This window comes from Zosterops lateralis (assembly GCF_965231275.1).
Source record: "Zosterops lateralis genome assembly, chromosome: 27".
In the NCBI taxonomy this organism is placed as follows: domain Eukaryota; kingdom Metazoa; phylum Chordata; class Aves; order Passeriformes; family Zosteropidae; genus Zosterops; species Zosterops lateralis.
Genome location: NC_139787.1, coordinates 3,979,888 through 4,051,636, shown reverse-complemented (window position 1 = coordinate 4,051,636; position 71,749 = coordinate 3,979,888).

Genomic DNA, 71,749 nt, shown 5'->3' with positions numbered 1-71,749 from the left:
CACTCTGGGCTCACGTGGGCACTGGGGAGCTGAGGGGGTACTGGGGGCCAGTGGGAGACCCCACCCATGGGCAGACATATGTGTTCCGTTCCACCCCCCCCCACACAACTCCTGTGGGTGCCCAACATTCATGGGTGGGTGGGCACAAGTGGGGGTCACGTGTGAGACTGCACAGGGCACCCAGAGCTCCCCATCCCCCCAGAATCCCCAAGAGCTTCCCCACCCCCCTTCCACTACCACGACTGGCTCCTCGTTCCTCTCCAAGTTCTCACAGTACTCTCAGAGACTTCCCCATTCCCTCCCCACAGTGCTCCCAGTACCAGCGGCTCCCTATTTCCCCTCCCAGGGCCTCTCCCTTGCTCCCAGCAGATCCAGGTGTTTCCCATTCTGTCTCCCAGTACCCCTGTACTCCCAGTGGCTCTGCAATCCCCCTCTCAGCACTCTGAGTACACCCATGGCTCTTCATCTCTCCTCCCAGTGCCAGGGGAACAAAGGACTCATCTCCCTGTTATTGGCACCAAAATGCAACTCGTTGGTCAAACTGGCAGAAATGGCATTTCTTTGTTTAGCTCTGTCAGGCTTTAGGAATGGGATTCTCCAGTTCTGGGCTGACACTAAAAACCAAGGGCTGCTGCCCCTTCCCCTGGAAGTGGAGACAGAAAAGGAAAAGGTCCCAAAGGGCTGAGACAAGAACAATTTCTGGCAAACGGCAATGAGAGAACAAAACCAACAGCAGCAGCAACAAACTTCAGAATCCAAAGGGTCACAAAAGGAAGAATTTCCAGGGAAAGCCCCTGAAAAGGAAGAAATTCCAGACCCTTCCCCCAGCACATTTCGTCCACCAGGTGGAACCTGGCAGGGCCCTGGACCTTCATTGCTCTAATGGCCAAAGGGGCCTTCAGCAGGCTCTGGATTCTCTTGTCCCCAGTCCCAAACCCCTCCTCTGCCCTGTTCCCCACACAATGATGTCACAAAGGCCCTCTGGGTGTTCTGAAGCCTTCAGCTTTCCTGGCAGTCAGAATGAGTCCATGGCACAGGGTGGGGCTGAGTTTCCAGTATCGGCGATTGAAGGAGAGACAGGGAGACTGACCATGATCAGAATCCGATTTTACTCAGGTTTTCCAAGAACTTATATACCATTTCAGTAAGGTTAATAATTTCTACTACAACAATTAGGTTAAAAGATCATACAGACAACTCATACAATTTTCAACATATCCATGTAGGAGGTTGATTGAATCTTCTTCTTCTAAGCAGGTTTCTAATCTGTAGAGAGCCTGACTAAAGAATGGCTGCATTCCAAAGGACATATACTATGCGGCTAGTATAAGTTTAAAAGGTCAAAATGTCATTGAGGCAGATCTGGTTTAGTTAACAAAATGCAGAAGCTTCCTGAGGAATGTAGAGTAAGCCATAAAGATAAGGATAACACTAACAGTGGGATTAGTACTTAGCAACGTGTGCGTCATTGGCTGAGAGCCAATAAGGAGCTATATTTTTGCAATATGTATGAACTAGTTATGAAATGTATAAAAGTGTAACTCAATTTGAAATAAAACGAGACTTGCTGACCATGATAGCATGAGGCATGTCTACCACGGCTCAATAATTCCCTTACAATTGGCGCCCGAATAGCCAATTCCCCTTTCCCTCTTAAAAGAGCTGTGATGGGTTCGGGTCACTAAGACGGCGGATCTCGGCGCTGCGCCTTGCTTCATCGGAAGAAGTCGTCAGGCCACTTCGCCCAGAGGAATACACCGGTATTCTCTGCCGATACGCGCTGCCGACGCCTGAGGGTTGCAACGGTACCGAGTAAGCATGGACAGGCAAGCGGCGTATGAACTTTTTACTACTTTTCTTAGGAAGCGGGATATTAAGGGTGTAGATTTGGATGAAGATCTGCCAGCGCTTTTGGCGCATACGCTCTCGTATAGGTTCTTTTCAGACCCTCATAGTGTTCATGATTTAGCTGAGTGGCGCAGATACGGAGATCGTTTGTGGGATTTAGTGTTAGATGATGATAAGCCAGCAAAAAAGATGAGTAAATTTTGGAAAGTAGTGCAGAATGCGTTACTTATGGTTCAGGCGGAAAAACGAGCGGCGGAAAGCGCTCGGTTAGCGCAGGCGCGAAACCGGGACTACGATCCTTCCGCACCTAATCCCCCTATGTTCGCGTCGGTAGAAATCCCAGAGGCCCCCCCGCCAGCCCCCCCTTTTCCTGCCGCTCCCCCGCCAGCTCCCCCTTTTCCTGATAATCCTGCCGCTCCTCCGTCAGCCCCCCCCTTTTCTTATAATCCTGTCGCTCCCGCGCCGGTCCCACCGTCAGCCTTGTCCGGCTTGCCACCGGTACTCCCATCTGCCGTTCCGGTTCCGCTCGGACCACCCCCCCCTCCCAGTAATGCCACGGAGCCGTTCCCCGGTGCCCTGTCGGATATCGCGGAGGCTATGGCAAAAAAGAGAAGGGAGGCATGGGCAGCGTTGGCTAAACAAGGCATTAATGACGGCGACTTAGATCTGGCAGCGGTGGCCCAGGAACAAGTTCCGGCAATGTCGCTGGCGTTCCCTGTCATTTTTCACCAGCGTCAAGGGGCGCCCCCGAGAGCGGACGTGACACAGTTAGATTGGAAACTGCTAGCACAGCTCCGTGCCACTGTAGCTCAGTTTGGGGTTACTAGCGAGCCCGCAAAACAGATGTTAGATTATCTTTTTAATTCCACAGTCTTGTTGCCCGGAGATATTAAAGGCATAGCTTGTTTAATATATACCCCCCACCAGAAAATACTTTTTGAGGCGCGCTGGAAAGAGGAAGCAGCCGCTTCTGTTGCTTTGCCGCGCCCTGCGGGAAATCCTCTTCAAGGAATTGCATTAGATGAGCTCATGGGCGATGGTAACCACATTCCTTTAGAACAGCAGGCTGCGTTAGGTCCGGAAAAGCTTAGAGAGGCTATGACGGTTGCAAAAAGAGCCATGGATAAAGTTCGCGATCTGGGAGGTCTCCCCATCTATATGGGAATTAAACAAGGTCGCGAGGAACCCCTTGGTGCATTTGTAGATAAGATTATGACTGCTTTATCCAAAGCAGGCGTTGCTGATCACATGCGTGATGCAATCCTGAAACAATGTGTTATTCAGAACGGAAATTCATCTACCCGGTCTCTTATCTCGACTGCACCAGGAGATTGGACGGTTCGTGACTTGTTAGATAAGGCTGCAGCACTCCCGGCTGGCAGTCAAGTTTTTATGATACAGGCATTAGAAAAAATAGGGGAAAAGATAAGTGAAGGTCTGAATAATCAGGCACAGGCTCAGCAACAGGTGTTAGCTGCCCTTGCACCCCTTCAGGCCCCGGCAGTGCAGCGCCGTCCAGCTCCCACAGAAGCTCGGATGGAATATTTTCGATGTGGACGTACCGGACACATACGTCGTGAGTGCACTGCGACACAAGGCGACAATGGACTGGTATCTTCTTAACTCTTCAGAACTTGCGGAAGCCCTGCTTAATGCCCCTAGCCACATCACCTCAGCACCGCTGGCCCCGAAGCATTTGCAATGGTTAGGACAATGGCAGTGGATTGTTAAACTCCTTCGGGAGGATAAGCCTATCCCGAATGCGCTTACTGTTTTCACTGATGCTGGACGACGATCACAAAAGGCAGCTGTCACATGGAAAATCAAAGAACAGTGGCATCATCACATTATTCAGGCCACTCCACAAGACAACCTGCAAACTTTGGAATTAGTGGCAGTCATTTGGGCCTTTCAAACTTTTGCACAGCCCGTAAATGTTATCTCAGATTCAATGTATACTGTTGGAGTTGCGTCAAGAATAGAAGATGCGAGCATCAAGGAGGTCAACAACCCACGGCTAGGAAAACTCTTCATGCAGCTACAGAGAACACTACGGAATCGACAGCACCCATACTCCATATTACACATCCGAAGCCATAAACTGGAAGAAGGATTAGGAGAAGGCAATGCCAGGGCAGATAAACTAGTAGCAATACAACAACCAGCTCCTCTCCCGCACACGACGGCAGCACGAGAAAGTCACAGCATTTTTCATCAGAATGCCAAAGGACTTGCTCGCGAGTTTAAAATTTCACTTAACGAAGCTCAAGCAATAGTAAAAGCATGTCCCACTTGTAGTTTCCACAATGGAGGCCAAGGAATTGGCCTAGGAGTCAATCCCAAAGGCTTGGAGTCTAATCAATTATGGCAGATGGATGTGACTCATTTTGCAGCATTTGGGAAACTGAAGTATATTCATGTTACAATTGATACCTATAGTCATTACATTTGGGCAACCGCACAGGCAGGAGAACAAGCAAAGCACGTTGAAAGACACCTGCATAGCTGTATTGCAGTTATGGGTGTTCCTAAGGAAATCAAAACAGACAATGGGCCTGCCTATGCCAGTCAGAGATTTGCAAAATTAGTTAGTTTTTGGAACATTAAACATGTTAGGGGAATCCCTAATGTCCCTACAGGTCAGGCAGTAGTAGAACGAGCCAATGGCACCCTGAAGCGGTACTTAGAAAAATATACCGATCTACGCATTCCAGCAGAAAGATTGCTTAGGGCTTTGTTTGTATTAAATCATCTTTGCCTGTTTGCTGACAGGGATGTGCCCCCTGTCATGATGCATTTTCAGAAGGACCCCGCACCTGTCCCTCCCGTATATGTTACATATAGAGACCCTAAAACTGGTGTGTGGCAAAGCCCTGCTCAGGTTCTTTACTGGGGAAGAGGTTATGTATGTGTTTCCACCCCTACAGGCTCTCAATGGATTCCTGCTAGATGGACACGTCCTGCAAATCCACAAGAGCAGTCTGGAGGAAAGAAGGCGTCACAGGCTTCAGATAACGCTTGCACCATTGCTGCTAACAATACAGAAGCAGTTTGGGATCTCCTTCCACATCGAATCTGAGGAGGACGTGCAGCTCCACGTCATTCCTCTGTTGCAGGAATTGCGCGTTCAGCATATCCTACCTGTGTGGTGTTTTGTCTGTTGTGGGGACTACCATTGTGCTTGGGTTAAATTAAAATGTGGGAGTTCCAGTCAGGTGGCAAGTTGAACCCCATAATTGGGATTTTACTTGTCGTCATTTTAAGCAGCAGCGACGCCACCACAAATAAAATCCCTTCAATAGCTAAACAATTCCCTAAGCAAAACATGTGGGTTACCCTAGCAAAGTCTTTAAACCGCACAAATTTTTGTGTATCACTTGCTAGGCCGGAATCTCCATTTCATACCTGTTTAATTAGAGTTCCCTTGGGTGACAATGAAACATCAATTCTGGACCCCCGCTCGAGACCTTGGCACTGCAAAAATTACAATTCCTCTAACCATAATAGAACAGGAATATTATATTGCTTAGAGAATTATGATAGCTGGGATGATAGACACCCCATAGGCGGAGCCCCTAATGAGCTTGAAATTCTGGGAACCTTAAACGCGACAGCTTGTTTGTTTGTGAATAGCTCATTGTTTAAATGTAATGAAGGCTCCAACTTGCAGTGTAATTTGACACTTACCACTGATGTGTCCCCTAATGAAAATTTTTGGAAAAACAGCAGTAATTGGTGTAGGAACCTAGCCCGGGATAAGACACATCCTGCCCCGGGGACCACCTTCCCTAGAAAACTGCCCCCGGGTATATTTTTGCTTTGTGGCGATCGTGCCTTTTCTGGTATACCGCAGAAACCTATAGGAGGACCCTGTACATTTGGGAAATTGGTGATTGCTCTCCCTTCTAAAGAAATGCTAAAAGCTGTACGTTCGAATATTACACAGGTCACAGTTCGTCGGAAAAGAGCGGTCGTCGACTCCTCCTGTAATGATAACGTCAACCTTTTTAACAGAGGAGAGCAGATAGCAGCCTCGCTCTTTCTTCCGCATCTGGCTGTAGGACATGCTCTTTTTGAATTAGAAAAAATGCAATGCTGGATTGCTAAGCAGGCTAATACTACCTCGGAAATTTTGTCTGCACTAGCCAGTGATGTAGACGGTATTAGACACGCAACTTTGGAGAACAGAGCAGCTATAGACTTCCTTCTTCTATCCCATGGCCATGGGTGTGAAGATTTTGAAGGAATGTGTTGTATGAACTTAAATAATAACTCTGAGTCCATCCATGCCAAGATAAAACAATTGCAGCAGCATACTGCACTGTTACGCAGGGATGATACATTTTTTGGACTTAATCTTGGGGACTGGGGACTTACTGGATGGCTTAAGGGTTTGGTTCAATTTATACTTGTAGGACTAGTTATTCTGTTTATGTTATTGTTACTTTTGCCTTGTATTTTGCAATGTTTGCAGCGCATGTTAATGTCAGCATTTACATCAAAAAATGTTGCCTTACTTGCTGTAAAAGAAAACGGGGGAGATGTAGAGAGCCTGACTGAAGAATGGCTGCATTCCAAAGGACATATACTATGTGGCTAGTAAAAGTTTAAAAGGTCAAAATGTCATTGAGGCAGATCTGGTTTAGTTAACAAAATGCAGAAGCTTCCTGAGGAATGAAGAGTAAGCCATAAAGATAAGGATAACACTAACAGTGGGATTAGTACTTAGCAACGTGTGCGTCATTGGCTGAGAGCCAATAAGGAGCTATATTTTTGCAATATGTATGAACTAGTTATGAAATGTATAGAAGTGTAACTCAATTTGAAATAAAACGAGACTTGCTGACCATGATAGCATGAGGCATGTCTACCACGGCTCAATAATTCCCTTACACTAATCCCATCTTCTCATGAGCTCAAAGTTCTGTTTGTTCTTTCCAGGGCGTCCTAGTCACCAGACTAGATATGCTAATGAAGTCTGTCTTACTCTTGTGAATCCCCATATTCCAGTCAGTTCTAGGAGCTCTGGACACTTCTCCAGGTCAAGGCAAAGTGTGCCCTGCCCTCTGCTGCCAATGGGATGGTATCCTGCTTTAAAGGTGTCCTAGGGTGACTATGATGCTTGTATCCCCAGTCATCTGTTCTGTGTGTGCTGTACCTTGTGTTCTCACCTTAAAGACTGGTTCTGAGAGCAAAGCAGGGAAAGAAGACGTGCACAGTTTGTTTTGAGAAAACAGTCTTCACTCCTACACATTTCTTCTCTGGACTCTGTGTTTTTTCAGAGGCATGGACAGCAGTGGGACAGAGATCTCCTGTGCTTTTAGTTAGTTTTAGCTAGCTGAGGCAGAGAAGTTCCCTGGGTTGTTTTGCTTTTTGGGGGGACTGTTTAAATCTACTCTGGACTGAAAAAACCCCAGAGGAGCACCAAGGGCTCACACCTGCAGCCCACCAGGGCCTGGACCTCCAGAGGGACCGGGACTGGTGGGAGACGGAGTGAGCTGAGCTACACCCACGGCAAGGACTTCCTCAGCTTTGCCATCTCTCTTTGGAGTGACAATAGGTTTTGTTGTTTCATATTGTTCATTCTTTATGCTTGTGGGCATTCTTTTTGTAAAATAAATAGTTTTTTCCACATTTCTCCAAGGAAGTTCTTTTCCTGGACTGGCTGGGGGGTGGGGCCATTTGGGTTTGCTCTCCAGAGGAACTCCATTCAGAGGTTTCCTCCCAAATCTGCCCTAAACCAGGACAATACATTTTTTATTTGTGCCCAACTGCATGGCTTGAGAGAGTGGAAAATACTTGTATTGATTATTGATTGCATTTTGGTTGTACTATATGTGGGGATAAAGTAGTCAGTAGCCATGTTGCTCCTTGAATTCCTAATGTCTCTTGGAATGAAATTCTGTGTTTCTGTTCCCTAGGCTTCTTTGAGGTTTTAATACCTTTCTGATTCTAGTTTGTTTTCTTATCCAGAAATAGCTCCAATGTTGTCCCTAACACACAGCTTTTACACTAGGGGTGCATGAATTAGGATTGCTATTTTGTTGGGCTCAGTGATCATAATTTATAGAAAGTTTATAAAGGTACTGGAGTTTGTGCCAGGTATGTTTGGTTTATGGTCTCTTCTTCCTACCCTGCATCCTAGTTCCAGCAGCATGTTTTGGGGATTTATGAGTAATTTCACTCAGTTTGTTACAGGAAGAATAAGAGATGAAGCTTTTCATCCTTTCCTTTCCTTCTACTCTTTTGAGTCAGCTACATCACTTTTGGAGAATGTTCAGCGTCCCCTGGATGATAAAGAGACCACCTTCCTGGTATTTCATTTGGTAACCTTCCTCTATACAGTCTGCAGCTTGTGGTGGTTTTACGTTTGTTGAATTTTGTTAGCTAAGTGTGAGATAGGATTGTGGGAGAAAAAAAAAAGGCAAAACAGGCTCAACTTAAAAGTACAACAGAGAGATCTTATTAACATATACTAAGAGAAGAAAATAAGAAAAAGAAACATAAATTAATTTCTAAACTAACTCTTTCTTCTACGACAAACTGTTCATTGTTTACAAACAATGTAAAGAGGCAAAACTTAGAACTCCAGGTTAGTACTACTTATAAAATAGGCATTCATTTAGTTTTTGAAAGAGAGAAGTCTCTCTTTTTGCTTGGTAATTTTTTACAAGAGAAAGAGTTTGCTTGTGGCTTCTAACTTACACAAAAGCAGCCTGGCCAGGAAATTTTGCAATTGTGGAATTTCTTCTATCTACGTAGCTTTTCCTGTGACTGCACATATGGGTTGTAGATTCACAGATTGGCGTGGCACCTTTTAAAAATGAGCAGTTTCAAAGGCAACAATTTTTTTTTAACTCAGGGAACAGAGATGTCTTTTTACTTCTTTACTGTCATAGGGATTTTTTTTATTTGTTTCTGTTTAACTTCTTATGGGATCACAAGATCACAGTTACTAATTCAATATTCACTCAGTCCATTACAGATACCTTTGCTCAAATCTACAAATTATTTTTTCAATTCATATTGTCTACGATTTGAAGGATTATTCTAGCATATTACAGCCTGTTACTATAATCTATGGGAGATTTTCAGCTTAGACCTAAGGCCACTTGTCATTTTTATCACTTAAGAAGTCACTCTTCCTTTACTGACTTTGAGATCTCTGTATTGTCTTTTTATGTGTCTCTAATTGGGCCTTTTTTCTCATCCCTGAAGAGTTTAAGAAAGTTTTAATCGGCGTCAGGAAAGAGTTAAAGCTGGCCCAGGCCTGCGGTGGTTATGTGATCTCTGCCATGGCAGCCATGAAGGTTTCAAAGCCAAGCCGGAGGTGGGGGAAGCTGATGAATGCCTTCACTTTTACTCCAGATCTGATGGCGTGAGCCGCTCGCAGCTGCTCTTCGGGGCCCAGCCTAGGGTGGGGGAGAGATCCCATCTTTTTCTGGGGCCAGGGGTACCGGCAGCCAGGGGGCCGGGGCACGGCCCTGCTACGGCTGGCCCCGATCCCCGGCACGGCCCCAGACACGCGGCCAGCTCTGCCCAACTGCAGCACTGCCGCCGGCAGCCGGGGGCAAAAACACCTCAGCCGGCTCTGCCTCCTCTGCAGCTCTTGGAGGCCCGGCCGGGCCCGGCCGCCCTGGGGCAGCGGGGCTGGAGCCGGGCCCTCCTCAGCTGCCCACGGTGTCACCTGGTCACCAGACGGGGAGGGAAGAGGAAGTCTGGAACCCAGCCTCAGCTTAGATGGGTATTACCAAAAGCTGCATTCTGTTTTCTGAGTGGTCAGAACTACGTGTCAATCCAAAACCTGACCCCTGATAGATCCCTGTCCTTTCCAAAGAATTCTAAGGTCCCAGCAGAGCGATATTTTATTAACCAAAAAAACCAAACTGTATTAACCCATGACAAGCTTCTCTAGAGTGAGGTCTGAGATTTCCAGAGGGGCTGATGAGACTCCTGGCCCAGAAGCAGACCCAGAAATAGGCCCAGGTGTGGAAAATCCTGAGTGGTGTGGAGAATGCGAGAGAATGGGCCAGGCCTTGAAGGAATTTTCTGATCCCCCACCTTGGGAATTTTCATGTGAACAAATTCAGAACCCAGATGAGGTGGGGAAATATCTGAAGGAGAAGTGCCATGATGACTCTAAGGAGAAAAAGCTCATTGCAATAAGCTGGGCCCTGGCGTATGATTATTGCACACTGCCAGATACTGTAGGGCAGCAGATAGAGGCAGGGGGGCAGGGAGATAAATCAGCAGCTACCCCAGTCACTCAGGCTGCAGCCAACACTCCAGCTACTTAGACAGCAGCTAAACCTGACAGTGAGTCTAAGACACTGGCAATCCCCCCAGCAAAGAAGTGCACACACAAAACAGATCGACCAGTGGACGATGATGCAGGTGAAGGACCCTCCATGCCTCCCAGCAACATTCAATCAGAAGCCCAACCAACTGACACCAAATCAGAAGCTGAACAAACTGACACAAAATCAGAAGCCCAACCAGGTGGCACAAGATCAGGAGCCACTATTGAGTCTCTTTCCCTGAAGGACCTTTGTGGCCTAAGAAAGGATTACACTCGATGACCTGATGAATCTATAATTAGTTGGTTAGTCCATCTTTGGGATGCTGCAGGTGAGGCTACAATGCTGGACGGCACTGAAGTGAGGCATTTGGGATCCCTGTCACATGATCCAGTTATTGACCAAGGAATGATGAGTGTGGCTCACCCTTGCAGTCTCTGGGAATGGGTCCTGGGAAGTGTGGCACAAAGATATCTGTGTGTAGACAATCTCTATATGCAGCAAACCCAGTGGAAGACCATAGAACAAGGGATTCAATGCCTGAGAGAAATGGCAGTGGCAGAGATTGTCTTCTCAGATGACCCAAACACTAGGAACCCAGACTTGGTACCACGTACACCCGTGATGTGGTAAAAACTTGTATGACTTGTGCCACAAGAATACTCTTCTGCTTTAGCAATAATGAAGCAGGATGGTACAGAGGAGCCCGTGCTGGATATGGCAAGGAAGCTTTGAGCATATGCAGATGCCATGCATGGTCCAACACACACAGGAATTGCAGCTCTGGAAACCTGTCTGCAGAAATTAGAAGGCAAGATAGAGGAGAATCACAATACACTCAGAGAGGAGATTAAAGTATTGAAAGAGGGCTTTCTCCAAATCTTGGCAGTACAGATCAGAAGTTCTGGCACTAAATGCAGACATGCCCCAGATAGATAGGGAAGAGGCATCCCACAAGGTAAGCTGTGATCACTCCTGTGTGATTGTGGAGAAGACATGAGGAGATGGGATGGAAAATGTACTGCTAATCTGATGAGACTTGAATTGGACTTGTGCTTGAATTGGAAGGAGGGAAGACTCAGAGAGGAAGTTCCACCAAAAAGGAAGCAGCTCCAGTTACCCAGGGAAAGAAGGATAACCAGGCTTAGAGGGGCCCTGCCTCTAGCAAGGTACAGGCTAGAGAAACCCGTGTTTTTTGGACTGTGTGGATTCATTGGCCTGGCACATTAGAACCACAAAAATATGAGGCCTTGGTTAACACTGCTGCACAGTGCACATTACTCCCATCAAGACGTGAGAGAAGAATCTGTTTCTATTGCTGGTGTGACAGGGTGATCACAGGATTTTACTTTGGTGGAAGCTGATGTGAGACTGTTTGGAAATGAGTGGAAAAAACACCCTATTGTGACTGGCCCAGAGGCCCCATACATTTTGGGCATAGATTTCCTCCAAAATGGGTATTTCAAAGACCCAAAGGGACTCAGGTGGGCATTCAGGATAGCGGCTGTAGACACAGAGGGCGTAAAGCGATTGAACACCTTGCCTGGACTATCAGAGAACCCATCTGCTGGACCTCTGAAGGGGGAAGAGCAACAAATGCCAATTGCCACTTGGACAGTGCATCACTGACAGTACAGAACAACTTGAGATGCTGTGATTCCCATCCACAAGATGATCTGAGAGCTGGAGAGCCAAGGGGTGGTCAGCAAAACCCACTCACCCTTCAACAGCCCCATCTGACCTGTGCACCAGTCTGACAGAGAATGGAGACTGACTGTGGACTATCGTGGCTTGAATGAAGTGACTCCACCACTGAGCGCTGCTGTGCTGGACATGATGGAACTCCAGGATGAGCTGGAGTCCAAGGCAGCAAAATGATACTCCACTATTGACATTGCCAATGCATTTTTCTCCATTCCTCTGGCTGCAGAATACAGGCCTCAGTTTGCCTTCATGTGAAGGGGAGTGCAGTACAGCTAGAACCGACTGCCTCAGGGGTGGAAACACAGCCCCACCATCTGCCATGGACTGATCCAGGCTGCACTGGAAAAGGGTGAGGCTCCAGAACATCTGCCATACATTGATGACATCATTGTACGGGGGAACACTGCAGCTGAAGTGTTTGAGAAGGGAGAGAAGATCATCCAGATTATCCTGAAAGCTGGTTTTGCTATTAGGAGGAGCAAAGTTAAGGGACCTGCTTGAGAGATCCAGTTCCTGGGAGTCAAGTGGCAGGATGGACGGCGTCAGATTCCCACTGATGTCATCAACAAGATAACTGCGATGTTTCCGCCAACCAACAAGGAGGAAACACAGGCTTTCCTAGGCATCATAGATTTTTGGAGAATGCGCATTTCTGAGTACAGCCAGATTGTGAGCCCTCTCTACCTGGTCACCCACAAGAGGAACACTTTCCACTGGGGTCTTGAACAGCAACAAGCCTTTGCCCAGATCAAGCAGGAGATTGCTCATGCAGTAGCCCTTGGCCCAGTCAGGACGGCACCAGATGTGAAGGACGTGCTCTACTCTTCAGCCAGAAGCCATGGTCTGTCCTGGAGCCTTTGGCAGAAGGTGCCTGGGGAGACTCAAGGCTGACCTCTGGGATTCTGGAGGTGAAGCTACAGAGGGTCCAAAGCCAACTACACTCCAACAGAGAAGGAAATTTTAGCAGCCCATGAAGGAGTCCAAGCTGCCTCAGAGGTGATTGGCACTGAAACACAACACCCCCTGGCATCTCGACTACCTGTTCTGGGGTGGATGTTCAAAGCAGAGGTTCCCTCTACCCACCACGCCACCAATGCCACATGGAGTAAGTGGATTGCTCTCATCACAAAGCACACCCCTATTGGAAAACTGAATTGCCCTGAGATTTTTGAGATAATTACAAATTGGCCTGAAGGTGAAAACGTTAGTCTCATGGATGAAGAAGAAGAAGAGCAAGTGACACGTGTCGAAGAAGCTCCACCATATAATCAACTGCCATCAGAACACATTATGCGCTTTTTACAGATGGTTCTTGTTGCATTGAAGGGATTAATCAGAAGTGGAAAGCAGCTGTATGGAGCCCCACATAAAAGGTCACACAAGCTGCTGAAGGAGAAGGTGGGTCGAGCCAACTCACTGAACTCAAAGCCATTCAATTGGCCCTGGACATTGCTGAAAGGGAGAAGTGGCCAAAACTCTACCCTGCACCTGTGTTCCTTCATCCCTGTCCTTAATGCTGCCCCAGCCCCAAGGTTCCATTTTACACATCCTTGTCCTCACACCTCTATCCCCCTCTTCCTGTCCCCATATCACAATTCCCTTTCCTGTCCCCACAGCCACCACATGACTCTGGTCACACTGGGCTCCATGCCCATGCACTGGCTCTGCTGGCCTTGGGGACCTCAGGGGACCCCCAAAGCCCCCCTCCCCACCGGTCTTTGCCTCACCAGGGCCCATCCCCAGGGTGTCAGGCCCGTGCCCAGGGCAGTCACCCCACAGGAGCAGCGCCACCTTCCCGGCCATCCCCATGTCCCCAGCCATGTGGACTGGCTGTCACTCGCTGCTGTGGCCACCAGACTCCTGGGTGACTCTTTGGATAAAGGGGAAGGAAGCGAGGTCAGGTCTCATCCTCATGTTTAGGTGGCACCTGGTGGGGGCAGGGTGGCCACAAGATGGGGACAAACTGTGATCAGGGTGGGGATGGGCTGTGGACAAGGCTGGGTGGCACGAGGTCAGACATGGGGTTCTCAGGAGTAGAAGGCTGAGTGGTTTTGGGGAGCCAGGGATAGATGTCCAGAAAAATTGGGGGTCCCAGGGCTGAGGGAACTCATGGATGGCAGTCCCAGGGGAATGTAAGGTCCAGGGATTAAGGGTCATGTGATGGGTGTGCCAGTAATGGGCTGTGAAGGGAATAGGGTGGGCCCGAGGGAATGGGGTGTCCTGGGAGAATCAATATCCTGGGGGAAGGGGAGTTGTAGGAGATGGATCTATGGGAGAGGATTTCTCAGAATGGGGAGCCTGGGCCATGGAGATCCTGGAGAATGTGAGTACTGGGATGGGGGTCCCAGACCAGGAGAGCATAAAGAAATGGGGGTCCTATGTTTGAGTTCCCAGGGGAATGGGGGTGCCAGGGATGGGCAGTGGCGGCATGGGCCCGTAGATCACAGCTCCTTCAAGGGGTGTACCTCACATTTTGGGAAGACCAAGGACTCAGCACTGCCCCCCTAATATGCTCCTAGTTTGGGGGAGGCACCACAAGGAGATTTCCAAGGGGCTCTTGGTGACTGTCCCCCCAACCCCCAGTGACATTTTCCTCTCTTCATTTCCATTTCGTTCCTTTTATCCCTCTATTTCACAACTCCCCAGTTTGTGCCTTGATCCTGGGGAGCACCTGAGCAGGGAATGGGTTGGGGAAACCCGAGGGTGCGGGAAGCAGGGGTGAGGGGTCTGCAGGGAGGGTTGGAAGGCTGTGGGGATGGGGGTGTCTGGCTGTGCCTGCCCAACACTTTCACTTTCTCCCTTCTGCAGCAGAAAGAAGAGGCCCTTTGTGCTGAGGGCGGGGGGCGCGGGGGGCAAGTTCTGTCCTTGGGGACGCATCCAGTGGGTCCTGTCCTGGGGAGATCTTGTCCTCTGGGAGGGTTCCAGACTTCTCCATTCTTGCTGGTTCCCTGAAGGATCAGAGCCAGCAAGAGCAGCTTGGGAATGGAGCCCCAGGCAGGAAGGAGCTCCCCAACTCCTCCTTGAAGCCAGTGCCCATCCAAGTGTGGGGCCCAGCCATGGCCCAGCCCCAGTGCACAGGGATGGGCATTGGCCAGCCCTGCTCTGGCCAGCCCCAGCTGGCAGCCAGGACCTGAGAGACCCCCCTGGCCCCTTGGCTTTGATTCTGGCAGCTTTAGAGCTGCTGCAAAGGTGAGAATTCTGTGGCAGGAAAAAGGCCTGGCTGTGGTTTGCTCAGGCCTGTGCAAGAAGCACAAGAGCCAATGGGAGCCCAAGCAGTGGCTCTGTGAGGGCCTTTGATGGTTTTCAGAGCAGGGCTGGCTGGAAACAGCCCCTGCAGGGGCAGCTGTGAGGGAACCAGTCCGGAAATGCAGCAATTGATCATTTTGCTCCTCTCAGCAAGGGGCTGAGAGAGCCCCAGAAATTCTATAAATCCCACACCCATCTGCTCAACAACCTGACTGGGACCCTCCTTCTTGAACAAAACATGCAGACCTTTGGAACCTCTTGGAAAGAATGTTTGGGTTCAGGATGTGGACACCAGCAGAGAGGGAAAAGTGTGGAAATATTGAGCAGGGGCTCCACAAGTGGATCTGGGGAACAGGGGTGTCCCAGCAGGAGCAGGGAGTGCCCAGGCAGGGGAATTCAGGGCAGGGTGGAGTGCATTTCCCAGGGAAGCAGACCCTGAGGGACACAAAGGCATTTCCAGGGATTCCTGTGCACTGTCCCAAGGATGGACAGAGTTTGTCCCCTTTTGGAAGCAGAAGCCATGGGAAGTCAATCAAGTTTCAGAATGGGAAGAAGAAAAATGGGAAGACTCCCTAAATATGACCTAAGCAAAGCCTTTCTTATGGGCTGAGTTGCTGCCCAGCAGGCAGGAAACAACCCCATGGACCTATTGGACACTCTGGGAGATTCTACACTCTGTGTTATCCAGAAGCAAATGTTGCTGTGGGATGCACCAATGGGCTCCTAAAGGGCGCTGGGGATGGCTGAACCAGAAAATGGGGGGGATGGGAAAAAGCCCAGGGGTGTGTGGGGCACAGACACAGAGCCTCAACCCTGGGGCTCCCCCCTGGCCATGAACACACTGTGGGGGCTGTGCTGAGCTCTGAGTCACCCAAAAATTTGAGGCACCCAGGGAAGGAGTTGTGACCACTGTGCCCACCCAGCCACAGCCACTGCCCATCCCTGGGACCTCCATTCCCCTGGGAACCCAACCATGGGACCCCCATTCCCTTGGTCTCTCATCCCTGGGGCCCCCATCACAGGACTCCCATTGCGCAGGACCACCATTGCCTTCATCCCATCCCATGGACTGCTTCTTCCCCCAGAACCCCTCTTCCTGAGGGTCCCCTTTTTTTCCCCCTGCACCATCACTCCTGGGGCCCACATCTCTTGGGATCATATTCCCCAGAACCCCCATTCCTGAATGCTCTCAGGCCAATTCCCCTGGACCCCCATTCTCCTGGACACCCATCTTTGGTTCCCCAAAACCCCTGAGCCCCCCACTCCTGGGAACACCACCCCCCATTAAGCCCCCAGACTGTCCCATAATGTCCCCAGCCTGTCCCCTACTGTTTCTCCACCTTTCCCCCACCCTGCCCCCACCAAGGGCCATCTACACGTGGGGACGAGACATGACCTTGCTTCCTTCCTCTTCATCCGAAGAGCCACCACCCAGGGGACCGGTGGCCACAGCAGCGAGTGACAGCCAGTCCACATGGCTGGGGACACGGGGATGGCCGGGAAGGTGGTGCTGCTCCTGTGGGGTGAGTGCCCTGGGCACGGGCCTGACACCCCAGGGATGGGCCCTGGTGAGGCAGAGACTGGTGGGGAGGGGGCACAGGGGGGCTATGGGGTCCCCTGAGGTCCTGAAGGCAGAGAAAGTGGAACAGGGATACAGGGACAGGGACAAGGGCCCTGTACCATGCAGATGGGCGATGGGGACTGGTGTCATTGGAATGAGATCATGCCCATGGGGCCATGGGGATGTGACTGTGGGGACAGGTGCTGTGAGGGTGGTGGCGGTGACCTGTGCAAACATGGGGTGTCTACAGTGTCCCCATGTCCTGCTTTAGCCCAGGGTGACAGAGGTGTTCCTGTCCTCAAGACCTCTGTGCTGTATCAGTGTTCCCAATGGGGACAGTTTGGGAACAGATACCACACCATGTCCCCTAGGTGCTCCTGTCCCTCCAGGCCCCCCCTACCCAGCCCCTGTCCCTTCTCTCTTCCAGCCCAGACCCTCAGCCTTGCTGGTGAGTCCTCAGGGAATGACATGTCCCCACCCTGCTGTCCTCAGCCCCATGGTGGCCCTGGCAGGCTGGTGTCCCCTGTCATCTGCAGATTCCCAGACCACCCAGCTCCTGGTGGAACCCCCCTGGGTGCCGGCGGTGCTGTGGGACCGGGTGACACTGACCTGCCAGGGCTTGGGAACCGCCAGTGACACCACCTGGTACAAGGATGGGCAGCGCTGGGGGCAGAACAGACACGACCACTTCACTGTCACTGAGAGTGGCACCTACACGTGTGACAGAGCCAGCAGTGGGCTCAGTCCCCCTGTGATGGTCTTAAATGGTGAGGGGGAATCTTATATGATCAGGGTAGCCCCCTGATAGGTGTGGGTTGGCTCCACTCCATTAGTGGCCTTACACCCCTCATGCATCCCAGTGCATCCCAGTGTGATGGGACCCCCATGGCAACACCTGTATCATGGGGTTTTTTGTGCTTTCCCTGGGATCCTCTGGCAAAATGGAGACTCCACCCAGATGTCTCCAGTGCCTTGGGTACCCACCTTGGACCTGTCACAAGCCCCATAGTGCAATGGGACCTTTTTGTTTCACAGACTGGCTGGTGCTGCAGGTGCCAGCACGGACACTGCAGGAGGGGGACACGGTGACACTGCACTGCCGGGCCAGGAAGTACATGTCGGTCACCAGGGTGCAATTTTACCAGGATGGGAAGGTTTTGAGGGGGTTCCTCAGGGGGACCGAGCTGTCCCTGTCCCCCCTGCAGCTGCACCACAGTGGCCAATACCACTGTGAGGGCTTGATGGGCTTTGGGCTGTCACTGTCAGCACCAGTGACAGTGACAGTGCACAGTGAGTACCCCATGGCTGGAACTCTAATATCCTGACACCCCCAAAGCCACTTCCCAGTGGACTCAGAGTCACAGTCCTCACCTCCCCTCTCCTTCCCAGAGCTCTTCACGGTGCCAGTGCTGGAGGGTCCCCCTGAGCCCATTGAAGGGTCCCCCCTCAATCTCAGCTGCCTCAGCACCCCCAGCCCCCTGTGGCCCCAAGCCCCCTTCCTGCACCTCTTCTACCAGGACGGGCAGTTGGTGGGGGGCCCGCAGGTATCCCCGCAGCTCCTGGTGCCCTCTGTGGGGGTCTCCCACTCGGGGAATTACAGCTGCCATGTGCATTCCCAAGGTGGGGCTGTGCAGAAGAGCAGCACTCAGCTCCGTGTCACAGTCCACAGTGAGTGTTGGGATGGGCACAGGGAGCCCCCACATCCCTCCCTGGGTCCCTGCCTGGGGTCACCAATTACTGCCCAGACCCTCCATTCCTGTGGCCCGTCCCCCATCCTTTCCCAGGTCCCTCGCCTCGTCCTCCAGCCCTACCTGGGTACTCCCATCTTTCCCCTCAAATTTTTCCACATCTCCATATCATGCTCAGGTCCCCCCCAGGTCCCCTCATCCCTCACTGGGTCCCTTGACCTATCCCTGGGTCAACCCTACCTCTCTCTGGTCTTCCCCCATGCTCTCCAGGTCCCCCAATCTCCTCCCTGTTATCCCCCTTAGTCCTCTCCAGTTGTCCCCTCCCGGAAACCCCCATCATTCTATGGGGTTCCTTTTCAAGCCCTCCCTCAGCTCTGTGCACCCTCCATCTCAGTGGGGTCCCCCTGCCCCTTGACAACCACCCCCATGTTCCTCACTGTCTCCTGCTGTTCCCCTCCTCCTACAGGGGTCCCAATCTCAGGGGTGTCCCTGTCAGCGCAGCCCCCTGGGGGACAGGTGGCACTGGGGGACCACCTGGTGCTGAGCTGTGAGGTTGCTGCGGGGACAGGTCCCCTCTCCTTCACCTGGCACCAGGGGGGCTCAGGGGCACTGCTGGCCAGTGGCCCCCACCTGGAGCTGCAGCACGTTGGGGACAATGACAGTGGCCTCTATCACTGCCGGGTCAGCAATGGGGACAGCGTGGAGGAGAGTGTCCCCCTGAATGTCACTGTCCTGGGTAAGCAGGAGCTTTGATATGGAGGTGGCCCCACCCATGGCATCCCCAATTCCACCTCACCAGGTGCCAGCCCCATCTGTCTCCCCACAGTGCCCGTGGCCAATGCCACCATCACCCCCGGTCCCCTGTCACACCAGGTGCACACAGGTGACCCCGTGACCCTGCACTGCTCAGTGCAGGTGGGCTCAGCCCCTGTCACCTTCACCTGGCTTCACAATGGCCAGGAGGTGGCCCAGGGTCCTGTTCTGGAGCTTGGGGACGTCAATGTGGGACATTCAGGCACCTACCAGTGCGTGGCCACCAACCAGCTGGGACAGGACGGGCACCGTGTGTTCCGGGCACTCAGCCCTGAGCTGGCCCTGGAGGTGACCCCTGGCTCACCCTGGGTCACAGGTGAGGTCACATGGGGTCACTTGGGGTATTCAGGACCCTCGAGATTCAGGGTGCCACTTATGTGTCCCTCTCTGTCCCCAGCAGTGACCACCGGGGTCAGCGGGTGCCTCCTGTTCCTAGTCCTGATTGTGGCTGTCATCGTGGGCTGGCACCAGTGGCACCGCTGGGGTGGGTGACAATGAGGGAGATTGGGGTCCCAGAGATTGGGATGAAGCTCCCCCAGGGTACAGGGCCATATGGTGTCACCAACAGCTTCCGACCTGGGTGAAGCTGAGGCCCCTAAGGCCTTGGCTGGGAGCCCTGGAGAATCTGGGGATGTTGAAAAAGGTCATGCAGGGATGTTGGGGGTCCTGTGAGGGATTTTGGGGAAACTTGGGGGCTCTAAGGGCTCAGGGGGTTCAAGGAGTAGCTCAAGGATTTTTGGAGGCTTCAGGGATGCTAGAGGGTCCCAGGGGCAGTCAGGGGTCCCAAGGGTATTCAGGGGCCCTGAGGACCCCACAGTCACCCCTCCCCCCTTCCCTTTGCAGCCCTCAGGAATCAGCAAAAAAGGTGAGTGGGGGGCTCCAGGTATGACCCTCAATTTTACCCTCACCCCAAACTCCCTCCACCCCCACTGACAGCCCCTTATCCCCGCAGGGCTCCCCCAGATCCCCTGGCCCCCCCAGAGGAGGGGGAGGTGCTGTACACCCACGTCGTGGGCACCAGGTGGGCAGGGGGTGAGTACAGGGTGGGGACACAGGGACATGTCACCCACGGGTGTCACCCCCCACCCAGGTCCCCACAACCAGTGTCTCTCGCAGGGCCCTCCCATGCCACATCCCCCCAGGTGACCTACGCGGAGCTGCCGGGACCCCACAGGCGACAGCGGGACCCCAGTGACATCTACGGGAATGTGCTGTGACACTGGGGACACTGGGAGCATTGGAGATTCCTGCCCGAGGGCACCCCCTGTGTGTGTCTCACCCCCCCACTCTGGGGCATCGTGGGTGCCCACCATGCCGGGGGGTGGCCACGAGTGAGGGGGCTACCCACAGCTCCCCGTTCCAGTCCTCCCAGTCCTCTCCGTATCCCCAGAGGCCCCCCATTCCCTTCCCCCCACAGTGCCAGGGGGCACAGGACCCTTGTCCCTCCCATTGCACCCAAAACGCAGCTTTTTGATTAAACTGCAAGAAATGGGGGTTTTTTGTCCAGCTCTGCCCTGGTCAGTTTGAATGGGGAGGGTCCTGGTCAGGTTGTCACTGACTGCCCAGCCAAGTCTCAGGGTCACAACAGCACCTCTTGTGCATTGATGCCACTATTCCTGAAAACCTTCATCCTTTCCCTCCCTTTTCCTCATTCAGCCCTCTCACAGCAGCTTTGGGAATGTTGAATTCCTTTGGGATGGTGAGGAAAGCAGGTGTTCGGTGGTGCTACTGCCAGGGCTTGTCAGAGGGCTCCAGCCCACGTTTGGAGTTCTGGTCCCAACACAGCAGCCACAGGGAGAGGAGGAGGAGGAGAGCAGAGCCACAGTCCTGAGGGCTCTGCAGCTGCAGCTGGAGCACAGGGACAAATTGGGCCAGGAGCAGTGGCTTGAGAGGGCAAAATGGAGTGAAATTAGAGCTGCTTGGACCATGCCCCTGTTCAGCTCTGGGTGCTGCAGTGCCTTAACAACGTTTTGGAATTAGGGCTGGGGTTCCTAAAGTTCAGCTGTGCTCCTAAATCATCCCTGTGCACAAACACACAGCTTCATTTCCTCTGCCAAGAAATTTGGGCCACACCAGGCAGCCCTGGACACATTTTGTGGGACAGGTGCCCCCAGCTCTGCCCACAAGGAGCAATTTTGGCTGCCAGGAAGGTTTTCTGGTGGTTTTTGCTGGTGCTGGGGATGATTCAGTGCCTGTGCCATGTGGCCAGGAAGGCCGAGCTGGAGCAGCGGCTGAGGCGGGAGCGGCTGGAGCAGGTGGCCACGGGAACAGCACCTGGCCATGCAGGTGGAGCAGGAGCACCGGGAATTGCACAGGGTGCTCAGGTGAGGCCCACAGGGCCGGGGCATGGTGGGGCACCACTTGCCATTCCTGCTGCCCTGAGATTTTGGGACAGAGCAGTGACACCCATTGGGCTCCAAAACCCCCTCAGGGCTCGGGCACAGCCTCACAGGAGGAATCAGACCAGGCCTTGGGGACGATTTGGGCACTCCTGGGCTTGTTCCCGACAAAGGGCAGCGCTGCGGGAGCGGTGGGCACATCCCGAAGGATCAGCCCGGGGCTGCTGGAGCCCGAGTGCTGCGGGCAAGGACGGCGGGAGGGAGCCGGGCCCCACTCAGGCGGCGCTGCCCGAGGAACGTCTCATCCTGCAGGAGCTCGGGAGCCTCTGCCGGTGCCGGCCCTGCGGCTGTCGGGGGGCGCGGCCGGAGGGGCAGGGGGGCACCGGGTGGGAGGGGCCGGGATGGAGGGACCGGGACCCCAGTGGGGAGCCCCGAGGGTGGAGGGACCGAAATGGCCGAGGGGAGACCCCGGCCCGGCGGGGGAGCAGAGACCCTGGGCTGGGCTCTGCGGGAAGGAGGGACCGGCACGGTGGTCCCAGAGCACTGGGAAGGGCCCAGCTGCCATCGCGCTGCGAGTGCCGGGACTGTCACGGGGTGTCTGAACCGACTGTGACAGCGTGTCCCAAGCCACTGTCGTGATGTGTTGGGACTGACCGTTGCCAGGGTAACGCCCCCACAGCTTTGGGCACTTAGGGGGTGCCCTGGAATGGGTGGGGCAGGGGCGAGGCAGACCCCTGTCTATTCCCTGTGCCCTGTGCAGGTGAGGAGGGCAGGGATGGAGCAGCTTTGGGGACACCTGTGTGAAAAACAGATTTCATTTTCCTGGTAAATTTTAAGAAAGAGGTTTAATAATAAAAAAAAAATATAAGACAATTATGAAACAGAAAAGCAAAGTACAGATGGCCGAGTGACTTGGCACTCAGCCAAGTCCACAACCTGCTATTTCAGAGCCCTTGTATAAATACTCTTTCTATTGCATCAGTCTTGTTAAATATTCAAACTTTTCCACAAAGTAGTTTTGATATTCCAGGAACTGTTTAGCATGGTCCCTCCTTGGGTCTGGCTTTTTAGAGCATGCCTCTTTCTTTGCTGTGTCTTCACTATCACCTCCAGCTTGGGCCGTGGTCTATACTTTCTTCAGATGGCAGATGCTGATAGTGGGTATATCAATAGCATGGTCTTCTCTACATGTTCACTGGATGTTATCCTGGCCAAACAGATAGTTCAAGCATACCAGATTAATACAACATAACTTTCTAATATAATACATATAGTATTTATTTCAATATTTGTGAAAAGCCAATCATATAGTATATTTCAAACACCTGAAATCCACACAGGGTCACTCCACACAGCCACACCATAACCACAGGGAAGAGCCCCTGCTCAATATTTCCACACTTCCCTCTTGCCTAGAGGCAGCAGCCGGATCCAAAAATTATTTCTGCACAGTTCCAAAGGGCTGCAGGTTGGACACAGGAAGGAGGAGTGTCCAGGTTTGTTTGAGCAGATCGTTGTTGTTTTTGCAGAACTTCTGGGGCTCTCTCAGCCCCTTGCTGAGAGGGACAAAATGATCAATTGCTGCATTTCCGGACTGGTTCCCTCACAGCTGCCCCTGCAGGGGCTGTTTCCAGCCAGCCCTGCTCTCAAAACCATCAAAGGCCCTCACAGAGACACTGCTTGGGCTTGTTATATGTGTGTATTATAAAATTGGCTTTTCGCAAGATGTATGCTATATGATTAATAACATAGTAAAGATATAAAGGTATAAGTTTATTTCTGCTATTGGTAAGACTAGATATAAAGGGAGTAGTTGATGTGGCAGCTGCTTAAACTGTCTGTTTGGTTGGGATAACATCCAGTGAACATGTAAAGAAGACTCTGCTACTGATAACACCAACTATCAGCATCTACCACCCGCAGAAGGCACGGACCAAGGCCCAAGCTGGACGCGATAGAAAGGACACGGCCACGAAACACGCATGCTCTAAAAAGGCGGACCCAGGGAGGGGCCATGCAGGGCAGTTCCTGGAATATGGAAACTAGTTTATGGAATTTCATATATCGATATAACGAGAAGGGTATTTAACAAGTGTCTCTGAGAAAGCAAGGTGTGGACTTGGCTGAATGCCAAGTCACCCGGCCGGCCGTTTTTGGTTTTTTCTTATCTCCTAATTGTCTTAATTATTTTATTAAACATATTTCTTAAAATTTACTAAAAAGTGAACCTCGTTTTTCACAATTTGGGGGCTCTTGCCGGGATATACCTCGTCCCTGAAACCCCAGGAAATCCAGAGCGAGGGAGGCGCCCCGCCTGGGTTTTTGGCGGCCCAAAACTTTGTTTTTCCTGGTGAGAATTGGGGATTGCAGGTAAACATCCAAAGAGACAAGCAAGGAGAAAGAAAAAAGCAAGTAAGGAAAAGGGAAAAGGCTCCCTAAAACTGCAGTATTTTTGCTCCATAAAAACCTCGTGCACGAAGAACCTGAGGAAGAAAATGGTTGTGAGTAATTCTCAGGGGAGCGGGTTAAAAGGGGGGTCTGTGTGCTGTGTGAATGGGACACTGGCTGGGTACTCCAGACTGGTGAAGTGAGTGTGGTGTGGCTTCTCATGCTGTTCGTTATCTCACTAGGGAAACGGCTAGCACAGAGGTGAAGCAAAAGATAAAAAGTGTGAATGTGACTCCCAGGTGATTGGGACGGGATCCCAGAGGAAAGAGGGGTTGTAAAAAACCCCGGGTGGCTGGGATGGTCCCAGGGAGGGGTTGGACCCTCAGAAAGGGAGTCGATAGTTTTCCTATACAACCCACTGGGAAAACGGGATACTGGAGGGGGGAAACGTTTGAACCCCCTGGTCTGGGACGGGGTCCCAGGAAAAGGGGCTGGAGCCCTTAAAGGAAGAGAGCAAAGGACACCTAGACTTGCTGCTGAATTAAAAGGGTTACGTAAGACCCAAGAGCATTTAGGGTTTGGCCAAATATAGATATTTTGGGGTTTTTGCCAGATTGAGGATAGAAACACAAAAAAGCCTTGCAGGTGTAAGGTCCAAGACACCTGGGCTTTGGAAAAGGCTGCCAGGTTGAGGAATACTAAAGGCTTGAAAAGTGTGATAATCTAAGAACATCTGGGGGTTAGTCAAATACCTATGAGTAAAAACTAACAATTTTTTTTTTTAAAAAAAAAAAGGTACCAATCTTTTTGTGTTGTCTTTGTGTAAGTGGAAGTAAGTGCAGCTGAAGAGGTGTGCTTGTTGTGGAGTTTATTTGTGTTGAAGAAGTGAATTGTTGAAACGGTTAAAATGTCTGAATGGAAAAGGGGGAACTGCAAGGGAATTAATGAAGAATTCAGGTTCAAGAGGGCTGTCTAAAAAGAGGATTGGTGCAGTTTTGCAGATTAATGGGGAAATTCATTTTGAAGAGTTTTTATTGTTGTTGTTATTGTTGTTCTTGAGTGAATGTATGTGTAATATAGACTGCTGAAGTAAAATAGGAGTTTTTGTTTTGAAAGATGGAGTATGCAGCACATGGTGCTGTGCTGTGCTGCTGAGCTGATGAGTTTTCTGTGCCTCGGGGGAAAAAGGGAGGGGGTGGTGTTCGGGCTGTTGGATGGCAGAGAGGAGACCAGGCAGTGACTGGATGGAATCCTGAAGGTGGGACAGAAGCTTGGAGAGTCTTATGTTAGAGGTCTTGAAAGGTTTTTTTGAGAATTTTGGAAATTCTTAGAGGTCTTAGAAGTTGTTTTTGTTTGGTTTGGTTTTTTTGTTTTTTGGGAGTGCATTGAAATTGCCTAAAGAGATAGCTATAAGCCATCAAATGCTGGGGGGTGACCTCAGAAGTAGGAAGAAATAGTTTTAATGAAACAGGAGATTGGAGTCAAAAGAGTTGTGAGAGTTCTGGTGTTTGATAAGAAGGAATTAGAAGAAGAAGGAATTATGGATGAAATTAGATCTTTTGTTATTGGGAATTTTTTAAACAAAATTTATGCTCAAATGCCATGAGTAAAATGTATGTTGGGAATCCAGATGCAACCCAGATTGGAACCTGAAAGTAACACCCTATGATACAATGTTTAAATTATGAAATAAAGAGAAATTAATGTTAAAATGGTATAGCTTTACAATTGCAAAAATGGGAGAGGAAGTTCTTTAACCCCACAGTGGGAAGATGCTTTTTCAGGTATTGCAGGCAACTGAAGCTGCGGTATGGCTGAAAAACTAAAGCTGCAAGTTTTAAATCAACGTCAGCAAAATCAAGAGACCGGTGTGAGAACCCAAGAATGAACTGTAGCATCTAAACCAGGTGATACAAAGTTGAATTTTAAACAGAGCTGAGTGGTCATGAACTGGAAAAGACTCAAGTAAATTTGGAAGTTATGGACAAAGGACTTTCTCTGTTTTACTTCTCTGCATAACACCTAAAAATCAGTCCGGTCTGTCAAATGCTACCTCTGTTTCTTCACAGCTACAAAGGAAATGGACTTTCAAGTAATTCTAGTGTGGGGAGTTGAAATTGAAATATGTAATATTGTTTTTTTTTTGAAAGTGTTTATGTCACTCCACTGTATAATATTGCAGGTACATGAAAATCACAAGAAGAAGACGGGCTCCATATCCCTAACATTTTGGCTAATATATTTTAGGTTTTATATCTTACAGAACAAACAATATGTTTTTGCCTCCTTTATTTTTTCCTATTTTTGTGTGTGTTTAAGGTACTTCTTTCATACTAACTTAAAGACATTTTATTACTTATTAATCTGTTTTGTTTAAAGAAGGAGGGCAGAGAAGAGCGCCTATGTGAAATACCAAGAGGATATGTTAGTGCTCACAAAATATAGGGTGAACTACTACCCGGCAGAGTGGGAATTAAGGAAAGAGTTTTCAACTAAACTGGTACTGTGTCAAAGTTAATACAGGAGCTGTGATTCCTTTGTGTACACACACAAACATGCAGATATTTGTAACCAATACAGGACATTCTTCAGTTACGCTGGCAGCGTTGTCCCCACAAAAAGGTACAGATAATTACTGATAGAAATCTAGTTCTGTCAGGTTTTATTCTCAAGAGCAAATTTTTCTTCTACTATTTAGAAGTCATGAGAAGGGATATAAAGATTTGCTCTTCAAGTGGGTGGATCAAAAATAATTTAAGGAACTAATTATATAACTTTATAAGGTGGAAAAACTTTGTCATTCGCCTCTTGGACAGAGGTTGAGATGTAGGTATTGGTTGAGAAGTTTGTTTTTTTTTTTTTGGTTTTTTTTTCTATGGGCAGTTCTTTGTGTGTCTTTGTTAAGAAACTTTTAAGGGTGTTTTGGTTTTCTTTTTTTATATAAGAAGATGTCAGATTTTCTTGTGGAATATAAGGAGAGATAGTATGAATGACAAGATACTTGCTGCTTGGAAATATTATTGTGGTATATGCAAAATTTTTCTAGTAGTTTCATTTATTTCCCTGCTTGATAAGTTACTATGAATTTTGCAGAAACTGTTTTGGAAGGTTTTTTTCTTAGTTTTCCAGCTGGCTGCAGATAAGACCTAGCTCACAAAACTGGTGGTGTTGATTGTCAAAGGGGGTTCTTATCGAAGTTTCTAAGGAGTATCTAATCTTTCAAACCAATGCATGTCAAATTGAGTGAATGTGTTTGCCTTAGATAGAAATAAATCCTATAGTGTATGTACCTTTCTAAGTTCTCCTAAATAGTGAAGGAAAATCTTCTAGAATAGCAAGAATTCATTGCCTTCCTGCCCTAAGAATAGGCTGAGCAGAGGATTGGCCCAACAGAAACCTTCAATATGATAAAACTCTAACATCAGAAGGGGTAAAAGAAGTTTCTGTTGTTTTTTTTGTTGGTTTTTTTCTCTTCTTTTCACTCTGTATTTTAAGTTATTTTTTTGTTGAGTAAATTTTTTTTCTCTCTTTCAATTTCTTTTTAACCTGTCCCTCAATCCTAGTTACAGTTAAAAAGGTGGAAGCTTTCAAAAATTAAATGGTAGCAGAAGTGATTCCTCAGAGAGGGAGATGACACCCTAATTTCAGTAAAATGATCATGAGGAAAAGTCACAGTACATGGAATAGCTGAACTAAAGATGCAGTTTTACTTGAAGTACAGCTCTGGCCAGCATAATTAATTGTCAGTTCTAAAAAGGCTTTGCAGCTGGCCTTTGGATTAAAAGACTTTACTGCCTTTTAGTGATGCATGTGTACATATATCCCAGTAAATGGGGATTACCAGTGCCTGTTGAGTGGGAAATACCTGAGGAACAGTGGAGAGAATTACGGTTTAAAAAAAAAAAAAAAAAAAAAAAAAAAAAAAAAAAAAAAAAAAAAAAAAGTCAAAGGCAATTTGTCTGAAAACTAACAAACAAACAAACAAAAAGAATTTCCAAGGAAATAGAGGGCAAGACTGGGTTGGCCGCTGTACTTGCCACCAAGAAGATCATATACTCCTGCTGTGGGTAGCAACCCCATAGGCATGGAGGGTGGAGGTATAAGCCATACCAGACCTCTGTTATTCCTTTTTCTGTCACTTCACTCATTCTTTGTCTTTTGCCTTATAGGATATTGGCAAAATCATGCTACAGATACTACTGAAAGTTCTATATGAAAAGACACCGGGGTTCCTTTCTTATTACACATACCCGTATCGACAGTCACTGTTATAACCCATCCAAATTAGATAGTTGTATTCATAATTGGGAAAATATTAAATTGTGGAAAACTTAAGGACCAGTGGTGACTGGTTGGAAAGTAAGTGTCTATAAGAGGAAATAATGGAAGCTAGAAAACAAGAAATATGGCTCAAAGCCAAATGAATTATAAAAAGAAGAGGTGGGGTTTGTTATATGTGTGTATTATAAAATTGGCTTTTCGCAAGATGTATGCTATATGATTAATAACATAGTAAAGATATAAAGGTATAAGTTTATTTCTGCTATTGGTAAGACTAGATATAAAGGGAGTAGTTGATGTAGCAGCTGCTTAAACTGTCTGTTTGGTTGGGATAACATCCAGTGAACATGTAAAGAAGACTCTGCTACTGATAACACCAACTATCAGCATCTACCACCCGCAGAAGGCACGGACCAAGGCCCAAGCTGGACGCGATAGAAAGGACACGGCCACGAAACACGCATGCTCTAAAAAGGCGGACCCAGGGAGGGGCCATACAGGGCAGTTCCTGGAATATGGAAACTAGTTTATGGAATTTCATATATCGATATAACGAGAAGGGTATTTAACAAGTGTCTCTGAGAAAGCAAGGTGTGGACTTGGCTGAATGCCAAGTCACCCGGCCGGCCGTTTTTGGTTTTTTCTTATCTCCTAATTGTCTTAATTATTTTATTAAACATATTTCTTAAAATTTACTAAAAAGTGAACCTCGTTTTTCACAGGCTCCTATTGGCTTTTGTACTTCTTGCACAGGCCTGAGCAAACCACAGCCAGGTCTTTTTTCTGCCACAGAATTCTCACCTTTGCAGCAGCTCTAAAGCTGCCAGAATCAAAGCCAAGGGGGCAGGGGGGACCCTCAGGTCCTGGCTGCCAGCTGGGGCTGGCCAGAGCAGGGCTGGCCAATGCCCATCCCTGTGCACTGGGGCTGGGCCATGGCTGGGCCCCACACTTGGATGGGCACTGGCTTCAAGGAGGAGGAGTTGGGGAGCTCCTTCCTGCCTGGGGCTCCATTCCCAAGCTGCTCTTGCCAGCTCAGATCCTGCAGGGGACCAGCAAGAATGGAGAAGTCTGGAACCCTCCTAGAGCTGTCATCCCCCAGGACAGGATTCCCTTGGCCAGTATGTGTCTCCCTCCAGGACAGGACCCCCGTGGATGTGCCCCCCAGGACAGAACCCACCTCCCCGTGTGACACTCAGCACAAACGGCCTCTTCCTTCTGCTGCAGCAGAGAGAAAGTGAAAGTGTTGGGGGAGCACAGCCAGACACCCCCATCCCCACAGCCTCCGAACCCTCCCTGCAGACCCCTCACCCCTGCTTCCCCCACCCTGGGGTTTCCCCAACCAGTTCCCTGCTCAGGTGCTCCCCAGGATCATCAAGGCACAAACTAGGGGATTGTGAAATTGAAATAAAAAGAAAGGAAATGGAAATGAACAGAGGAAAGTTCACTGGGAGGTGGGGGGACACAGACTTAGAGCACCTTTGATTTGCCTTGGGTAATCACCAGGCCATGAGCACCTCAGGGGCACTGCTGGGCTCTGCGTCACCCCAAAATCTGGGGCACCCATGGAAGGAGCTGCGACCCATGGCCCAGGCACTGCCTCCTCCCTGGGCCCCCATGTCTGCCATTCCCCAGGATTTCCATGGCCCAGGGCCCCCATTCCAAAGGGACCCTCTCCCCTTCAATCCATCTTCTGAAATCCCCCTTGTCCCATGGCCTTCACTCTCCCAGGAGCCACCATTCCAATGGTGCCATCATCCCTGGCACATGCATCCCATCACCCCAAATCCCTGGAGCCCACATTCCGCTGGGACTCCCAGCCCTGAGTCCCCCCAGCCCTAAGGACCCCCATTCCTATGGCACCCCCATCCTCAGTGACTCCCCCCTGCCAGGACCTCCATTCCCCAGGGACCCCATTCCAAGGACCCTCCATTCCCCTGGACACCCATCTCTGGCTACTCAAATCCCCTGAGCCCCCCACGCCAGAGAACCCCATATCCCACTTTGTGCTGCCCAGCCTTGACCCCAGCCTGTCCCCACCCTGTCCACAGCCTGTCCCCAGTTTGTGCACACCCTGCCCCCACCAGGTGCCACCTACGCATGAGGGTGAGACCTGACCTGGCTTCCTTCCCCTTCCGCCAAAGAGCCGCCACCCAGGGGACCGGTGGCCACAGCAGCAAGTGACAGCCAGTCCACATGGCTGGGGACACGGGGATGGCCGGGAAGGTGGCGCTGCTCCTGTGGGGTGAGTGCCCCAGGCACAGGCCTGACACCCCGGGGATGGGCCTTGGTGAGGCAGAGACTGGTGGGGAGGGGGCACAGGGGGACTGCAGGGTCCCCTGAGGTCCCTATCGCCAGCAGAGCGAGAGTAATGAGGTGACCGTGGTTGTGGGGTGGCTGTGGGGACAGGATCAGGAGGACAGGACTGGAGGGACCTGAAAGTGGGGAGAGGAATTATGGGACTGGTGCAGCTGTGAGGACAGGGACAGGGTGACAGGGATAGGGTGACAGGGACAAGGGAACAAGCACCATGCAGATAGGCCATGGGGACCGAGGCCATGGGGCTGGTGGGGGTGGCCTCTCCCCATGCCTGCGGTGTCCACAATGTCCTCATGCCCCGCCTGAGCATGGGGTGCCTGCAGTTCCTCAATCTCCAAGACATCTGTGCCACACCAGTGTCCTCCTGGTTACAGTTCAGGGACAGCCCCCACACCCCATGCCCCCCTACCTCTCTCCCCATGGGGCCACCCCCACCCAGCCCTCTCCCTTCTCCCTTCCAGCCCAGACCCTCGGCCTCGCTGGTGAGTCCTTGGAGGATGCCATGTCCTCACCCCGCTGTCCCCAGCCCCACATTGGCCTTGGCAGGCTGGTGTCCCCTGTCACCCACAGGTGCCCAGACCACCCAGCTCCTGGTGGAGCCCCCCTGGAGGCCGGCGGTGCTGTGGGACCAGGTGACACTGACCTGCCAGGGCTCGGGGATTGCCGCTGCCACCACCTGGTACAAGGATGGGCAGGAATGGTGGAAAGAGGGACCCAACAACTTCGCTGTCAACAGGAGTGGCACCTACATGTGTGACAGACCTGGCGACAGACCTGGCAGTGGGTTCAGCCCCACCGTGGCAGTCTTAAATGGTGAGGGGAGTTTGGGTGTCCCCAACCAGGCACCTGCAGGGACCCCAAGGGCTCTGGGGGGTCTCCGCTCCATGGGTCACCTCCTGGAGTGACCAGAGCCCGTCCCCTCTTTTGGGGACATCTCAGAGCATCCCAGTGCAGGGGGACCCTGTTTGTGGAATTGGGGACCCCTGGTGCTCTGGGTGTGACTGAATGGGGGCTCCCCGTGAAAATGGGACCCCCCTCCCGGTGTGACAGGACCCTCGTGTCCCCCAGACTGGCTGGTGCTGCAGGTGCTGGCACGGCCGCTGCTGGAGGGAGACACGGTGACACTGCGCTGCCGGGGCTGGCGGAACAATTCGGTCACCCAGGTGCAATTCTACCGTGGCGATGAGGAGGTGAGGAGGTCCCCCAGTGGGACCGAGCTGTCCCTGTCCCCTCTGCAGCTGCACCACAGTGGCCAATACCGCTGCCGGGGCTGGGTGTACTCCGGCAGATCATGGGAGCAGCACAAGTCGGCGCCAGTGAACGTGACAGTGCATGGTGAGCCTCCCCCCCACAGCCTCCCTGGGTCCCATGGTTGAGGACACTCACTCCCGTCTGCAGACCCCCAGCCCTGCCTGCAGACCCCCATTACTGCCTAGACCCCCCATACCTGCAGCAGGTCCCTCATCCATTTCTGGGTCTCTCACTGGGTCCCCCAGCCCTACGTAGGTACCCCCATCTTTCCTGTAAACTTTTTCTATGTCCCCCCATCACTGTTCGAGTCCCGCTCCTTATTCCACCATCCCTCACTGGGTCACTTCACCCATCCCTGAGTCAACCCCACCCCTCTCTGATCTCTCCCCACGGTCCCCAGGTCCCACCATCCCCTCCCTGGTTCCCACACCCTCCCCGGCATCTCCCCCGGATCCCTCTCCAGGTGTCCCTTCCCTGAACCCCCATCCTCCCTTGAGGTTCCTTTCCAGGCCTCCCCCCAGCTCTGCAACCCCTCTTCCTCACTGGGGTGCTCCTGCCTCTCTCTGACACCCCCAGCGTCCCTCACTGTCCCCTGCTGTTTCCCCCTCCCACAGAAATCCCGATCCCGTGGGTGTCCGTGTGGGCACAGCCCCCCAGGGGACAGATGGCACCAGGGGACCGCCTGGTGCTGAGCTGTGCCATGGCCACAGGGACAGGTCCCCTTTCCTTCACCTGGCACCGGGGGGGCTTGGGGACACCACTGGGCACCAGCCCCCACCTGGAGCTGCGACACATTGGGGACAATGACAGCGGCCACTATCACTGCTGGGTCAGCAATGGGGACAGCGTGGCTGAGAGTGTCCCCCTGAATGTCACTGTCCTGGATGAGTGGGGCCCTCGGGCTTGGGTTGACCCCACCCATGCCACTCCCGATGTCACCTCAGCAGGTGCCAGCCCCGTCTCTGTCCCCACAGTGCCCGTGGCCAATGCCACCATCACCCCTGGTGCCCTGTCACACCAGGTGCATGCAGGTGACCCCGTGACCCTGCACTGCTCAGTGCAGGTGGGCTCAGCCCCTGTCACCTTCACCTGGCTTCACAACGGCCAGGAAGTGGCCCGGGGTCCTGTCCTGGAGCTTGGGGACATCGATGTGGGACATTCCGGTACCTACCAGTGCGTGGCCACCAACCAGCTGGGACAGGACGGGCACCGCGTGTTCTGGACACTCAGCCCTGAACTGGCCCTGGAGGTGACCTCTGGCTCACCCTGGGTCACAGGTGGGCTCACACGGGGTCACACGAGGAGTGCAGAACTCTCGGAGTTCCGGGTGACCCTATCGTGTCCCCCTCTGTCCCCAGCAGTGGCCGCAGGGGTCGGTGGGTCCCTCCTGTTCCTGGTCCTGCTCGTGGCTGTCATCGTGGGCTGCCACCGGTGGCACCGCCGGGGTGGGTGACAATGAGGGGGGATGGGGGTCCCAGGGATTGGGGTGAAGAGCCCCCAGAGTAGAGGGGTCATAGGGTGTCACAAACAGCTCCTGACTCGGGTGAAGCTGAGCCCCCAGAGACCTCAGCTGGGGGTCCTGGGGGATTTGGGGAGGTCCTGGAGGGTCGTACAGGGATGTTGGGGGTTCTCTCAGGGGTTAGGGAGGAGTTTGTGGATTCTGGGGGCTCATGGGGTTCAAGAAGTGGTTCAAAGCTTTTTGGGGGCTCCAGAGATGCTCGAGGGTCCTGGAGGCAGTCAGGGGTCCTGAGGGTGTTCAGGGGCCCTGAGGACCCCACAGTCATCCCTCCCCCGTTCCCTTTACAGCCCTCAGGAAGCAGCAGGAAAGGTGAGTGGGGGGCTCCGGATCTGACCCCCCATTTTACCCTCACTGCAAACCTCCCCCACCCCCACAGACACCCCCTTATCCCCGCAGGGCCCCCCTGGATCCCCCGGCCCCCCCAGAGGAGGGGGAGGTGCTGTACACCCACGTCGTGAGCACCGAGCGGGCAGGGGGTGAGTACAGGGTGGGGACACAGGGACATGTCACCCACGGGTTTCACCCCCCACCCAGGTCCCTACAACCGGTGTCTCTCCCAGGTCCCCCCCATGCCACATCCCCCCAGGTGACCTACGCGGAGCTGCTGGGACCCCACAGGCGACAGCGGGACCCCAGTGACATCTACGGGAACGTGCTGTGACACTGGGGACACTGGGGAAACTGGAGGTTCCTGCCCAAGGCCACCCCCCGTGTGTGTCCCCCCCCAGCTCCTGTGGGTGCCCACCGTGCCCGGGGGGGCCATGAGTGCGGGGTCCCATGTGGGGCTGCCCAGAGCTCCCCGTTCCAGAGCTCCCAGTGCTCCCAGTACCCCCAGGGGCTCCCCATTCCCTCCCCCAGTGCCAGGGGGCACAGGACCCTTGTCCCTCCCATGGCACCCAAAACGCAGCTTTTTGATTAAACCGGGAGAAATGGTTTTTGTTTGTTCAGCTGTGCCAGGTCAGCTCGGACGGAGGAGGGTCCCGGTCAGGTTGTTGAGCAGATCCGTGTGGGATTTGCAGGATTTTTGGGGCTCTCTCAGTCCCTTGGGGACAGGGACAAAATGATCAATTGGGGCATTTCCGGACTGGTTCCCTCGCAGCTGCCCCGCACAGGGGAAGGAGCTGCCGCTCCCTGTTTGTCCCCTCTGGGTGACACCGGCCAAGGGCTCGGGGACCTGCGGCGGTGCCGCCCCGTGGCCACGGGCACCGATCCCGCAGCTGCCGAGCCCCTCGGGCCGAGCCCAGCTCAGCCCATCCCCGGCCCAGCCCTGCCCGGTGCCCCCCGGTGCCCAAAGCCCCGCACCCGGCGCTCCCCGAGCGGCGTCTGAGCCCCGGAGCTGCTGCGGAGCCTCCGCCGGGCCCGGCCCTGGGGCGGGCGGGGGGCGCCGGGAGGGAGGTGCCGGGAGGGCCGAGGGGACCAGGGAGCCCGGGGAGGAGCCCCCGGCACTGCGGGAGCCGAGTCCTGCCCTCGGGTCACTGTCGCACGTCGCGGCTGCCATCGCGCTGCCGGGGCCGGGACTGTCCCGGGCTGCGGGCACCGACGGTGGCCCTGTGTCCCCAGCGGCTGATTTGATGAATGAGAAATTTATTTCATTTCCTCAAGTCGAGTCCGTTTTGGCCATGACGGTGCTCACAGACTGAGCCCTCCCTGTCCTTCTCCCAGGGCAGGGCACCACTGGCTGGGATGTGCCACCCCCAGGATGTGTCACCCCCAGAACAGGGACACCCCTGAACAGGGACAGGACCCCCTGGATGTGCCCCCCAGGACAGAACCCGCCCCTCCCGTCTCACTCAGCACAAACGGCCTCTTCCTTCTGCTGCAGGAGAGAGAAAGTGAAAGTGTGGGGGGCGCAAGGCCGAACACCCCCAGTCCCCAAAACCCCCCCACCTCTCCTACAGCCCCCGCACCCTTTTTCCCCTCCATGGGGTCCCCTCAACCCGGTACCTTCTCAGGAGCTCCCCAGGATCGCTAAGCAGGGAACTGGAGGAGGATGCAAAAGTTACAGAAAAAGGAAGGAAATGGAAATGAAGAGAGGAAAAAGCCCCTCGGGTTTGGGGGGTGGGTCACAGACCCAGAGCCCCTCAGAATTCACCTGGGGTGACCCCAGCAGACCATGAGCACACCGGGACTTTGCTTAGCCCGGGTCATCCCAAATTCTGAGTGTTATTTGTGTGTATTATAAAATTGGCTTTTCGCAAGATGTATGCTATATGATTAATAACATAGTAAGGATATAAGGATATAAGTTTATTTCTGCTATTGGTAAGACTAGATATAAAGGGAGTAGTTGATGTAGCAGCTGCTTAAACTGTCTGTTTGGTTGGGATAACATCCAGTGAACATGTAAAGAAGACTCTGCTACTGATAACACCAACTATCAGCATCTACCACCCGCAGAAAGCACGGACCAAGGCCCGAGCTGGACGCGATAGAAAGGACACGGCCACGAAACACGCATGCTCTAAAAAGGCGGACCCAGGGAGGGGCCATGCAGGGCAGTTCCTGGAATATGGAAACTAGTTTATGGAATTTCATATATCGATATAACGAGAAGGGTATTTAACAAGTGTCTCTGAGAAAGCAAGGTGTGGACTTGGCTAAATGCCAAGTCACCCGGCCGGCCGTTTTTGGTTTTTTCTTATCTCCTAATTGTCTTAATTATTTTATTAAACATATTTCTTAAAATTTACTAAAAAGTGAACCTCGTTTTTCACAATTTGGGGGCTCTTGCCGGGATATACCTCGTCCCTGAAACCCCAGGAAATCCAGAGCGAGGGAGGCGCCCCGCCTGGGTTTTTGGCGGCCCAAAACTTTGTTTTTCCTGGTGAGAATTGGGGATTGCAGGTAAACATCCAAAGAGACAAGCAAGGAGAAAGAAAAAAAGCAAGTAAGGAAAAGGGAAAAGGCTCCCTAAAACTGCGGTATTTTTGCTCCATAAAAACCTCGTGCACGAAGAACCTGAGAAAGAAAATGATTGGTAAGTATTTCTCAGGGGAGTGAGTTAAAGGGGGTCTATGTGGTGTGTGAATGGGACACTGGCTGGGTACTCCAGACTGGTGAAGTGAGTGTGGTGTGGCTTCTCATGCTGTTCGTTATCTCACAAGGGAAACGGCCAGCACAAAGGTGAAGTGAAAGATAAAAAGTGTGAATGTGACCCCCTGGTGATTGGGATGGGATCCCAGAGGAAAAAGGGGTTGTAAAAAACCCCAGGTGGCTGGGACGGTCCCAGGGAGGGGTTTGGACCCCTCAGGAAGGGAGCCGATAGTTTTCCTATACAATCCACTGGGAAAGCGGGATACTGGGGGGGGGGGGGGGGGGAAACGTTTGAACCCCCTGGTCTGGGACGGGGTCCCAGGAAAAGGGGCTGGAGCCCTTAAAGGAAGAGAGCAAAGGACACCTAGACTTGCTGCTGAATTAAAAGGGTTACGTAAGACCCAAGAGCATTTAGGGTTTGGCCAAATATAGGTATTTTGGGGTTTTTGCCAGATTGAGGATAGAAACACAAAAAAGCCTTGCAGGTGTAAGGTCCAAGACACCTGGGCTTTGGAAAAGGCTGCCAGGTTGAGGAATACTAAAGGCTTAAAAAGTGTGATAATCTAAGAACATCTGGGGGTTAGTCAAATACCTATGAGTAAAAACTAACAAAATTTTATTTTAAAAAAAGGGTACTAATCTTTTTGTGTTGTCTTTGTGTAAGTGGAAGTAAGTGCAGCTGAAGAGGTGTGCTTGTTGTGGAGTTTGTGTTAAAGAAGTGAATTGTTGAAACGGTTAAAATGTCTGAATGGAAAGAGGGGAACTGCAGGCCAGAGTGGAATTCTGAGGAGTTGTGCTCACAAAAAGGGGGAACTGCGAGGGAATTAATGAAGAATTCAGGTTCAAGAAGGTTGTTTGCAATGACAGAAACGCGGGAAGTGGAATGGGAGGGGGAGGAGGAGGATTGGGGTCTCTTTGAAGCGTTGGCCCCTGTGCTGCTGCCTGCCCGCCCCTGCCCCTGCCCCTGCCCGCAACTGGAGTCGCCGCCTGTGCTCCCGTTCCCCTCGGCCCCCGCGCCAGCCCTAAACCCACTGGGAGCTCAGTCTCACCCAGCCTTGGCTGCCCTGACCGCGGCCGCCCCGCCTGCCACGCCGGGGGTCCCACTGCTCCGACCACTCCACCGCCGTCCACTTTCCCCGCAGCCCTGTCCTCACCTGCTTATGTTACAACAGAGGTGGTTCACACCCCCTCGTTCTTGGAGGGCTCGGCGTGGAGTCCTGTTTTTCTCCCCTCTGCCTTAGAAGAATTAATCCATGAAACAGATTCTGTTCTTACATCTGTAATGAATGACTTTCTCTTTGAGACAGGAAGCCTAGTTAGAATCCAAAATTGTCTCGATTTGAGTTTTGAAGACAGAAAGAAGGGAGAAAACCAAACTCCGACAGAGATACATCTAAAAGAAAAACAAAGAGTTTGGTTTTCAAGGGATGAATATTTTATAAAGCCTTTAGTGACTTTAAAAATACGTCCTAAAGAGGAAGTATTCCAATTTTTGGTTGATCTTAAAACAGAGAAAACATGTATCATTAAAAGCCCCATAGGATGTAAAGTAAGTAAAGAAATCTCAGAAATGGTGACTGCAGAAGGGAAAAAGTTTGAAGCATCCATTATAAAAAACATAGTAATTAAAAGGAATACAAACATATGGATGGGAAATATATTATTAATGCCTGAATTGGGTCTTAATGTGTTGGGAAAAGATCTAAGAATATTATTGGGAATGAAGGCTATAGCAGAAGAATAAAGAAAGTTTGGCAAAAGAAAAAAAAAATCCTCTTAGAAAAAGAGAGAAAATGTATTGATAGTTTGTATGAAAATCTTAAAGAAAAGAATGGGAGTTAAAAAAAAAAAAAAGGGTGTAAAATGTTTACTGACTGGGGAATAATGCATACCTGGGAAAGATTGGGAGAAGAAGAGGGCTGTCTAAAAAGAGGATTGGTGCAGTTTTGCAGATTAATGGGGAAATTCATTTTGAAGAGTTTTTATTGTTGTTGTTATTGTTGTTCTTGAGTGAATGTATGTGTAATATAGACTGCTGAAGTAAAATAGGAGTTTTTGTTTTGAAAGATGGTGTATGCAGCACATGGTGCTGTGCTGCTGAGCTGATGAGTTTTCTGTGCCTCGGGGGAAAAAGGGAGGGGGTGGTGTTCGGGCTGTTGGATGGCAGAGAGGAGACCAGGCAGTGACTGGATGGAATCCTGAAGGTGGGACAGAAGCTTGGAGAGTCTTATGTTAGAGGTCTTGAAAGGTTTTTTGAGAATTTTGGAAATTCTTAGAGGTCTTAGAAGTTGTTTTTGTTTGGTTTGGTTTTTTTGTTTTTTGGGAGTGCATTAAAATTGCCTAAAGAGAGCTATAAGACATCAAATGCTGGGGGATGACCTCAGAAATAGGAAGAAATAGTTTTAATGGAACAGGAGATTGGAGTCAAAAGAGTTGTGAGAGTTCTGGTGTTTGATAAGAAAGAATTAGAAGAAGAAGGAATTATGGATGAAATTAGATCTTTTGTTATTGGGAATTTTTTTAAACAAAATTAATGCTCAAATGCCATGAGTAAAATGTATGTTGGGAGTCCAAATACAACCCATATTGGAACCTGAAAGTAACACCCTATGATACAATGTTTAAATCATGAAATAAAGAGAAATTAATGTTAAAAGGGTATAGCTTTACAATTGCAAAAATGGGAGAGGAAGTTCTTTAACCCCACAGTGGGAAGATGCTTTTTCAGGTATTGCAGGCAACTGAAGCTGCGGTATGGCTGAAAAACTAAAGCTGCAAGTTTTAAATCAACGTCAGCAAAATCAAGAGACCGGTGTGAGAACCCAAGAATGAACTGTAGCATCTAAACCAGGTGATACAAAGTTGAATTTTAAACAGAGCTGAGTGGTCATGAACTGGAAAAGACTCAAGTAAATTTGGAAGTTATGGACAAAGGACTTTCTCTGTTTTACTTCTCTGCATAACACCTAAAAATCAGTCCGGTCTGTCAAATGCTACCTCTGTTTCTTCACAGCTACAAAGGAAATGGACTTTCAAGTAATTCTAGTGTGGGGAGTTGAAATTGAAATATGTAATATTGTTTTTTTTTTGAAAGTGTTTATGTCACTCCACTGTATAATATTGCAGGTACATGAAAATCACAAGAAGAAGACGGGCTCCATATCCCTAACATTTTGGCTAATATATTTTAGGTTTTATATCTTACAGAACAAACAATATGTTTTTGCCTCCTTTATTTTTTCCTATTTTTGTGTGTGTTTAAGGTACTTCTTTCATACTAACTTAAAGACATTTTATTACTTATTAATCTGTTTTGTTTAAAGAAGGAGGGCAGAGAAGAGCGCCTATGTGAAATACCAAGAGGATATGTTAGTGCTCACAAAATATAGGGTGAACTACTACCCGGCAGAGTGGGAATTAAGGAAAGAGTTTTCAACTAAACTGGTACTGTGTCAAAGTTAATACAGGAGCTGTGATTCCTTTGTGTACACACACAAACATGCAGATATTTGTAACCAATACAGGACATTCTTCAGTTACGCTGGCAGCGTTGTCCCCACAAAAAGGTACAGATAATTACTGATAGAAATCTAGTTCTGTCAGGTTTTATTCTCAAGAGCAAATTTTTCTTCTACTATTTAGAAGTCATGAGAAGGGATATAAAGATTTGCTCTTCAAGTGGGTGGATCAAAAATAATTTAAAGTACTAATTATATAACTTTATAAGGTGGAAAAACTTTGTCATTCGCCTCTTAGACAGAGGTTGAGATGTAGGTATTGGTTGAGAGGTGGTTTTTTTTGTTTTTTTCTTTTTCTATGGGCAGTTCTTTGTGTGTCTTTGTTAAGAAGCTTTTGAAGGTGTTTTGGTTTTCTTTTTTATATAAGAAGATGTCAGATTTTCTTGTGGAATATAAGGAGAGATAGTATGAATGACAAGATACTTGCTGCTTGGAAATATTATTGTGGTATATGCAAAATTTTTTAGTAGTTTCATTTATTTCCCTGCTTGATAAGTTACTATAAATTTTGCAGAAACTGTTTTGGAAGCTTTTTTTGTCTTAGTTTTCCAGCTGGCTGCAGATGAGACCTAGCTCACAAAACTGGTGGTGTTGATTGTCAAAGGGAGTTCTTATCGAAGTTTCTAAGGAGTATCTAATCTTTCAAATCAATGCATGTCAAATTGAGTGAATGTGTTTGCCTTAGATAGAAATAAATCCTATAGTGTATGTACCTTTCTAAGTTCTCCTAAATAGTGAAGGAAAATCTTCTAGAACAGCAAGAATTCATTGCCTTCCTGCCCTAAGAATAGGCTGAGCAGAGGATTGGCCCAACAGAAACCTTCAATATGATAAAACTCTAACATCAGAAGGGGTAAAAGAAGTTTCTGTTGGGTTTTTTGTTTTGTTTTGTTTTTTCTTTCTCTCTGTAGTTTAAGTTATTTTTTTAGTAGATTTTTTTCTCTCTCTTTCAATTTCTTTTTAACCTGTCCCTCAATCCTAGTTACAGTTAAAAAGGTGGAAGCTTTCAAAAATTAAATGGTAGCAGAAGTGATTCCCCAGAGAGGAAGATGACACCCTAATTTCAGTAAAATGATCATGCGGAAAAGTCACAGTACATGGAATAGTTGAACTAAAGATGCAGTTTTACTCGAAGTGCAGCTCTGGCCAGCATAATTAATTGTCAGTTCTAAAAAGGCTTTGCAGCTGGCCTTGGGATTAAAAGACTTTACTGCCTTTTAGTGATGCATGTGTACATATATCCCAGTAAATGGGGATTACCAGTGCCTGTTGAGTGGGAAATACCTGAGGAACAGTGGAGAGAATTACGGTTAAAAAAAAAAAAAAAAAAAGTCAAAGGCAATTTGTCTGAAAACTAACAAACAAACAAACAAAAAGAATTGCCAAGGAAATAGAGGGCAAGACTGGGTTGGCCGCTGTACTTGCCACCAAGAAGATCATATACTCCTGCTGTGGGTAGCAACCCCATAGGCATGGAGGGTGGAGGTATAAGCCATACCAGACCTCTGTTATTCTTTTTTCTGTCACTTCACTCATTCTTTGTCTTTTGCCTTATAGGATATTGGCAAAATCATGCTACAGATACTATTGAAAGTTCTATATGAAAAGACACCGGGGTTCCTTTCTTATTACACATACCCGTATCGACAGTCACTGTTATAACCCATCCAAATTAGATAGTTGTATTCATAATTGGGAAAATATTAAATTGTGGAAAACTTAAGGACCAGTGGTGACTGGTTGGAAAGTAAGTGTCTATAAGAGGAAATAATGGAAGCTAGAAAACAAGGAATATGGCTCAAAGCCAAATGAATTATAAAAGAAGGAGTGGGGTTTGTTATATGTGTGTATTATAAAATTGGCTTTTCGCAAGATGTATGCTATATGATTAATAACATAGTAAGGATATAAGGATATAAGTTTATTTCTGCTATTGGTAAGACTAGATATAAAGGGAGTAGTTGATGTAGCAGCTGCTTAAACTGTCTGTTTGGTTGGGATAACATCCAGTGAACATGTAAAGAAGACTCTGCTACTGATAACACCAACTATCAGCATCTACCACCCGCAGAAAGCACGGACCAAGGCCCGAGCTGGACGCGATAAAAAGGACACGGCCACGAAACACGCATGCTCTAAAAAGGCGGACCCAAGGAGGGGCCATGCAAAACGGTTCCTGGAATACGGAAACTAGTTTATGGAATTTTGTTATAAATGCAAAGGCAAATTTCAGGTTAATAAATGACAATTTATTAACAACAGAATATCGAGCACCTGAAAAAGAGAAAAACCACAAAAATAGGAAATTTTCAGCGCCGCGCTGGGTGGATAGAGGTCCGCACCGATGTACAAGACGCCCTAGTCCACGCCGGTGCAGCTTTCAGTCCACCGTTTTATAGGATTTTTCTGCCCTTAGGCAGTCCAGGTGTCCAAGGTGGGTTGAATAGTCCGGATTTCTTTTCAATGGCCCTCCCGGATCTCATCAAGTCTAGTTGTCTCATTTCGGGAAGGCTCCTTTCTTATGTCAATTCCAAGAGTCTGTCTTATGTTGATTTCATTCCGCTTGTGGCACCAGAAGGTTGATGATATTGGCATCGTCGTCAGGAAGGAATTTCTCCTTGCCTTGGCGAGGAAGTGATTCTTATCAGGGTTGGCCAGTGTCTTTTGTCTAAGTTGATGATCTTCGTCCTGTCTTTGCAACTGAGATTAGCAGGCTGAGAGAGAACGGTTACCCTTCTACTGGATTTTACAATTTTACTTTAGCTTTATTTCATTATACATCGAATTATTATTTTATACACGAATTTTTACCCTATTTTTATCACAAATTTCATATATCGATATAACAAGAAGGGTATTTAACGAGTCTCTCTGAGAAAGCAAGGGGTGGACTTGGCTGAATGCCAAGTCACCCGGCCGGCCGTTTTTGGTTTTTTCTTATCTCCTAATTGTCTTAATTATTTTATTAAACATATTCCTTAAAATTTACTAAAAAGTGAACCTCGTTTTTCACACTGAGGCACCCAGGGAAGGAGCTGCGACCCCCACGCCCACCTGGCCACTGCCCATCCCTGGCATCCCCATTCCCCCGGGAACTTGTGGGGTTTTTGCACAGATGGTGAGGTGCAATTTATGATTTCCTTTGAACTGACAACCAAAATAGCCAATTGCATGCAGGGATACACCTCTGGGTCACACAGCCTTAAACGCCAGAAGGAAGCCTGGGGTCTCTCTCTCCCTTCCGCCCTCACAGCAGGAAAGGCAGTCCCGGCTCTCTCCTGTGGAGGGGCCCGGGCTGTCACGGGAGGCCTGGCCCGGTGACTCCCAGCCCAGGGAGGGGATGATGTGCCCCTGTCCCGGCCCCGATCAGTTTTTATCAGCTGTAAAACACCCTGCAGACCCCCCGATGGGGTGGGGAGCTGGCCCGAGGCCTGGCCGTGGCCTGGGCCCTTTCCCCAGCAGGGGAGGGGAGCCTGCAGCCTGCAGCCGCTCCGAGCTGGGCCCGCCCGCAATGAGACCGAGGGCTGGGGGGCAAAGAGCCTTTGATCAGCCGGGCTGCTCTGAGATCTGCCGGAATGAGGTTCTTTTTCTATTCTCCAGGCTTTTGAAAATCCTGGCTGCCCCCGGACAGAGATCATGTAACCCTCACAGGCCTGGGCAAGCTTTAACTCTTTCCTGCCAGCAGATGGAACTTCCAGAGCACCAGCTCTTCCCAGAGTGAGAACAGACCAAGGGATTGAGCACAGAGAAGACTTGGCATAACAGTCAGATGGAGAGAGTGAGAAAGGGATTAATTACAGGAAGAATGAAGGAGTTGCCTGCTGTCTGGACTTTCTTGTTTGAACTACGGAAATGAACTCTATAGGTAGACTGTCCTTTAAATCTTAGAAAAATATGCATTTAGAGAGATGATTTGTGGATTTTTGAGCAAAAGTGTTTGTGATGGACTGAGTAATATTGCATTAGAATCTGCAATTCTTGTGTTCCCATGAGGTGCCTGAACAGAGAAAGAAAAATGAGAATCTCCTGCACCAGTGAAAGAAGTGAGAAAACATCTCTGTTCCTTGAGATGAAGAATCCTTTGCCTTTGAAGTTGCTTATCTTTAAAAAGTGACACCCTAGATGCCTGAGTTCCATTACCCCTGAGCAGCTTGGGAAACTGCTCATGGGAGGAGACCACATGGAAGCAGGTTTTTTTAGGCAGCTGTTTCTGTGAGAGTTCTGACCCACAAGAGAACTGTTCTAGGTTGTCAGTGGGGGAGATTCCATAGTAAACAAGAGACTCCCCTCCTAAAGAATTGATGAAAGATTATATTTAAATGGTGAAACTGACTGAAAGTCCCAGGTTTTGTCCCTATGTTGTTTGTAGGAAAGTGAACACTTGTGGGGGGATGAGAAGGGTTTTGTAAGTTTCATGTTTTTTCTCTCTTTTTCCCTTACTGTCTGTTTACTTTTAAGTTAAACCTATTTTGCCTTTTTCTCCCAAAATCCTATCTCCCACTTAATAAACAAAATTCAGCAAACATGAAACCACCACATAAATATTGCTGTAACACAAAAAGGCAAACCAAAATTACTACAAGGGAACATCCAGAGAGGTCCTGTTCTAAGGAGGGTCCTGTCCCGGGGGGGACACATGCTGGCCAAGGGGGTCCTGTCCTGGGGGATGGCAGCTCTGGGAGAGTTCCAGACTTCTCCATTCTTGCTGGTCCCCTGCAGGATCTGAGCCGGCAAGAGCAGCTTGGGAATGGAGCCCCAGGCAGGAAGGAGCTCCCCAACTCCTCCTTCTTGAAGCCAGTGCCCATTCAAGTGTGGGGCCCAGCCATGGCCCAGCCCCAGTGCACAGGGATGGGCATTGGCCAGCCCTGCTCTGGCCAGCCCCAGCTGGCAGCCACGACCTGAGGGTCCCCCCTGCCCCCTTGGCTTTGATTCTGGCAGCTTTAGAGCTGCTGCAAAGGTGAGAATTCTGTGGACAGAAAAAAAAGCTTGGCTGTGGTTTTCTGAGCCCTGCAAGAAGCACAGAAGCCAATGGGAGCCCAAGCAGTGGCTCTGTGAGGGCCTTTGATGGTTTTCAGAGCAGGGCTGGCTGGAAACCCCCTCTGCAGGGGCAGCTGTGAGGGAACCAGTCTGGAAATGCAACAATTGATCATTTTCCTCCCCTCAGCAAGGGGCTGAGAGAGCCCTAGAAGTTCTATAAATCCCACATCCATCTGCTCAACAACCTGACTGGGACCCTCCTTCTTGAACAAAACGTGTAGCCCTTTGGAACCTCCCAGAAAGAATGTTTGGGTTCTGGATGTGGACACCAGAAGGGAGGGAAAACTGTGGAAATATTGAGCAGGGGCTCCACAAGTGGAACTGAGGAACAGGGGTGTCCCAGCAGGAGCAGGGACTGCCCAGGCAGGGGAATTCAGGGCAGGGTGGAGTGCATTTCCCAGGGAAGCAGACCCTGAGGGACACATAGGCATTTCCATGGTCTCCGGTGCAGCATTCTTAGCATGGACAGAGTCTGTTCTCCCCCTTTTGGGAGTAGAACACTTGGGGAGTAAGTCAAGTTTATAAGTGGGAAGGAGAAAAATGGGAAGAGTTCCTGAATATGGCCAAACAAAAGCCTTCCCTATGGGCTGGGTTACTGCCCAGCAGGCAGGGAACAATGCCACGGACCTGTAGGACACTCAGGGAGATTCCACACTCTGAGTTACCCACAAGCAAAGGCTGCTGGGGGATGCACCAATGGGCTCCTAAAGGGAACGAAAAGGTCTCATTTCCTCTGTGATTTGTTTGTGTTGTTATTGTGAATGACTTGTTGGGAGAGCAGTGTTTAAAAGGATTCTATCAACCAGACCATTTTCTACATTGTAAGTTTGATTTTTGCTGAATTTCCTTTTAATTGGGAAAAAAAATGGTGTTGGAAAAGATTTTTACATTTACATCCTGGATGTATGGTTTTGTCTCAACCAACTGGGCATCAGGGATTTACATCAAATTTAGCCAGCAGTTACCATCATCAGGGCAATGTTGTAACACATGCCTCTTAAGTTTGGGCAGCCCAGATATCACAGGGCCCCATTGGGGACAGTAAAAATGGTCAGGGTTCCCCAGGTCAGAGGTTCCCAGGATTTGCCACCTCTGGGAATCCCCAAGGACGTGGCACCCCCAGAAGAAGAATCCGCCTGGGACAAGACCCTGGGACAAGACCCAGGCATCACCACACCAGAGGACCCCTTTTCTCTCAGGGCAGGACCCCTTTGGATGTGCCCCCCCAGCCTAGGACAGAACCCACGTCCTCAGCTCAGCATAAACAGCCTCTTCCTTCTGCTGCAGAAAAGAGAAAGTGAAAATCTTTCATCCTCCACAGCCCCCCAAACACTGCCTGCACCCCCCCCCCACCCTTTTCCCCTTCCTGGGATCCCCCCACCATTATCTGCTCAGGTGTTCCCTGGGATGGCTGAGCTAGGAAATGGGGGGACGGGAAAAAGCCCAGGGGTGTGTGGGGCACAGACCCAGAGCCTCAACCCTGGGGTGCCCCCCCAGCCATGAGCACACTGTGGGGGCTGTGGTGGGCTCTGAGTCACCCCAAAATCTGAGGCACCCAGGGAAGGAGCTGCAACTCCTCTGCCCACCCAGCCACTGCCCTTCCCTGGGACCCCCAATCCCCTGGGAACCCAACCATGGGACCCCCCATTCCCTTGGTCTCTCTGCCCTGGGACCCCCATCCCCGGACTCCCATTGCCCAGGACCATCACTGCCTTGATCCCATCCCATGGGATGCTTCTTTCCCCTAAACCTCCCCTCCTGAGGTTCCTATTTTTTTGCCCTGCATCCCCAGCCCTGGGACCCACATTCCGTGACCCTAAATCCCTGGGCAACATGTTCCTGAAGGACCTCCATCTCTGAATGCTTCAAGGCATGGAGACCCCAATTCTTCTGGACCCCCATTCTCCTGGACACCCATCCTTGGTTCCCCACAACTCCTGAGCCCCCCCACTCCTGGAAAGACCATCCTCCATTGAGCCCCCAGACTGTCCCATAGTGTCACCAGCCTGTCCCCTACTCTGTCTCCACCCATCCCCCACCCTGCCCCCACCAAGGGCCACCTACACGTGGGGACGAGACGTGACCTCGCTTCCTTCCTCTTCATCTGAAGAACCGCCACCCAGGGGACCGGTGGCCACAGCAGCGAGTGACAGTCAGTCCACATGGCTGGGGACACGGGGATGGCCGGGAAGGTGGTGCTGCTCCTGTGGGGTGAGTGCCCTGGGCACAGGCCTGACACCTCGGGGCTGGGCCCTGGTGAGGCAGAGACTGGTGGAGAGGGGGCACAGGGGGGCTGTGGGGTCCTCTGAGTTCCCCAAGGCCAGCAGAGCCAGTGCATGCGCATGGAGCCCAGTGTGACCAGAGTCATGGGGTGGCTCTGGGGACAGGAACAGGGGAACAGGAAGAGGGGCACTGGGATGTGGGGATAAGGACAAGGGGATAGAGATGTGGAGACAAGGATGATTCAAAAGGAACCTTGCGACTGGGGCAGCTGTGGGGACAGAGAAATCGGGCTGCAGGGACAGAGACAAGGGCCACATACCATGCAGTTGTGGCATTGGGAAAGCTGCCATTGGAATTAGATCATGGGCACAGGGGCATGGGGATGTGGCTGTGGGTACAGGTGCTGAGAGCGTGGTGGAGGTGACCTGTGCAAACGTGGGGTGTCCACAGTGCCCCCATGTCCTGTCCAAGGGTGATTGAGGTGTGCCTGTCCTCAAGACCTCTGTGCAACACCCCTGTTCCCTTGGGGAAAGTTTGGGAGCAGACACCACACCTAGTCCCCAGGTGCTGCTGTCCCTGCAGGGCCACCCCCACCCATCCCTGTCCCTTCTCCCTTCCAGCCCAGACCCTCGGCCTCGCTGGTGAGTCCTCAGGGGATGCCATGTCCCCACCTCACTCTCCCCAGCCCCACAGTGGCCCTGGCAGGCTGGTGTCCCCTGTCACCCACAGGTGCCCAGACCATCCAGCTCCTGGTGGAGCCCCCCTGGAGGCCGGCGGTGCTGTGGGACCGGGTGACACTGACCTGCCAGGGCTCGGGGATTGCTGGTGCCATCACCTGGTACAAGGATGGGAAGCGCTGGGGGCAAAAGGGACTCAACCACTTCACTGTCACTGAGAGTGGCACTTACACGTGTGACAGACCTGGCACTGGGCGCAGCCCCCCTGTGAGAGTCTTACAAGGTGAGGGGTTTTTGTTGCCCCCAGTATGGCACCTGGGGGACCCCAAGGGCTCTGTGTGAGCTCCACCCCATGGGTCACCTCCTGGTGTTACCAGCACCTGGTCTGCGCACAGGGGAACATCCCAGAGCATCCCAGTGCAAAGGAACCCTGTTTCTGGTATTGGGGAGCCCTGGTGGGCTGGGTGTGACCTAGAGTAGGAGTCCTTGTGAAAAGGGGCCCCCCTGGTGTGACAGATCCCCTGTGTCCCACAGACCCATTGGTGCTGCAGGTGCAGGCACAGCCGCTGCTGGAGGGGGACACGCCGACACTGCGCTGCCGGTTCTGGGGGGACATGTCGGTCACTTCGGTGAGATTCTACCATGGGGATGAGGAGGTGAACAGGCCCCTCACTGGGACAGAGCTGTCCCTGTCCCCTCTGCAGTTGAACCACAGTGGCCAATACCACTGCAGAGTCCGGGTGAGCATTGGGGTATCACAGGAGTGGCAGGAGTCAGCGCCAGTGAACGTGACAGTGCACGGTGAGCACCCCACAGCTGCCACCCCGACACCCCCATAGCCCTTCCCCAGGGACTCAAAGTCACAAATCCCCCTCCCCTCTCCTTCCCAGAACTCTTCACGGTGCCAGTGTTGGAGGGTTCCCCTGAGCCCATCGAGGGGTCCCCCCTCAACCTCAGCTGCCTCAGCACCCCCAGCACCCTGCGGCCCCCAGCCCCCCTCCTGCACCTCTTCTACCAGGACGGGCACTTGGTGGGGGGCCCGCAGGGGTCCCCACAGCTCCTGGTGCCCTCTGTGGGGGTCTCCCACTCTGGGAATTACAGCTGCCAGGTGCACTCCAAGGGGGGGGCCGTGCAGAAGAGAAGCTCTCGGCTCCGCGTCACGGTGCACAGTGAGTGTGGGGATGGGCACAGGGAGCCCCCACAACCCTCCCAGGTCTCCCAGCCTTGCTCAACCCTCTGTGTGCCACCCTGCCTTCCCAGGTCTCTCCCTGCATCCTTCCATCACCTTCCTTGGTTCCTGCATGCCTTACCAGGTCCTGTCACTCTTCCATAGCTGCACCTCTCCCTCTCTGAAATCTCTCCACTGTCCACAGGTCCCACCATCTCTGTCTAGGTCCCTAAAACCTTCTCTGTGGTTCCCTTTAACCCTATTTTTGTCCGTCCCCTCAGCACATGTCCCACCTTACCCCAGGGTGCCTTCCATCTCTTTCCAAGCCTCTCTCCCATCTCTGGGCCCCCGACTTCTCACTGGGATCAACTCTCCCCTGTCAGATCCTGCACCTCCCTGCATTCTTCACTGCACCCTAGTGTCCCCCACTCTTCCCATGTTCCCATTCACCCTAATAAGAGTGATCTTCCCAGGGGAGTGAGACCCTTGGGATTGGGGTGATGCACCTGTTGATATGCCCCATCAGACCCATCACATCCCACCCACACCATTCTGTGCCCTCCATGAGGTGATGGCCATCACCAGCCTTGGGCACAGCAGCCCTCATCCCATCCTCACCTCACCCTCATCCCATCCTCATCCCTCACCCTTCATCATTCAGATGCCCTCATCCCACAACACATTATGGTCCCACCAGCATGATGTCACTCTCCTGGGTAAAGGAGACCCTCTGTCTCCAAGTGCCACCACACAGATTCCCTCATTCTCCCGCGCCAGGTGCAGGCCCTTCCCCCTGGCCTCATCCCTGTCTCTGTCCCGACAGTGCCTGTGGCCAATGCCACCATCACCCCCAGTCCCCCGGCACACCAGGTGCACGCAGGTGACTCCGTGACCCTGCACTGCTCGGTGCAGGTGGGCTCAGCCCCTGTCACCTTCACATGGCTGCACAATGGCTGGGAGGTGGCCTGGGGTCCTGTCCTGGAGCTTGGGGGCATCGATGTGGGACATTCGGGCACCTACCAGTGCGTGGCCACCAACCAGCTGGGACAGGACGGGCACCGCGTGTTCCGGGCACTCAGCCCTGAGCTGGCCCTGGAGGTGCCACCACAGGGAAACTGGAACAGAAGTGGGGTCACACAGGGTCATTGGGATTGCCATATTCCCGGAGTGACAGGTGAACCTGATCTGTCCCTTCTATCCCCCACAGTGGCCACAGGGGTTGCTGTGTCCCTCCTGTTCCTGTTCATGCTCGTGGGTGTTGCTGTGGTCTGGCACCGGTGGAACAACATGAGTGGGTGACAATGGGGGCAATGGAGGTCCTGGGGAGGTGGGAGGCCACCTGGAATGTGGGGGTGATGGGCAGCACCCACCAGCCTGGACTTGAGTCCTGAGTGCTCAGGACCTTTGCTCGGGGTTCTCAAGGATTTGGGCTGATGTTGGAGCGTCTCTCTTCCTGCCAGGCTTGGGCTACTGGGTACTCAGGGGGTCCAGAGCACTGGGGTGGTTCAGGGGTTCTGGAGGGCATCAGGGGTGCTCAGAGGTCCTGGAAAAAACTGAGAGTCCAGTGGGGTTTCAGGATTCCTGAGGGGGCCTTGGGGACCCCACAGTTACCCCTCCCCTCTTTCCTTTGCAGCTGCCAGAAAACACCAGGAAAGGTGAGTGGCGGCCTCAAACCACACTGTCCCCTTTTACCCCAACCCCCAAGGCCTCCCATTCCCTCCCACACATCCCCTTTATCCCTGCAGGGCCCCCCCGGATCCCCCGGCCCCCCCAGAGGAGGGGGAGGTGCTGTACACCCACGTCGTGAGCACCAAGCAGATGGGGGGTGAGTACAGGGTGGGACACACACAGAGGGACATGTCACCCATGAGTGTCACCCCCAGCCAGATCCCACAGCCAGTGTCTCTCGCAGTGTCCCCCCGTGCCACCACACTCCAGGATCCCCAGGTGACCTACGCGGAGCTGCAGGGATCCCATGGGCGACAGCGGGAACTCAGTGACATCTATGGGAATGTGCTGTGACACTCGGGGCACACGTGGGCACTGGGGGCTCTGAGAGAACTGGAGGGCACTGGAGGACCCCACCCATGGGCAACACGTGTGTCCCCCCCACACTGCTCCTGTGGGTGCCCAACATTCACGGGTAGGTGGGCACAAGTGGGGGTCACATGTGAGGCTGCACAGGGCACCCAGAGCTCCCCATGCCCCCAGAACCCACAAGGGCTTCTCCACCCCCCTTCCACTACCACAAGTTGCTCTCCATTCCACAACCAAGTGCTCCCAGTACTCTCAGAGGCATCTCCACTCCCTCCCCACAGTGCTCCCAGTAACCCCAAGGGCTCCCTATTTCCCCTCCTGTTCCCAGTAGATCCAGGTGTTTCCCATTCTGTCTCCTAGTACCCCTGTACTCCCAGTGGCTCTGCAATCCCCCTCTCAGCACTCTGAGTACACCCATGGACTCATTTCCGTTATAAGCCCAAAATGCAGACTTTCGGTTCAACTGGAAGAAATGATGTTTCTTTGTTAAGCTCTGTTGGGCTTTAAGAATAGGATTCTCCAGTTCTGGGCTGACACTGAAAACCAGGGGCTGCTGGTCCTCCCCCTGCCAGTGGAGACAGAAAATGCAAAGATCCCAAAGGACTGAGACAAGAACAATTTCCTGCAAACGGCAACGAGAGAACAAAACCAACAGCAACAGCAACAAAGTTCAGAATCCCTGAGGGTCACAAAAGGAAGAATTTCCAGGGAAAACCCCCAAAAAGGAGCAAATTCCAGACCCTTCCCCCAGCACATTTTCTCCACCAGGAGGAACCTGGCAAGGCCCTGGACCTTCATTGCTCTGATGGCCAAAGCAGCTTTCAGGAGGCTCCGGATTCTCTTGTCTCAATTCCCAAACCCCTCCTCTGCCCTGTTCCTCACACAGTGATGTCACAAAGGCCCTGTGGGTGTTCTGGAGCCTTCCACTTTCCTGGGCAGTTGGAATGAGTCCATGGCACAGGGTGGGGCTGAGTTTCCAGTCAGTTCCAGGAGCTCTGGACACTCCTCCAGGTCAAGGCAAAGTGTGCCCTGCCCTCTGCTGCCAAAGGGATGGTGTCCTGCTTTAAAGGTGTCCTAGGGTGACTATGATGCTTGTATCCCCAGTTGTCTGTTCTGTGTGTGCTGTATGTTGTGTTCTCACTTAAGACTGGTTCTGAGAGCGAAGCAGGGAAAGAAGAAGTGAGCAATTTGTTTTGAGTAAACAGTCTTCACTCCTACACATTTCTTCTCCCAACTCTGTGTTTTTCGGAGGCTCGGAGAGCAGTGGGACAGAGATCTCCTGTGCTTTTAGTTAGTTTTACCCAGCTGAGGCTGAGAAGATCCCTGGACTACTTTTTTCCTTTTTTGGGGGGGACTGTTTAAATCTACTCTGGACTGAAGAAAACCCCAGAGGAGCATCAAGGGCTTGCACCTGCAGCCCACCAGGGCCTGGACCTCCAGAGGGACTGGGACTGGTGGGAGACTGAGTGAGCTGAGCTACACTCACAGCAAGGACTTCCTCAGTTTTGCCATCTCTCTTCGGAGTGGTGAGAGGTTTTGTTGTTTCATATTGTTCGTTCTTTAAGCTTGTGGGCATTTTTTTTGTTAAATAAATAGATTTTTCCACTTTTCCGAGGAGATTCTTTTCCCGAACTGGCTGGGGGGTGGGGCCATTTGGGTTTGTTCTCCAGAGGAACCCCATTTGGAAGTTTCCACCCAAATCTGCCCTAAACCAGGACAATACATTTTTTAATTGGCACCCAACTGCATGGCTCGAGAGAGTGGAAAATCTTGTATTGATTATTGATTGCATTTTGGTTGTACTATATGTGGGGATAAAGTAGTCAGTAGACATGTTGCTCCTTGAATTCCTAATGTCTCTTGGAATGGAGTCCTTTCTGTGTTTCTGTTTCCTAGGCTTTTTGAGGTTTTAATACCTTTCTGATTCTAGTTTGTTTTCTTATCCAGAAATACCTCCAATGTTGTCCCTAACACACAGCTTTTACACTAGGGGTGCATGAATTAGGATTGCTATTTTGTTGGGCTCAGTGATCATGATTTATAGAAAGTTTATAAAGGTACTGGAGTTTGTGCCAGGTATGTTTGGTTTATGGTCTATTTGTCCCACCCTGCATCCTAGTTCCAGCAGCACGTTTTGGGGATTTATGAATAATTGCACCCAGTTTGTTAGAGGAGAAATAGGGGATAAATCTTTTCAGCCTTTCCTTTCCTTCTACTCTTTTGAGTCGGCTACATCACTTTTGGAGAATGTTCCGTGTCCCCTGAATGTTAAAGAGACCACCTTCCTGGTATTTCATCTGGCGAATTTCCACTATACAGTCTGCAGCTTGTGGTGGTTTTACGTTTGCTGAATTTTGTTTGCTAAGTGGGAGATAGGATTCTGGGAGAAAAAAAAGGCAAAACAGGCTCAACTTAAAAGTACATCAGAGAGATTTTATTAACATATACTAAGAGAAGAAAATAAGAAAAGAAAAAAAAAAAACCCCACAAATTAATTTCTAAACTAACTCTTTCTTCTACTACAAATTGTTCATTGTTTACAAACAATGTAAATAGGCAAAACTTAGAACTCCAGGCTAGTACTACTTATAAAATAGGCATTCATTTAGTTTCTGAGAGAGAGAAGTCTCTCTTTTTGCTTGGTAATTTTTTACAAGAGAAAGAGTTTGCTTGTGGCTTCTAACTTACACAAAAGCAGCCTGGCCTGGAAATTTTGCAATTGTGGAACTTCTTATATCTACGTAGCTTTTTCTGTGACTGCACATATGGGTTGTAGATTCACAGATTGGCATGGCCCCTTTTAAAAATGAGCAGTTTCAAAGGCAATGATTTTTTTTTTTTTTTTTTAACTCAGGGAACACAGATGTCTTTTCACTTCTTTACTGCCAGAGGGATTTTTTTTAATTGTTTCTGTTTAATTTCTCATGGGATCACAAGATCACAGTTACTAATTCAGTATTCACTCAGTTCATTACAGATACCTTTGCTCAAATCTACAAATCATTTCTTCAATTCATATTGTCTACCATTTAAAGGATTATTCTAGCATATTACAGTCTGTTACTATAATCTATGGGAGATTTTCAGCTTAGACCTAAGGCAACTTGTCATTTTCCTCACTTAAGAAGTCACTCTTCCTTTACTGACTTTGGGATCTCTATATTGTCTTTTTACATGTCTCCAGTTGGGCCTTTTATCTCATCTCTGAAGAGTTTAGGAAAGTTTTAATTGGTGTCAGGAAAGAGTTAAAGCTTGCCCAGGCCTGCGGTGGTTATGTGATCTCTGCCATGGCAGCCATGAAGGTTTCAAAGCCAAGCCGGAGGTGGGGGAAGCTGATGAATGCCTTCACTTTTCCTCCAGATCTGATGGCGTGAGCCGCTCGCAGCTGCTCTTCGGGGCCCAGCGTAGGGTGGGGGAGAGATCCCATCTTTTTCTGGGGCCAGGGGTACCGGCAGCCAGGGGGCCGGGGCACGGCCCTGCTACGGCTGGCCCCGATCCCCGGCACGGCCCCAGACACGCGGCCAGCTCTGCCCAACTGCAGCACTGCCGCCGGCAGCCGGGGGCAAAAACACCTCAGCCGGCTCTGCCTCCTCTGCAGCTCTTGGAGGCCCGGCCGGGCCCGGCCGCCCTGGGGCAGCGGGGCTTGAGCCGGGCCCTCCTCAGCTGCCCACGATGTCACCTGGTCACCAGATGGGGAGGGAAGAGGAAGTCTGGAACCCAGCCCCAGCTTAGATGGGTATTACCAAAAGCTGCATTCTGTTTTCTGAGTGGTCAGAACTACGTGTCAATCCAAAACCTGACCCCTGATAGATCCCTGTCCTTTCCAAAGAATTCTAAGGTCCCAGCAGAGCAATATTTTATTAACCAAAAAAAACCAAACTGTATTAACCCTTGACAAGCTTCTCTAGAGTGAGGTCTGAGATTTCCAGAGGGGCTGATGTGACTCCTGGCCCAGAAGTAGACCCAGAAGTCGGCCCAGGTGTGGAAAATCCTGAGTGGTGTGGAGAATGAGAGAGAATGGGCCAGGCCTTGAAGGAATTTTCTGATCTCCCACCTTTGGAATTTTCACATGAACAAATTCAGAACCCAGATGAGGTGGGTAAATATCTGAAGGAGAAGTGCCATGATGACTCTAAGGAGAAAAAGCTCATTCCAATTAGCTGGGCCCTGGCATATGATTATCTCACACTGCCAGATACTGTAGGGCAGCAGATAGAGGCAGGGGGGCAGGGAGATAAATCAGCAGCTACCCCAGTCACTCAGGCTGCAGCCAACACTCCAGCAGCTCAGACAGCAGCTAAACCAGACAGTGAGTCTAAGACACTGGCAATCCCCCCAGCAAAGAAGTGCACACACAAAACAGATCGACCAGTGGACGATGATGCAGGTGAAGGACACTCCACGCCTCCCAGCAATATTCAATCAGAAGCCCAACCAACTGACACCAAATCAGAAGCTGAACAAACTGACACAAAATCAGAAGCCCAACCAGTTGGCACAAGATCAGGAGCCACTAGTGAGTCTCTTTCCCTGAAGGACCTTTGTGGCCTAAGAAAGGATTACACTCGACGACCTGATTGATAAAAATGAAATTTAAAATGTTTATCCTGTAATGTAACAGTGAAAAGCCACCTCCGTGGCACCTTACCCCTCAGACCACCTTAAAGGCAGACCTCTGGGGCGGGAGCCCGTTCCCTTCAGAGACGCTCGGCGCTGCGCCCCCCCCCACCCCAATGACAGAGCAGGAGAGGGAAGTGTCGGCCGCCCGCATCCGCGGAGAAGCCCCTCCCCAGCCCCGTCCGCAGCCGGGAGCCGGCGGGGGATCCCAAAGCCCGCGGAGCCACCGCCGCCGACACGGCTCCAGCCGCGGAGCAGTCGGCAGTCCGGCACGGGGAAATCCCAAACCCCCCGCGTCCGCCGCCGCCGGAGCGGAAAAGAGAGGAGCCGGCCGCTTCCCCCCCAGGCTCAGCACAAAGAGTTCCAGCCGCGGAGCGCCCGCCCCGACGTGGCTCCAGCCGCGGAGCGGCCCGCCCGCGGTCAGCCGCCGCTGCCAGATGGCGCATCCCCGAGCCCGCCAGACCGCCGCTCCGTTCCAAAAGAAAAAAATCCACGCCCGCCACGTTCCACCCCCCCACCTCACAAGAAACTGGCCTAAACCCCCGCAAACGCTGCCGCCGCTGTGAGGCAGCGTGAGACCGAAACGCCATGGCTGCGGCAGAACTGCCACGCGGCCGCAAAGAGCCTCCAACCGCCCGCCCTGGCTGATCCCGCATGCAAATAAAGGACTCCAAGTGCATCTCGGGATGAAGTTTAACACCAAAAAACCCCTCACAAAATAAAAACCAAGCAAAATTGAAACGCACAGAAACCAATTCTAAGCCGTGTAGACCCTGAAAGATCAAAAGAGCTAATTTCTCCGGTTTTGCTTACTAGCTGTAAGTTAAAAAGACCAAACCAGAGATGAGACCACAGGAGAAGACAAAGAACTGTCAGAACCCTGGGAATGCTCCCAGCGAGGGCAGGTTCTCCAGCTCTGCTCAGTTCCCTGCAGCAGAGCTGAAAAAGACCCTCCTCCTTCACGGCGACCACGGGCAGCCAAAAACCCCTCGAGCAAATATTGTAAGAGCTGATCAATAAAGGCGTTTTAAGGAGATTAATATTTTCTCCGCCCATTTTTATTCATAACATCATGAATCTATAATTAGTTGGTTAGTCCATCTTTGGGATGCTGCAGGTGAGGCTACAATGCTGGATGGCACTGACGCGAGGCATTTGGGATCCCTGTCACATGATCCACTTATTGACCAAGGAATGATGAGTGTGGCTCACCCTTGCAGTCTCTGGGAATGGGTCCTGGGAAGTGTGGCACAAAGATATCTGTGTGCAGACAATCTCTATATGCAGCAAACCCAATGGAAGACCATAGAACAAGGGATTCAACACTTGAGAGAAATGGCAGGGGCAGAGATTGTCTACTCAGATGACCTAAACACTAGGAACCCAGACTTGGTACCATGTGCAGCTCTGATGTGGCATAAATTTGTATGACTTGGGCCACAAGAATACTCTTCTGCTTTAGCAATAATGAAGCAGGATGGTACAGAGGAGAACGTGCTGGATATGGCAAGGAAGCTTCGAGCATATGCAGATGCTGTGCATGGTCCAACACACACAGGAATTGCAGCTCTGGAAACCTGTCTGTAGAAATTAGAAGGCAAGATAGAGGAGAATCACAATACACTCAGAGAGGAGATTAAAGTATTGAAAGAGGGCTTTCTCCAAATCTCGGCAGTAAAGATCAGAAGTTCTGGCACTAAATGCAGACATGCCCCAGCTAGAGAGGGAAGGAGCATCCCACAAGGTAAGCTCTGATCACTCCTGAGTGATTGTGGAGAAGACATGAGGAGATGGGATGGAAAATGTACTGCTAATCTGATGAGACTTGAATTGGACTTGTGCTTGAATTGGAAGGAGGGAAGACTCAGAGAGGAAGTTCCACCAAAAAGGAAGCAGCTCCAGTTACCCAGGGAAAGAAGGATAACCAGGCTTAGAGGGGCCCTGCCTCTAGCAAGGTACAGGCTAGAGAAACCCGTGTTTTTTGGACTGTGTGGATTCATTGGCCTGGCACATTAGAACCACAAAAATATGAGGCCTTGGTTAACACTGCTGCACAGTGCACATTACTCCCATCAAGACGTGAGAGAAGAATCTGTTTCTATTGCTGGTGTGATGGGGATCACAGGATTTTACTTTGGTGGAAGCTGATGTGAGACTGACTGGAAATGAGTGGAAAAAACACCCTATTGTGACTGGCCCAGAGGCCCCATGCATTTTGGGCATAGACTTCCTCCAAAATGGGTATTTCAAAGACCCAAAGGGACTCAGGTGGGCATTCAGGATAGCGGCTGTAGACACAGAGGGTGTAAAGCGATTGAACACCTTGCCTGGACTATCAGAGAACCCATTTGCTGTAGGACCTCTGAAGGGGGAAGAGCAACAAGTGCCAATTGCCACTTTGACAGTGCATCACTGACAGTACAGAACAACTCGAGATGCTGTGATTCCCATCCACAAGATGATCTGAGAGCTGGAGAGCCAAGGGGTGGTCAGCAAAACCCACTCACCCTTCAACAGCCCCATCTGACCTGTGCACCAGTCTGACAGAGAATGGAGACTGACTGTGGACTATCGTGGCTTGAATGAAGTGACTCCACCACTGAGCGCTGCTGTGCTGGACATGATGGAACTCCAGTATGAGCTGGAGTCCAAGGCAGCAAAATGGTACTCCACTATTGATATTGCCAATGCATTTTTCTCCATTCCTCTGGCTGCAGAATACAGGCCTCAGTTTGCCTTCACGTGAAGGGGTGTGCAGTACACCTAGAACCAACTGCCCCAGGGGTGGAAACACAGCCCCACCATCTGCCATAGACTGACCCAGGCTGCACTGGAAAAGGGTGAGGCTCCAGAACATCTGCCATACATTGATGACATCATTGTACGGGGGAACACTGCAGCTGAAGTGTTTGAGAAGGGAGAGAAGATCATCCAGATTCTCCTGAAAGCTGGTTTTGCTATTAGGACGAGCAAAGTTAAGGGACCTGCTTGAGAGATCCAGTTCCTGGGAGTCAAGTGGCAGGATGGACGGCGTCAGATTCCCACTGATGTCATCAACAAGATAACCGCAATGTTTCCGCCAACCAACAAGGAGGAAACACAGGCTTTCCTAGGCATCACAGGTTTTTGGAGAATGCACATTCCTGAGTACAGCCAGATTGTGAGCCCTCTCTTCCTGGTCACCCACAAGAGGAACACTTTCCACTGGGGTCTTGAACAGCAACAAGCCTTTGCCCAGATCAAGCAGGAGATCACTCATGCAGTAGCCCTTGGCCCAGTCAGGACGGCACCAGATGTGAAGGACATGCTCTACTCTGCAGCTGGGAGCCATGGTCTGTCCTGGAGCCTTTGGCAGAAGGTGCCTGAGGAGACTCTAGGCTGACCTCTGGGATTCTGGAGCTGAAGCTACAGAGGGTCTGAAGCCAACTACACTCGAACAGAGAAGGAAATTTTAGCAGCCCATGAAGGAGTCTGAGCTGCCTCAGAGGTAACAGGCACTGAAACACAACTCCCCCTGGCACCTCGACTACCTGTTCTGGGGTGGATGTTCAAAGCAGAGGTTCCCTCTACCCACCACGCCACCAATGCCACATGGAGTAAGTGGATTGCTCTCATCACAAAGCACGCCCCTATTGGAAAACTGAATTGCCCTGAGAATTTGGAGATAATTACAAATTGGCCTGAAGGTGAAAACATTAGTCTCATGGATGAAGAGGAACAAGAGCAAGTGACACATGCTGAAGAAGCTCCACTGTATAATCAACTGCCAGAAAAGAAACATGTTATGCTCTTTTTACAGATGGTTCTTGTTGCATTGTATGGATGACTCAGAAGTGGAAAGCAGCCGTATGGAGCCCCACGTAACAGGTCACACAAGCTGCTGAATGAGAAGGTGGATCGAGCCAACTCGCTGAACTCAGAGCTGTTCAATTGGCTCTGGACATTGCTGAAAGAGAGAAGTGACCAAAGATCTACTCTGCACCCCTGTTCCCTCGTCCCTGACCCTACTGCTGCCTCAGCCCCAAGGTTCCTTTTGACACATCCTTGTGCCCACATCTCTATCCCCCTCTTCCTGTTCCCACATCACAATTCCCTGTTCCTGTCCCCACAGCCACCCCATGACTCTGGTCACACTGGGGTCCATGCCCATGCACTGGCTCTGCTGACCTTGGGGACATCAAGGGACCCCACAGCCCCCCTGTGCCCCCTCCCCACCAGTCTCTGCCTCACCAGGGCCCATCCCCGGGTTGTCAGGCCTGTGCCTGGGGCACTCACCCCACAGGAGCAGTGCCACCTTCCTGGCCATCCCCATGTCCCCAGCCATGTGGACTGGCTGTCACTTGCTGCTGTGGCCACCGGTCCCCTGGGTGGCGGCTCTTTGGATAAAGGGGAAGAAAGTGAGATCAGGTCTCATCCTCATGTTTAAGTGGCACCTGGTGGGGGCAGGGTGGCCACAAGCTGGGGACAGGCTGTGATCAGGGTGGGGACGGGCTGTGGACAAGGCTGGGGGGCACACAGTGGGACATGGGGTTCTCAGGAGTAGAAGGCTGAGTGGTTTTGGGGAGACAGGGATGGGTGTCCAGGAAAATTGGGGGTCCCAGGGCTGGGGGGACTCATGGATGGGAGTCCCAGGGGAATGTAAGGTCCAGGGATTTAGGGTCATTGGTTGGGTCTGCCAAGAATGGGCTGTGAAGGGAATAGGGCAGGCCCACAGGAATTGGGAGGGGAGTCCTGGGAGAATCAATATCCTGGGGGAAGGGGAGTTGTAGGGGATGGAATCTGTGGAAGAGGGTTCCTCTGAATGAGGGGCCTGGGCCATGGAGATCCTGAAGAATGTGAGTACTGGGATGGGGGTCCCAGGCAGGGGGAGCATAAAGAATGGGGGTCCTATGTTTAAGGTCGCAGGTGAATGGGAGTGCCAGGGTTGGGCAGTGGCTGATTGGCCCCATGGGTCACAGCTCCTTCAAGGGGTGTACCTCACATTTTGGGAAAACCAAGGGCCCACCATTGCCCCCCTCATATGTTCCTGGGAGGCACCAAAAGGGGATTCCAAGAGGCTCTGAGTCTGTGTCCCCCTACCCCCCAGAAGCTTTATCCTCTCTTAATTTCCATTTCCTTCCTTTTTTCCCTCATTTTCACATCTCCCCAGTTTCTGTCTTAATGATCCTGTGGAGCACCTGAGCAGGGAAGGGGCTGGGGGAACACCAGGGTGTGGGAAGCAGGGGTGAGGGGTCTGCAGGGAGGGTTGGGAGGCTGTGGGGGATGGGGGTGTCCAGCTGTGCCCCTAAAACACTTTCACTTTCTCTCTCCTGCAGCAGAAGGAAGAGGCTGTTTGTGCTGAGTGTCACATGGGAGTGGGTTCTGTCCAGGGGGGATCCTGTCCCAGGGGGGACACATGCTGGCCAAGGGAATCCTGTCCTGGAGGATGGCAGCTGCGGGAGCGTTCCAGACTTCTCCATTCTTGCTGGTCCCCTGCAGGATCTGAGCTGGCAGGAGCAGCTTGAGAATGGAGCCCCAGGCAGGAAGGAGCTCCCCAACTCCTCCTCCTTGAAGCCAGTGCCCATCCAAGTGTGGGGCCCAGCCATGGCCCAGCCCCAGTGCACAGGGATGGGCATTGGCCAGCCCTGCTCTGGCCAGCCCCAGCTGGCAGCCAGGACCTGAGGGTCCCCCCTGCCCCCTTGGCTTTGATTCTGGCAGCTTCAGAGCTGCTGCAAAGGTGAGAATTCTGTGGTGGAAAAAAGGCCTGGCTGTGGTTTGCTCAGCCCTGCAAGAAGCACAAAAGCCAAAGGGAGCCCAAGCAGTGGCTCTGTGAGGGCCTTTGATGGTTTTCAGAGCAGGGCTGGCTGGAAACAGCCCCTGCAGGGGCAGCTGTGAGTGAACCAGTCCAGAAATGCAGCAATTGATCGTTCTCTCCCTCTCACAATGGGGCTGAGAGAGCCCCAGAAATTCTGCAAATCCCAAAACAACCTGACTGAAACCCTCCTCCTTGAACAAAACCTGCAGCCCTTTGGAACCTCCCAGAAAGAATGTTTGGGTTCTGGATGTGGACACCAGCAGAGCGGGAAGAGTTTGGAAATATTGAGCAGGGGCTCTACAAGTGGATCTGGGGTACAGGGATGTCCCAGCAGGAGCAGGAAGTGCCCAGGCAGGGGAATTCAGGGCAGGGTGGAGTGCATTTCCCAGGGAAGCAGACCCTGAGGGACACACGGGTATTTCCATGGTCTCCTGTGCACCATTCTTAGCATGGACAGAGTTTGTTCTCCCCATTTTGGGAGCAGAACACTTGGGAAGTAAGTCAAGTTTATAAGTGCGAAGGAGAAAAATGGGAAGAGTTCCTAAATATGGCCCAACCAAAGCCTTCCCTATGGGCTGGGTTACTGCCCAGCAGGCAGGGAACAATCCCATCGACCTGTAGGACACTCAGGGAGATTTCACACTCTGTGTTATCCACAAGCAAACACTGCTGTGGGATGCACCAATGGGCTCCTAAAGGGAACCAAAAGGTCTCATTTCCTCTGTGATTTGTTTGTGTTGTTATTGTGAGTGACTTGTTGGGAGAGCAGTGTTTAAAAGGATTCTATCAACCAGACCATTTTCTACATTGTCAGTTTGATTTTTGCTGAATTTCCCTTTAGTTGGGAAAAAAATGGTGTTGGAAAAGATTCTTACATTTACATTCTGGGTGTATAGTTTTGTCTCAACCAGCTGGGCATCAGGGAATTACATCAAATTTAGCCAGCAGTTACCATCATCAGGGCAAGGTTGTAACACATGCCCCTTAAGTTTCAGCAGCCGAAATATCAGAGGGCCCCATTGGGGACAGTAAAAATGGTCAGGGTCCTCCCGGACACAGGTTCCCAGGATTTGCCACCTCTTGGACCAGAATCCCCAAAGATGTGCCACCCCCAGAAGGAGGAACTCCCTGTGGCAGGACAAGATCCAGGTGTCACCACAGCAGAGGAGCCCTTTTCCCTCAGGGCAGGACCTCTTTGGTTATCCCCGCCCTGCAGGGAGGACAGAACCCACGTCCTCAGCTCAGCATAAATACCCTCTTCCTTCTGCTACAGGAAAGAGAACATGAAAATCTTTCATCCCCCACAGCCCCCCAGACACTGCCTGTACCCCCCAGCCCCCTTTGTCCCTTCCTGGGATCCCCCCACTGTTACCTGCTCAGGTGTTCCCTGGGATGGCTGAGCCAGGAAATGGGGGGGATGGGAAAAAGCCCAGGGGTGTGTGGGGCACAGACCCAGAGCCTCAACCCTGGGGTGTCCCCCCTGGCCATGAGCACACTGTGGGGGCTGTGCTGGGCTCTGAGTCATCCCAAAATCTGAGACACTCAGGGAAGGAGCTGCAACCCCCATGCCCACCTGACACTGCCCATCCCTGGGACCCCCATTCCTCTGGGAACCCAACCATGAGACAACTATTCCTTTGGTCTCTCCTCCCTGGGACCCCCATTCCAGGACTCCCATTGCTTAGGACCACCATTGGCTTCATCCCATCCCATGGGCAGCGTCTTCCCCCAGAACTCCTCTTGCTGAGGTCTCCTTTTTTTGCCCTTCATCCCCAGCCCTGGGACCCACATCCCATGACCCTAAATCCCTGGGCAACATGTTCCTGAAGGGCCTCCATCCCTGAATGCACCAAGGCATGAAGACCCCAATTCCCCTGGACCCCCATTCTCCTGGACACACATCCTTGGTTCCCCACAACTCCTGAGGCCCCCACTCTTGGGAACACCATCCCCCTCTGAGCCCCCAGACTATCCCATCATGTCCCCAGCCTGTCCCCTACTGTGTCTCCACCTATGCCCCGCCCTGCCCCCACCAAGGGCCACCTACACGTGGGGACGAGACGTGACCTCGCTTCCTTCCTCTTCATCCGAAGAGCCACCACCCAGGGGACCAGTGGCCACAGCAGCAAGTGACAGCCAGTCCACATGGCTGGGGACATGGGGATGGCCGGGAAGGTGGCGCTGCTCCTGTGGCGTGAGTGCCCCGGGCACGGGCCTGACTCCCCGGGGCTGGGCCCTGGTGAGGCAGAGACTGGTGGGGAGGGGGCACAGGGGGGCTGTGGGGGTCCCCTGAGGTCCCCAAGGCCAGAAGAGCCAGGGCAATGAGGTGACCATGGTTGTGGGGTGGCTGTGGGGACAGGATCAGGAGGACAGAACTGGAGGGACCTGAAAGTGGGGAGAGGAATTATGGGACTGGTGCAGCTGTGAGAACAGGGAAGGAGTGACAGGGATGCAGGGACAGGGACAAGGGGACAAGCACCATGCAGATGGGCCATGGGGACAGAGGCCGTAGGGCTGGTGGGGGTGACCTGTGCCAGCACAGGGTCCCCATGCCTGGGTTGTCCACAATGTCCTCATGTCCTGCCTGAGCATGGGGTGCCTGCAGTTCCCCAATCTCTGAGACATCTGTGCCCCACCTGTGTCCCCCTGGTGACAGTTCAGGGACAGCCCCCACACCCTGTGCCCCCATACCTCTCTCTACGGGTCTACCCTGATCCAGCCCTGTCCCTTCTCCCTTCCAGCCCAGACACTCGGCTTCGCTGGTGAGTCCTCGGGGTATGCCATGTCCCCACCCCGCTGTCCCCAGCCCCATGGTGGCCCTGGCAGGCTGGTGTCCCCTGCCACCTGCAGGTGCCCAAACCACCCAGCTCCTTGTGGAGCCTCCCTGGAGGCCAGCAGTGCTGTGGGACCAGGTGACACTGATCTGCCAGGGCTTGGGAACCACCAGTGACACCACCTGGTACGTGAATGAGCAGAGCTGGCAGCCAAAGGAACTCGACAACTTCACTGTCACCAAGAATGGCACCTACCAGTGTTACAGACCTGGCAGCGGGTTCAGCCACACAGTGAGCGTCTTAAATGGTGAGGGGTGTTTGGGTATCCCAGGGTGGCTCCTGTGGGACTCAGAGGGTTCTGGGTGGGCTCCACTCCATGGGTCACCTCCTGGGGTGACCAGAGCCTGTGCCCTGAACACGGGGACATCCCAGAGCATCCCAGTGCAGGAGGACCCTGTTTGTGGAAGTGGGGACCCCTGGTGCTCTGGGTGTGACTCAATATGGGGGCCCTGTGAAAACAGGACCCCCCTGGTGTGACGGGACTCCCGTGTCCCACAGACTGGCTGGTGCTGCAGGTGCCGGCACGGGCACTGCTGGAGGGGGACACGGTGACACTGCGCTGCCGGGGCTGGTGGAACAGTTCAGTCACCCAGGTGCGATTCTACCATGGGAATGAGGAGGTGAGGAGCCCCCGCCCTGGGACCGAACTGTCCCTGTCCCCTCTGCAGCTGAACGACAGCGGCCGCTACCATTGTGAGGGCCAGGTGTACTCCAAGGGGTCATGGGAGCGGCAGAAGTCGTCACCGGTGACAGTGACAGTGCACGGTGAGCCTCATCCCCACAGCCTCCTTGGGTCCCCTGGCTGGGGACACTCAGCCCCGTCTGGTGACCCCCAGACTGGCCTGCGGACCCCCATTACTGCCCAGAGCATTTCCAGGTCTCTCACTGGATCCCCCAGCGCTATGTGGGTACCCCCATCTTTCTGTAAACTTTTTCTATGTCCCCCCATCACTGCTCAAGTCCCCCTCCTTATCCCCTCATCCCTCACTGGGTCCCTTTGCCAATACCTGAGACAACCCTACCCCTCCATGATCTTCCCCCACCATCCCCAGGTCCCACCATCCCCTCCCTGGGTCCCCACACCTTCGCTGGAGTCCCCCCCTGTCCCTTTCCAGGTGTCCCCTCCCTGAACCCTCCATCCATCCTTGGGGTTCCTTTCCAGGCCTCCTCCCAGCTCTCTGCCCCTTCTTCCTCCCTGGGGTAACCCTGCCTCTCTCCACTACCCTGCCATGTCCCTCACTGTCCCATCGTGTCCCTCACTGTCCCCTGCTGTTGTCCTCTCCCGCAGAAATCCCGATCCCATGGGTGTCCATATGGGCACAGCCCCCTGGGGGACAGGTGGCACCGGGGGACACTCTGGTGCTGAGCTGTGAGGTGGCCGCGGGGACAGGTCCCCTGACCTTCACCTGGCACCGGGGGGGCTCTGGGGCACCACTGGGCACTGGCCCCCACCTGGAGCTGCGACACACTGGCGACAATGACAGCGGCCACTATCACTGCCGGGTCAGCAATGGGGACAGCATGGAGGAGAGTGTCCCCCTGAATGTCACTGTCCTGGGTGAGCAGGACTCTTGGGGAGGGGTTGATCCCACCCATGACACCCCCATCCCACCTCACCAGGTGCCAGCCCTTTCTCTGTCCCCACAGTGCCTGTGGCCAATGCCACCATCACCCCCAGTCCCCTGTCACACCAGGTGCGAGCAGGTGACAATGTGACCCTGCGCTGCTCGGTGCAGGTGGGCTCAGCCCCTGTCACCTTCACCTGGCTGCGTGATGGCCAGGAGGTGGCCTGGGCTCCCGTCCTGGAGCTTGGGGACGTCGATGTGGGACATTCGGGCACCTACCAGTGCGTGGCCACCAACCAGCTGGGACAGGACGGGCACCGCGTGTTTCAGGCACTCAGCCCTGAGCTGGCCCTGGAGGTGACCCCTGGCTCACCCTGGGTCACAGGTGGGCTCACACAGGGTCACATGGGGTGTTCAGGACCCTCACGGTTTGGGGTGACCCCACCCTGTCCCCCTCTGTCCCCAGCAGTTGCTGTGAACGTCGGCAGGACCCTCCTGTTCCTGGTCCTGCTCCTGGCTGTCATCGGGGGCTGTCACTGCTGGCACCGCCGGGGTGGGTGAGAAGGGGGGGGATTGGGGTCCTGGAGTGAGGGGAAGCCCCCAGAGTGGGGGCAGAGCTGGGGCAGCACCCAGGGCCCCTGAGCTGGGGGAAACTGAGCCCACAGGGACCTCGACAGGGGATCCTGGTGGGGGGGATTTGAGGGGAATTTGGAGGGTCTGTGTTGGGCTCCAGGTCCATCCCTAGGTGGGCTTTGAACAAGCATTGGGGTGGCACTGGGTGCTCCTGGAGGGTTTGGGGAGCTCTTGGAGGGCCGTTCAGGAATGTGGAGGGATCTTTCTGGGGTTCTGGGGGAGTCTGAGGCGTGCCCCTCCCTGCTGAGCTTAGAGTTCCAGGGGATCAGAGTGTTGGGGACAATGGGAACTTGGGAGCACTGTGATGGTGCAGAAGTTTTGGGGATTCAGGGGTTCTTGGAGTGTTCAGGGGGGAATCAGCGGCCCAGTGGGTTTCAGGGCTCCAATGGGGATTTGGGGGTCCTTTGGGTGGTTGGAGCTGCCGAGATCCCAGGAAAGTTCAGGGGTCCCGGGGTCCCCAAGGTCACCCCTTCCCCTTTTCCTTGCAGCTGCCAGGAAACCCCAGGATAGGTGAGTGGGGGGCTCTTGCCAGGACTCCCTTCTCCCCCTCCTCAGACACTCCTTGGACCCCCCTTATCCCCAGAGGAACCCCCAGAGGAGGGGGCAGTGCTGGACCCCCACATCGTGAGCACCAAGCAGGGAAGGGGGTGAATACAGGGGGGCACAGGGACACGTCACCCAGGGGTGTCACCCCCCAGCCAGGTCCCCACAATCACTGCCACTTTCAAGGACCCCACAGGTGTCCTCCGGCCCTGTGCCACCTCAGGATACACAAGTGACCAACACGGAGCTGCCAAGACCTTATAAGGGACAGAGGAACCCGAGTGACACCTTCAAGAATGTGCTGTGACACTGGGGGACACTGGCAGCACTTGGGGGCATCGATTCCCCTCAGGGGTTCCTTTTTGCGTTCCACAGCACCCCACGGGGCTCCTCAATTCCTCTCTCACTGTCAGGGAGGCACACAACCTCTACTCCTCTTACTGAATCCACAATCCTGCTTTTTGATTAAATTCAGAAAAATGTTTGGGTTTTCTTTCTTTTGTTGAGTTCTGTCTGTCCATCTCGTGAAGGAGGATGGTCCCAGTCAGGTTGTTGAGCAGATGGGTGTGGGATTTGCAGAATCTTCTTCTGGGGTTCTCTCAGTCCCTTGCTGAGAGGGACAAAATTGTTATATATATATTATAGAGTTAGCTTTTTGCAAGATATGTGCTATATGGTTAATAATGTTGTGGTAAAGATATAGAATATAAGTTTTTTATTTTTGCTTTTAGAAAATTAGGCATAGTGTTAGTAACTGATGTATATGCTTAAACTGTCTGTTTGGTCGGGATAGCATCCATTGAACATCTAAAGAGGACCCTGCTATTGATATACCAACTATCAGCATCTATCACCTGAAGAAAGCGTGGACCAAGGCCCAAGCTGGAAGCGATAATAAAGACACAGGCACGAAACACGCATGCTCTAAAAAGGCAGATCCAAGGAGGAGCCATGCAAAACAGTTCCAGGAATATGGAAACTAGTTTATGGAATTATATGAATATTCATATATTGATGTGACAGAAAGGGTATTTAAAGACTGTCTCTGAGATAGCAAGGTGTAGACTTGGCTGAATGCCAAGTCACTCAGCCGGCCATACTTGGGTTTTTTTTCCTCCTAATTGTCTTAATTATTATATTAAACATGTTAAAATTTACCAAAAAGTGAACCTCGTTTTTCACAAAATGATCAATTGCTGCATTTCCAGACTGGTTCCCTCACAGCTGCCCCTGCAGGGGGGTTTCCAGCCAGCCCTGCTCTGAAAACCATCAAAGGCCCTCACAGAGCCACTGCTTGGGCTCCCATTGGCTTTTGTGCTTCTTGCACAGGCCTGAGCAAACCACAGCCAGGCCTTTTTCCTGCCACACAATTCTCACCTTTGCAGCAGCTCTGAAGCTGCCAGAACCAAAGCCAAGGGGGCAGGGGAGACCCTCAGGTCCTGGCTGCCAGCTGGGGCTGGCCAGAGCAGGGCTGGCCAATGCCCATCCCTGTGCACTGGGGCTGGGCCATGGCTGGGCCCCACACTTGGATGGGCACTGGCTTCAAGGAGGAGGAGTTGGGGAGCTCCTTCCTGCCTGGGGCTCCATTCCCAAGCTGCTCTTACCAGCTGAGATCCTGCAGGGACCAGCAAGAATGGAGAAGTCTGGAACCCTCCCAGAGCTGCCATCCCCCAGGACAGGACCACTGTAGCCAGCATGTGTCCTCCCCAGACAGACTCACCCCCCCCACCCTCCTCACCCCCTGCCACCCCCCCCCCCACGCCCCATGTGACACTCAGCACAAACGGCCTCTTCCTTCTGCTGCAGCAGAGAGAAAGTGAAAGTGTTGGGGGGGCAGAGTCAGACACCCCCATCCCCCACAGCCTCCCACCTCTCCCTGCAGACCCCTCACCCCTGCTTTCCCCACCCTGGGGTTCCCCCAACCAGTTCCCTGCTCAGGTGCTCCCCAGGATCATCAAGGCACAATCTGGAGGATTGTGAATTTGAAAGAAAAAGGAAGGAAATGGAAATAAAGAGAGGAAAGTTCACTGGGAGGTGGGGGGACACAGACCTAGAGCACCTTTGATTCTGCCTGGGGTGATCACCAGGCCATGAGCACCTCAAGGGCAGTGCTGGGCCCTGCATCACCCCAAAATCTGAGGCACCCATGGAAAGAGTGGTGACCCATGGGCTTGCCCAGCCACTGCCCATCCCTGGGATCACCAATCCTTATGTGCCTCCTCCCTGGGGCCCGACGACTGCCATTCCCCAGGATCTCCATGGCCCAGGGCCCCCATTTCCAAGGGACTCTCTCCCCTTCAATCCGTCTTCTGAAATCCCCCTTCCCCCATGGCCTTCACTCTCCCAGGAGCCACCATTCCAATGGTGCCATCATCCCTGGCACACGCATCCCATCACCCCAAATCCCTGGAGCCCACATTCCCCTGGGATGCCCAGCCCTGAGTCCCCCCATCCCTAAGGACCCCCATTCCTATGGCACCCCCATTCTCAGTGACTCCCCACTGCCAGGACGTCCATTCCCCAGGGACCCCATTCCCCTGGACCCCCATTCCTCTGGACACCCATCCCTGGCTACTCAAATCCCCTGAGCCCCCAACTCCTGAGAACCCCATATCCCACATTGTGCTGCCCAGCCTTGACTCCAGCCTGTCCCCAGCCTGCCCACAGCCTGTCCCCAGTTTGTGCACACCCTGCCCCCACCACGGGCCACCTACACGTGGGGACGAGACGTGACCTCGCTTCCTTCCTCTTCATCCAAAGAGCCGCCACCCAGGGGATCGGTGGCCACAGCAGCGAGTGACAGCCAGTCCACATGGCTGGGGACACGGGGATGGCCGGGAAGGTGGCACTGCTCCTGTGGGGTGAGTGCCCCGGGCACGGGCCTGACACCCCAGGGATGAGCCCTGGTGAGGCAGAGACTGGTGGGGAGGGGGCACAGGGGGGCTGTGGGGGTCCCCTGAGGTCCCCAAGGCCAGAAGAGCCAGCGCAATGAGGTGACCATGGTTGTGGGGTGGCTGTGGGGACAGGATCAGGAGGACAGGACTGGAGGGACCTGAAAGAGGGGAGAGGAATTATGGGACTGGTGCAGCTGTGAGAACAGGGACAGGGTGACAGGGATGCAGGGACAGGGACAAGGGGACAAGCACCATGCAGATGGGCCATGGGGACAGAGGCCGTAGGGCTGGTGGGGGTGACCTGTGCCAGCACAGGGTCCCCATGCCTGGGTTGTCCACAATGTCCTCATGTCCTGCCTGAGCATGGGGTGCCTGCAGTTCCCCAATCTCTGAGACATCTGTGCCCCACCTGTGTCCCCCTGGTGACAGTTCAGGGACAGCCCCCACACCCTGTGCCCCCATACCTCTCTCTACGGGTCTACCCTGATCCAGCCCTGTCCCTTCTCCCTTCCAGCCCAGACACTCGGCTTCGCTGGTGAGTCCTCGGGGTATGCCATGTCCCCACCCCGCTGTCCCCAGCCCCATGGTGGCCCTGGCAGGCTGGTGTCCCCTGCCACCTGCAGGTGCCCAAACCACCCAGCTCCTTGTGGAGCCTCCCTGGAGGCCAGCAGTGCTGTGGGACCAGGTGACACTGATCTGCCAGGGCTTGGGAACCACCAGTGACACCACCTGGTACGTGAATGAGCAGAGCTGGCAGCCAAAGGAACTCGACAACTTCACTGTCACCAAGAATGGCACCTACCAGTGTTACAGACCTGGCAGCGGGTTCAGCCACACAGTGAGCGTCTTAAATGGTGAGGGGTGTTTGGGTATCCCAGGGTGGCTCCTGTGGGACTCAGAGGGTTCTGGGTGGGCTCCACTCCATGGGTCACCTCCTGGGGTGACCAGAGCCTGTGCCCTGAACACGGGGACATCCCAGAGCATCCCAGTGCAGGAGGACCCTGTTTGTGGAAGTGGGGACCCCTGGTGCTCTGGGTGTGACTCAATATGGGGGCCCTGTGAAAACAGGACCCCCCTGGTGTGACGGGACTCCCGTGTCCCACAGACTGGCTGGTGCTGCAGGTGCCGGCACGGGCACTGCTGGAGGGGGACACGGTGACACTGCGCTGCCGGGGCTGGTGGAACAGTTCAGTCACCCAGGTGCGATTCTACCATGGGAATGAGGAGGTGAGGAGCCCCCGCCCTGGGACCGAACTGTCCCTGTCCCCTCTGCAGCTGAACGACAGCGGCCGCTACCATTGTGAGGGCCAGGTGTACTCCAAGGGGTCATGGGAGCGGCAGAAGTCGTCACCGGTGACAGTGACAGTGCACGGTGAGCCTCATCCCCACAGCCTCCTTGGGTCCCCTGGCTGGGGACACTCAGCCCCGTCTGGTGACCCCCAGACTGGCCTGCGGACCCCCATTACTGCCCAGAGCATTTCCAGGTCTCTCACTGGATCCCCCAGCGCTATGTGGGTACCCCCATCTTTCTGTAAACTTTTTCTATGTCCCCCCATCACTGCTCAAGTCCCCCTCCTTATCCCCTCATCCCTCACTGGGTCCCTTTGCCAATACCTGAGACAACCCTACCCCTCCATGATCTTCCCCCACCATCCCCAGGTCCCACCATCCCCTCCCTGGGTCCCCACACCTTCGCTGGAGTCCCCCCCTGTCCCTTTCCAGGTGTCCCCTCCCTGAACCCTCCATCCATCCTTGGGGTTCCTTTCCAGGCCTCCTCCCAGCTCTCTGCCCCTTCTTCCTCTCTGGGGTAACCCTGCCTCTCTCCACTACCCTGCCATGTCCCTCACTGTCCCATCGTGTCCCTCACTGTCCCCTGCTGTTGTCCTCTCCCGCAGAAATCCCGATCCCATGGGTGTCCATATGGG